The sequence below is a fragment of the Leptosomus discolor genome, chromosome 8 (assembly GCF_034619465.1).
Source record: "Leptosomus discolor isolate bLepDis1 chromosome 8, bLepDis1.hap2, whole genome shotgun sequence".
NCBI lineage: Eukaryota > Metazoa > Chordata > Aves > Leptosomiformes > Leptosomidae > Leptosomus > Leptosomus discolor.
The window spans coordinates 2,174,111-2,244,372 of NC_141398.1; the positions used below are offsets into that span (position 1 = coordinate 2,174,111).

The 70,262-nt window shown below is 46.8% G+C and overlaps 2 protein-coding genes across 3 annotated transcripts; both read left to right on the forward strand.

The window, feature by feature from the left end:
- The first annotated feature begins 2,349 nt into the window (after window positions 1-2,349).
- Window positions 2,350-14,833, forward strand: CNDP2 (carnosine dipeptidase 2). Of its 2 annotated transcripts, XM_009959345.2 has the most exons (11): window positions 2,350-2,409; window positions 3,375-3,518; window positions 5,998-6,160; window positions 7,713-7,801; window positions 8,732-8,932; window positions 9,450-9,534; window positions 10,105-10,265; window positions 12,183-12,347; window positions 12,852-12,993; window positions 13,621-13,768; window positions 14,216-14,833. In XM_009959345.2, the coding sequence occupies exons 1-11, from the start codon at window positions 2,350-2,352 to the stop codon at window positions 14,283-14,285; spliced, it is 1,428 nt and encodes a 475-aa protein (XP_009957647.1). In that variant the 3' UTR covers window positions 14,286-14,833. The 2 variants fall into 2 exon arrangements, with proteins under 2 accessions (XP_009957647.1, XP_009957648.1); XM_009959346.2 differs by lacking the exons at window positions 5,998-6,160; window positions 7,713-7,801.
- Window positions 14,834-30,768: 15,935 nt separating this feature from the next.
- CNDP1 (carnosine dipeptidase 1) lies at window positions 30,769-42,495 on the forward strand. The gene is made up of 11 exons (XM_009959347.2): window positions 30,769-30,846; window positions 32,335-32,478; window positions 34,058-34,220; window positions 35,331-35,419; window positions 36,671-36,871; window positions 38,261-38,345; window positions 38,917-39,077; window positions 40,491-40,655; window positions 40,840-40,981; window positions 41,394-41,541; window positions 42,387-42,495. Exons 1-11 carry the CDS (start codon window positions 30,769-30,771, stop codon window positions 42,493-42,495), a joined length of 1,485 nt encoding a protein of 494 aa, XP_009957649.1.
- The last annotated feature ends 27,767 nt before the right edge of the window (window positions 42,496-70,262 follow it).

Sequence of the window (70,262 nt, forward strand, 5' to 3'; positions counted from 1 at the left end):
GGAACCCGCGGCGTGCCTCCCTCCCGCCCTGGGGCTTGTCTCTCTGTGGTCACAGAGCTGGGGGCTACGGTGAATTTTTCCCTTTCGCTGCAAAACCACGTAAAGCCCCGAATGTGACCTTTCGGTCAGCCTCAGCCCGAGGAGCGGGGCCTTGTAGCGTGGCCGTGGGGCTGTATGCTGCTGCTTTGCGTGGCTTGGGGAGAGCAGCGAGTGCTCTGTGATGGCTACAGGCCTCTGCTGTCTGGTTTAAATCCTCTCGTCTGGGGTACGAATCTTGCCTGTGGATAAGGAGGGCGAAGCTGTCACAGTGCACTGATAGCCCTTCGGGTTGTCGTGTTTCATAATGCAACTGTTAAGAGTGCTCTGCGAAGGCAGAACTGCTCTGCAAAGGTAGGAGTGCTCTGCCGAGGTAGACCTGCTCTGCCATGCGGGTGGGAAGGGTTCTGCTCTCCAGTCTGAGGGACCTGCAGGAGTTTCTAGTCCTGTTTTTCAAGAGGGGAAGGCAAGTCATATCCAGCCTTGTGCTATGCAGTAAGCAACCCTTGCTTTTTGAAGTTTGAAGCTTTCTGGGGCAGACTTTTTTGCAGCTCTACAGTGAGGCTTGAGTGAGTCAATGTCCCCTGATTTTTAAGGATATTTAACTGTGATTAAGGTGATACTTAAAGTAGTCCCTGAGTTAGCAAGTAGTTCAGATCTTGGTGTTGGACAGACTATCAGCCTCTGTGTAATATGTTGCATTTTGTGTCAGTGCTGTGAAGCTGGAGCCCTGATGTTGCTGTAGGAACTGGGTGAGTGAAGGGGAGGGTCAGATGTGCAGGACTGATGCCTGTGAGCTGGTTTCTCTGAAGAGCTTCAGAGGAATCATGCCTGAGCTTGGACTGCATGTGAGGATGACCGCATGAGGGAAACCAGGCTTCAGTGAGAAGCACTGCTGCAACTTGGTTATGTCTACGTAGTCCTTTTGAAGGCGTTTGGGTTTCACCATGCATGGTTATTGAAGGGAATGCTTAAGCTGTCTGGTGGTTTGGGGTTGTGCTAATTAGTGCTTAAAACTCCTTATCCGAATTTAAACTCGATGGATGCTGTAAATTAAATGGATGCTATCTCCAGTGAGGGAAAGGATTGTTGTAGGGCGAACATCAGTGATCTAATTACAAGCCTGCTTGAAAGAAAACACATTCTGCAAGATTTTTGTAGGGTTGGGGCAGTAGGATGTGCTTAGATTGTGTTGTGTGGGACAGCCTGCAGCTTGAAGGTACTCATTTCAGCTCTGTGGAGTAGTCAGCTGGCCAAGAAATCCTGAGACAAACAGTCAGATGTTTTAACAACTATCATACTTGTCTTGTGACTTCCATGCAGAAGTGGAAGAAAGGCTTAAAGGACCTGGCATAAAGCTGAACAAAATACTGCAGCACAGCTGGTGCTGCTGAACATGCTTGTGTGGTGTGTTCCGTGGACACTGGGCTTCCTCTCATGGTCCAGGCACTTGGGTTTGAGGCATATTTGTAAAGCTCGTTGTTTTCCTGGCTTAGAGGAGGTTCTGTATCTTTAGTCCTAACCTGAGAAATTAAGTTTAAGCTTGTTGGGTTTGGTTGAGTGGACAGAATGTCTCTTAGGATGGACTTTGGGCTGGTAAGGAAGACAGAAAACTGAGGAGGGGCGGGGTCTTGGGATTTTCTCATGTGAACTTCAGCTGAAACTAAACCAAAAGGAAGTGGTAGCACTGAACTAGTCACTGACCACTTGCTCATGGCCTGCTGGGGCTGGTTTCTGGTCCTGTGGCTTCGCTCTGACCTTCTTTGGGAAGGCTGGGTGGCAGGTTGGGACTTAAAGCTGAAGAAAACACAGTTCTTAAGCTGCCTGCTTTTAACCTCCCTTGTAGAGCACAAAGTGTGGTGCTTTCTTGGACCTGGCTACTAGCATTTAAGCCTGTGGCATGCTGTTAGTTGAACTTTAGTAATGAAATCTACTCTTTGGAGCTGCGTTTTGCCTGTAATTCTGCAGTAGAGTGAGGTATGTGACTTGTTTGAAGTGTCTCTATAGACAAGCTTGCTCAGTTCAACTTCCAGAGTTATTTGGGGGGGGGGGGGGGGGGAGGGGAAGAGGCAGAAACGGTGGTGAGATTAAACGTGCTTCTGTTTAGCCACTTGCCCGTGTGATTTCATGAGGGATTTGCCTCTAGTTCTATGTTAGCACAGCTTGGTGTGACATTAGCAGTTGAAAGGTGAGAGTCTTCTGTGGCTGCTTGATTACTGGTTGTTGCTTCTTAAACCTGTGAAGGCCAAAACCTGTGAAGGCTAAACTATTTTTCTGTTGCAGAATCTTCAGCCATACCATTCTGGTCAGAAGATGTCTGCTCTTGAAACCCTCTTTAAATACATTGATGAACATCAGGACCTCTACGTTCAGGTAAGTTTTCTTTGAGTTTTGTCCTGCAGCACGGGCAGCTATCAGATATTGTAGGTTAGGTGGTCTACTTCAAGCTCATTGTTATCCCTATATAATATGCCCAGTAACGGAGTAATGCCAAGTAACTGGGGAAAGGGGAGCAGGCAGTGGGTGTGAGTGACTGGAGTTGAGCCAGAAAACTTTTTCTTCAGTTTAGGCATAGTTCTGTTCAAAGACCTGAATCCCTTGGTAGATTGATTAGGAAATGCTCTGTTACTGTATAGTGCAAGCAGTGACTTATTTAGGGGTACGAGAGGTTTGCTGCTGGTTCCTGAATGCCAAATTTGGTTTATATGTCTCTCCACTTTCAAGATGGGAAAGGAAGGATATAAACAAGGCTGGAGTAAAGCTTTCTCACATGAAGCTGTTCATGTTGGGGTACAGAGGGAGAGGTTACCTTCTGTACTTTGCTGTTTAACCTGCTGTTTAATTGCATCTTGTATTGCAATCCCTTTCACCTGTGAAGGAACTGGTAGTATGGCACTGTAAGCACTCAGGCAAGAGCTATGCCAAGTGTGCAGCTTGACTTCTGCTGGGTGCTCTCACTGATCTCACTTGTGTGTGTGGGAAAGCTAAGGTGGCCTTTCTGAGAAGCCTGAAGGACAGTAGCTGGTGCTGGATACTTAAAGAACAGCCACCAGAAAGGAACAATATGCCCAAGCTGTCATACTCTGAAGCTTACCTTGTGTGTCTGCAGACTTTGTGCTACACTGCAGGGGCAGCTGTAGGAGGGTGAGGTTTTTGGAGAGCTTTTGGATGTTATATGAGTGGTTAGAGTCCTGCTTTGAGCAGAGGACAGCTGATTCCCCTCAAGTTTAAGCTTGACTAAACCAGTGTTGGTCGAGTTGCAAGGTGTTGGATTTGTGTAGTGCCTCCCATGCCATAATTCCCATGCTGTAGAACCTTTAGCTGGTCTGTCTTTGTAGCGGCTGGCGCAGTGGGTGGCCATCCAGAGCGTGTCAGCATGGCCGGAGAAGAGGGCTGAGATCAGACACATGATGGAGGTCGCCGCAAAGGATATCGAGCGACTGGGAGGCACCACCCAACTTATGGATATTGGGAAACAAAAGGTATGTGAGCATCTCCATGTCAGCTTAGTAGACAAAGTCCCCTTGGAAGACAAGGTGTTTAGCACTAGGAGGTGCTGGCTGCTTGTGATCCCAGTAAGAAAGGCACTGGGACTTCGTAAAGTGTCATTTAAAATGCGGTTTATTAGAGCTACTGCTATAAAGAGGATGGTATAGATTGTGGTATGGCCCTTTGGATATAGGGAGCTTCGAGCTGTGCAGCATCTAGCGGGCATCACGCTGCTCTGATCCTGTTCATGGGAATGTGATCCCATTCCACTTCTTCAGGCTGTTCGGTTCCACTGCCAAACCAAAGGGATATTCACATGAGAACTTCTTGCTGCACTCCTAGATAAAGGCAAGGACATGCAGCTGGTGTGAGCACCAGTACCCGGTGGGAGCTGCCTGGGAGCTACAATCAACAGGCTGAGGTTTTCCTGCAGCCCAAGGGCACGCACAGCACCGGTGGGAGGGGAAAGCTGTGTGCAGCACAGCACAGCCTCGGGCATGCTCGAGCTAATTGTGTGGATCACCAATTCCTTGATGGCTGATGGTCTTCTGGTGAGGGCCACCATGTGGGGGTCTTATGGCTAGTGTCCTGGAAAGGCAGTAGCCTGCCGGGGTGTTGGGTAATGCCCCTCCTGCCACACAGCCTGAGCATCCTGTTAAAACCCTTGTTTATGGTAAACCTGGGGATCCAGGTCGGCTAAGCATGTTGCATTACACTTTGGACTGTATTAAATGTATTTTAAAGACTTTTCTCACTGGACATGAACAGAGCATCTGCAAACAAAAACATCTTCACGTTTTTAACAGCAGGCTGGTGTTGGACCTTAGACCCACAGACTGTAAAGATACTGACTGAAGCTTCAATAAGTCCACCACAGGACTTCTGGGCTCCTCCAGAAGCGTTACATTTGTCACAGGATTGCACTGCTCCCTAACCAGATACAGAAGCATCCTTAATAGGATGGGTCCCCTCCTTATTTTTAGCTCTCTGGACCTCTTTTCACTTGGGAAATGTATGTGCTTTTGAGAATGATCATCTTATCCTTGGGAGCCCTCTGCTTGATAGGCTCCTCCTGTGAAGTGCACTTTGTCACTACATGTCACAGACCTGTAACAAAATTGTTAGACTGGTGTTTGGGTAGTGGCATTGGAAATCCTGCTGTACTGGAGTGTCTGCTAGCTTCAGAAAATTGTCGTTGGTGCTGATGACTGCTGGGTGAAATCTGTGTGTGTCGGGACCCTGTGAGCAGTTCTGGATTTTGGTGACTGCAATACACTTGTTTGTAGCCCTACAGGTCCCAGCAGGGAAGCAACTGACTTCAAGTGCTCTCTTGGGAGGGAATCCGTGGGGTAATTCTAGCTCTGCCACTACCTACAGCCTAAAATCCCATCAAAAGTGTTTCAATTCAGAGACAAACTTGTTCTTTTTGTCAGTGTAACTTTTGGGGGGCAAGAACTGATTTTACAGAGTTTTACAAGCAACACTTGCATTTAGAAAACTCTTGCAGCTGGATTAAAGTTAACTTTAGTTTTATATTGTGTGTAGACAAAAGTAGTCAGTGCAGTATGTACGTTGTGGCTGTATCAATGAAGGACAATGTAAAGAAACCGGTTAACTTGTCTGATCTAGCTTGGTTTACTGCTGCAGAGCAGCTTCTGTTGTGTCCTGATTACTGTCAGTGTAAGTTCTTGCAATAATAGTTTAATCACGTAGAACTTCAGCTGGCCAAGGAGCATGTAACCTATTGATTTAAAAAAAAAATAATGGAGCCCACATGAGCAAAAAAATCAAAGCTGATCTTGATCTGCTGAGCAGTGTCTTAGCAGTATGTGCACTGGGAGGGAAATACATGCTGAGAACTGCATGGGGTAATTGCTCATGGTGTGTTCCAAAGGACGAAGCCGAGTTCAGCTTCTGTACTTGAGCCAAGTCCAGCTCCTGAACTCTCGAACTAAGCTGATCAGCAGTGCCCTGCCCTTCGCAGCGTAGGCCGGTGTAGAGAAATACCACCGTTACGCTGACCTTTGGGGGTAGGCACGTGTTATCCTCGCTGATAGCACTGCCAGGAGGCTTTTGTCTCGAGAGCTGAGCTGTGGACGGGATGGAAGCGCGGTGACAAGCGGTGCAGACTGCCCCGCTGAATGGAGTTGGTCACTTGGGCTTAGGTCAGCGTTGGATGTGGCAGCCGGGCACGCAGACGGCTTGCTCTGCTAAAATCCGAGGGAGGGCTGTTAGTTTAAAGCTAACAGTTCTGAGTGGCTTGGAACGCTTTGGCTATCACTGGGACTTGTCGGGAAGCTTACTGGTGTGGTGCCCTTGTGCCCTCGTTGGCACACTGCTTCTGGCAGCCGGTTTAAGTAGCTTAGTTTCGTTTAGCTGCGCGGGCCCCTAATAGCGTGACCTCTGCAGTGTAAAAGGGTGATGAAATGTGCCACCGACGCTTGAATAAACCTTCTTGCCTCCTATTTCTAGCTGCCTGATGGGTCAGAGATCCCCCTGCCACCAATTGTGCTGGGAACCCTTGGCTCAGATCCACAGAAAAAGACGGTGTGTGTATATGGTCACCTGGATGTTCAGCCAGCAGCGCTGGAGGACGGCTGGGATAGCGAGCCCTTCACGCTGGTGGAAAGAGACGGTAAGAGCAGCGGACTGGTGAGCACTTCCTTAACAAGTGTGGTATTTCTCAACTGGTCTGAAGTTGTATCCTTGACTGAAAGAGGGAAGGAAAGCAAGAACAGACATGGGTGTTGGTTTAATACTGTTGAGAGAAAATATGCAGGAGGGGAAATGGTAAACAACTTGAGCTGCAAATCTCAGCTCCTCTCAGGGCTTGTTTCCTTTTCTGATAGTCGAGGCTGTACTTGCATGTTATCTTCCTCGTAGCTACAGCAAAGTCTGAGCTGCTGCCTTCCGTGGTAACAATTGGTGGCCAGAAAGCTCCTGAGAAGTAGTTTCTTGTGCGCTTTCCAACTTGCAGCCCGTAAGGTCATGTCAGACGGCAAGGGTTCTGAACCTCTGCGGGGGTTTCGAACCACTCGGCACAGCAGCTTTAGGCCTGGTACTGCAGCCTCCCTGGGTTGCCTGGTGTTTGCACCCTGTGTGATGATGTGAACCCCAGGAGCTGTGTTCTACAGAGCGAGGGCCCAGGCAGGTGTCCCTCTCCCATAAACAGGGATGCAGAAATCCTGCGGTAGCTCCTGTTGGAACAACACACCGCCAGTAGCCAAGAGGAGACTAAAACTTTCTCTTCTGTTTAAAGCTGGTGCTACCAACGGGCTGTTCCTTGTTTCATTGCCTCAGTGTTGAGTGTCAAAGGTCATTTGGATAGAAGGAAATGAACTGTTCTTGATGTGTGAGTGTTAAATCATTGCCAAGAAAAGGAGTATCTGGGGTAACTGGTATTTCTGCTTGGGCGCTTGACTGTAGGAGCAGAGTCTGTTACCGAGTTGGATTATCTCCTCTCACCTGATAGCAAGAGCTAGACTTGCCTGGGGCTGTGGCCTGTCTCTGTGCAGCCTGGCAGCGGAGAGGCACAATTCCCAAAGGCTCCTTGCCTCACAAGCTGTCCGGCCTGTTCCGCTGCTGCAGCTACACCCCTTGCTTAGGGGTTGTAGCTACAGCTCTGAGTTGCAGCAGTATCTGCCTCTACTGTGATCCCGTGTGCTGCTTTCCCTGGAGCCTGTCAAACTTGTCTTTGGCTAAAGTCCTCTCTGGGGAGATTCACTTTTATCTGTAGAATCCAGAGAAGTGATTAGACAGTAGCTACTGAGGTCTTACTCTTCAAAGAGTTATTGAATGGAAGCTAATACCGGATAGTTTCTGTTGAAAGGAGGTGGCTTGTTTCTGTACCCTTATGCTGTGTTTGTGGGTCATGTATTACTGTGAAGGATGTGGGAATGCATAGTCCAAGGCAGTCACATCTTTTCCAGGCTTATGTTCAACTCTTGGCCTGGGGCCAGCTGGGGGAGGACGTGGGAGAACCGTGGCGGTCCTGTGCCTGTCCCACTTGCATGGGTGTAGGAAGCAGGATGTAAACCTGCTGCTTCAGAAGAATCAGAAATGAAAGTTAATATAAGCAGGGCTGAAAAAGCTTATCCAAAAAGGTGTTTTCTCCTGCAGGCAAGAGACAGCTGAAGCTTCATCCTAATGTTTGTCCATGCTGGTTAATTTGTGTCTTGGTTCTCCAGGAAAGCTGTATGGGCGAGGATCAACAGATGACAAAGGTCCAGTGCTTGCCTGGCTGAATGCCTTGGAGGCTTATCAACAAACTAACCAGGTATGTGCCCAAAACGTGTCCTGCTGTTTTACATACAGCTGAGTCTAGCAATAAATGTTATCCAAGCCACAAACCCTGGTGAGGCAAGCCTGCTTATTCAGCTGTTTGGAGGAGTGATGCAATAGTCCCGTGAATTCCCCGATGTCCCAGTAAGGTTGAGTTGACTTGCTGGCAAGTTTGTCTTCTAGATGCTTGGATTGCATTTCAAACATTTTTTTTGTTTAATGAAATGTGTAGGAAGGAAAATACATATGTGAGCATCTGGAGCCGGAGGGATAAATCAAATGTGATCACTTTCATGTAAGGATGTCAAATTAGCTTGGCCTTTAGCAAGGCTTAATGTCTCACTGCCACTGAGCTCGAAGAAGGGACTAGCTTAGTAAGACTAAACTGGGAGCTTTGCTGTTTCTGTTCAAGAAAACCTGCAATGAGAAGTAGCTCAGGGTGTCTGCTTTGCCTTGCAAGACAAGTCGCTATTACTTGTGAGAAGAATTTCCAGTTCTCAAGTGCTGTCTGGGAATGGAATATGGTAGGCCGGATAGGCAGGGTAGCTCTGACTCTCCTGCTGTGGCTTGCAACTTCAGTGCTTAATACTAATTTTCCTAGCCCTGTGACTTGCCTCTTTGGCAACAGATTTCTGCTGTGTTCCCGCAGTTAAGAGGCTTGGGAGCGAGTTTTTCTAGATCTTAGTGAAAACTTTTTCTGAAGAGTTTGGATTCCATCAAATGAAGGTTACTGTAAGTGCCCTCAACATCAGGGCAGTCCAAACTTCGTCATACTTTGTGTATAATGAACACATTCCACTGTCATGAGACTAATTTACCCATGTCCTTTTTTTTGCTTTGTACATGACAGATGAAAACTACTGATCGTTGAAGGAGTCCAATGTTTTCACGTACTTAATCTGTTCTGTTTTTTTCACTTTCCAAGGAGTTTCCAGTAAATGTGAAGTTCTGCCTAGAGGGTATGGAAGAATCAGGATCTGAAGGCCTTGATGAACTGATTTTTGCTCAGCGAGACACTTTCTTCAAAGATGTGGATTATGTTTGCATTTCTGACAACTACTGGCTAGGCAAGAAGAAGCCTTGTATCACCTATGGCTTGAGGGGTATCTGCTACTACTTCATAGAGGTAAGTGCTGAAATACACTGCAAAACCAGTATTAACCTGAATTTCCTACTGGAGCAGAGTGGTGGCTCTAACTTGTTCATGCCAGTGGCTTTTCTTCAGAAGAGGTGAAACCGATCACTGAAGCAGAACGGTTTCTGATTGTCTTAAGTATCTTCCTTGTGCTGTCCTGTGATACTTGGGTGGGAGGGTTAGCTTTCAGATGTATGAAGCAAGGTAAGCCAGCACCTTCACGGAAGGATTATCTCATGGCATAGATATCTTTTGTCCAGATGCTGCCTTGAGTGCAGGAGGAGGTGTCACAACTGAAGTCCCCAAGGTTGGGACAGTAAGAACTAAGGGCTTGTACTCCCCAGAGCAACAAAAAGCTTTAATGTGCTACAACTGAGGGGTCTGGTTTCAAAAACAGATGCAGTCTCAAACTACATGCAGCAAAAAGCCAGGGTAAAAGTTTGTTCTCTGCATTTAACAAGTGTCTTCATGCTAAAATTAACCTGAATCTCAATTCAATTCAAACCAGGTGGAGTGCAGTGACAAAGACCTTCACTCGGGAGTTTATGGTGGCTCAGTACACGAGGCCATGACAGATCTCATTGCTCTGATGGGTAAGAAAAAGCAGGTTTCACTGAATGCATCTAAAATGGGAGTAAGAGCCATTAAGGCAGGAGTGAGTTTGCAGTGAGGGGGGTTCCTGTGGGCTGCCTACACTAGCAGAGCAATGGCCAGTGAAATGGTGCTTGCCAGGTGCGAAAGGCTGATGCCTTAGAAACAGAAATATGATGAAGGTCTTGCCAAGAAGTTGTCTGTCTACTTTATCTTCCCCTGAGTCTTGCTGCAAACTTGTATGTTAATTAAATCAGCTCTTTTCTGCCAACTCTTTTCTGCCAACTCTGCTTCAGGTGCCATATTGAGCTCTTTGGGAATCCTGCCTTCAAACAGCCAGCCAAACATGTAGCAGTAGAATTAAACACAGTTGCAAAGAAGTGCACGTTCTGGATAGCTGTAAATTCCCCCAGTGCCTTCCACGCTTCGTGGTGCAGGCCCTGAGAGGCAGGGGTCAGGATTTTGTTACATTCACAGAGTTTTCAGAAGGCAAAGGCTTCTGTTTGCCGTGGAGAGTGGTCCCAGCAATGCCATCTGGTTGAATCCTGATATCGGGTGCTCCTTGTTTACAGGTTCTCTTGTAGACAAGAAAGGGAAAATCCTGATCCCAGGCATTAATGAAGCAGTGGCGCCTGTTACTGATGAGGAGCTGGTGCTCTATGAGAAGATTGATTTTGACCTGCAAGAATATGGGAAGGATGTAGGAGCAGCAAAACTATTGCATGATACGAAGGTATATCGTCCTCCTCTCTGTGCCTGCGTTAGCTGTGGTAGTTCAAGCCATCTGTTAGCAGAAGACAAAAGGCTTCTGTGGATACTTGTGTAGTTAGGAAGTCATTAAGTAGGCAGAGAATTCATCTGGTGTCTTTAAAATTGCCTTGAAGATAACTTCACCTACTGTACAGCTGGCCGCATATGTAACACGAGCAGGTCCTCTGTGAAGCATTAGGGGTTTGGAAGCTTAGCCCAGAGTATCCCATGTTCAAGGAAAGCAGTCCTAGATGTCTTCAAACTTGCTCCTTAGTCTGTAAGTAGCATTTCAAGTTCATACAGAGCTTTCTTTATCTGGTACCATTCTCTTAATGGTAGATAAGAACTGCTAGCACTTGTCCAGAGGTCAGACACCACATCGGCACAAAGTGCCCGATTTTCCTGCCTCTGCGGGAAGTTCAGTGGGTTATCAGAAATAAAGTAGTTGCTCATGGAGGTGAGTTCTCATTAGGTAAGAAAACAGCTTGAGATCTAGCTGGGATGAGCTGAAGGCTGACAGACTGAACATCTTCCTAGACCTGGCAAGCAAGGACTGTCTTGTGGCCATGACCTAGGCAGCTGCCCAAGTCTTGGAACAGTCCAATAAACTCATGTCTGAACGTCTCAAATCTTCACCCTGGGAGCTCTCTGAGCGCTTTTAACAGCGTTGACTCCTGCAGGGCACAGCCATCACATGCTGATTCGAAGGCATTAAACCCTAGATGTAAATCTGTCTCCTAAAAAGCAGAAACGAGTGTTGTAAAAGACAAGTTTACCTGTGGAGGTCTGTCTTCTGTCCTCGTGCTGTCAGGAGGAGACTGCAGGCTCAGCTCAGATAGGTGTAAGTAACCATTGTGTATCCTCAACCTTGTCTTTACGTGTGCAGGTTTACATCAGCCGGGAGCACACACATGTCCTGGTTTAGCCTTGCCCATAAAGTCACGGATGAAATACAGCTTGTGTATAAGGAGGAGCTGGGAAGATGCTCGTTTTGTGTGATCCTGAGCTAAAGCTGTTCAGTCTTACCTAGACAAAATCCTCCCTTCCCTTACCACGGGAGCTCTAACCAAGCTGTGTGCATGCAAGAAGGATCTTGGGGCTAAGCAGAGGTATAAGGCTGTAATCTCCAGGGGAGAAACAATGTGCTCGAGAGATTTGAACTGTGACAGTCAAATTGGCTTTGTTCCAGGCAGGTTATACCTGGAACAAAAAAAAACCCCCGTGAAGGCCACAAATTTTCTAAGTCTCCTGACTTTCTGTGGTGACATTCAGGTCTGAGATACTGTGGCTGCCTGTAGAGGACACAAAGGTGCTGAGTTCGGTATCCAGTGCACTGAAGAGCTGTGGCCAAGGCAGCGAGGAGGGGATGCAGAGCGTACCTGCGGAAGGCAGTAGTGCCTGCTTTGATCAGCCTGGAGTTCAGGGGTGGGGTACAACCGGTGACAGAAAGAGGAGCACACCGTGTGCCTCCGTCTGCGCAGGGGTGATGCTTTTGGAAACCCTGTGATCTTCACAAGCGTGTGGCTCCGTGATGAAGGCATCTGCCTGACTCGGGGCAGCAGGGCCTACAGCTTCTGATAGACTCCCTGCACACTCGAATGGTATGTGTGTCCTTGTCAGGAGCAGGCTGGTCGTGTCCCCTAAGTTCCGTAGAACTAGGAGAAAGCCGAAGGAGAGCTACTGAATCTCTTCAGGTGCCGAAAACCCAGCTGTTGTATGAAGATGTGTGCTTAACGGGGGTACCAGCTTCGGTTTAACTGAGGGGTCTTGAATGGGGGCGGCATTTCTCTGTGGGGAAAAGCACTGTTTCTTGCAAAGTCATTATTAGACTGAAGAAACTATTGCTCCGGGGAACCGTCAAACTTCATGTAACCTTGCATCTTTCCCTTTGTTCCTGCAGAGAGATATCCTTATGCATAGGTGGAGATACCCTTCCTTGTCTCTCCATGGAATTGAAGGAGCCTTCTCGGCCTCTGGAGCCAAGACTGTGATTCCTAGGAAAGTGATTGGCAAGTTCTCAATCAGGCTTGTGCCAAACATGACTCCTGAAGAAGTCACAAAGCACGTACGTTGAGATGGATTGGTGGTACAAAACAACTCGTGTCTCTAAACCTCCGCCCTCCTCCATGCCTGGGGAAAGCATGTTTCTGGCTGAAGCAGTTTTGTTTATTGAATTTGCTGCCATCTTCCTTGTTCTGCACCTCAACTCAGAGCTGAGGGATCGCTGTATGGTCCCACACTGGACCGTTGTGGCCTGGCTAGTTGGTTGCTCCCGACTAACCCAACAGAGCTCAGGAGTAAATGCTAATTTAACTGTAGGACACTTGGATTGCCAGAAGTGCGTATTCAAAGTGTAAGGCTTTGCCACATTGGCTGTTCCATGTTCACTGGAGGAGATGCTCTGACTTCAGAGCAGAGACACAGGGGAATAATATGAAATAATTGTGCTAGGAACGGTCTTGCTGCGCAGTGGTGGTGACCTGCAAGTCCCCCAGATGCCTTTAGCCTACAGTCCTTCCCGGTGTCCTGCAAATGCTGACAGTCGGTAACGGTTCAACCTCTCTTCCAGGTCGAGGACTACATCAGCAAAAAGTTTGCAGAGCTGCAGAGCCCCAACAAGTTCAGAGTGTACTTAGGGCACGGCGGGAAACCCTGGGTGTCAGACTTCAACCATCCCCACTACATGGCCGGGAGGAGGGCCATGCAGGCAGGTCAGTGGGTTTTCCACGTGGCATTGGGGGGCGACTAAAGCTCCTGTTCCAGGAATCCTGAGGAGGGCATGTTTGTGGCGTTCTGCACTTGCTACATGGTAAGCTTGGCTCGCTGGGTGAGGAGGCACGTCACGTGCAGTCCCTGAGCTCAAGTCTGAGGTAGAGGAAGGAAAGAAGTTTGCTGTCAAGCTCACTCCTGCTGTACTGGAACAAGCTCATGGGTGTGGTGTCGCTTTTGTGGAAGGGTGAGACTGTCAGTAGCCCAGATCACTTGCTTGGCCAAAGCCCTCAAAGTCTAGCCATCCTTCTTAACGGGGTACGCGTGGGCAACGAGACCGCCTGGGGTGACTGGAGCACATCTGAGCGCCGTGTCGGGTACAGACAGGCTTCCAGATGAAGTGGGGGGTGTGTAGCTGAGCTCTGAAAGTGTCGGTACTCCAGCACGACGGCTGGGGGGCAAATCCCCAATTCTGCCCCCTCTGCAGTCTGCCTGATTTAAGCCAGAGCAAGATTTGGTCAGCACGTGGTGCAGAAGTGGTTGGTGCTTGGTTGCTTAAGCAGCAGTAAGGATTTGTGCTGGAAAAACAAACGTGAATCCAACCTCACCGGAGTATCGCTTGGTTCTAGTTTTTGGGGTTGAACCAGACCTGACGAGGGAGGGAGGAAGCATTCCTGTTACCCTGACTTTCCAAGAAGCAACAGGCAAGAATGTCATGCTGCTTCCCGTGGGAGCTGCGGATGATGGTGCCCACTCTCAAAACGAGAAGCTAAACAGGTAAGAGAACACCTACCCCTGGGCCAGGCGGAGTTGTGCTGCGGGGCTTGGCATATATTAGGACGTGTTAGGAAGAGGACCAAGAAGAACTGGGCTCTCTGCTTTTCCTGGAAAAGTCCCTGGAAGGCAAAGTGCCACTTCTCCCCAGCAGAGGGTGATGGGGTGGGTGACTAGTCTGCAGCTGGATCTTGATCTCATTACTCCTTCTGGGTTTATGCGCTGGAAAACAGGCAGGGTTTTTTTAATATACTTTGGTCTCCCAGCTTGGCTGTTCTCCCCTACCCCAAGGGTGCACTTCTCCTGCCAGAGGAGATTCCGGGGAGGCTGGGAGCAGCGCCTGTGCCTGCAGCATCCCTTGTCTGCACAGGGCTCATCTTGCAAAACTCCCAACTGCTAGAAATACAGCTCTGCTCGGGACAGTGCTGATGGAAGCGATCTTCTTTCCAGGTACAACTACATCCAGGGGGTGAAGATGCTCGGTGCCTACCTCTATGAAGTCTCCCAGCTGAAGGACTAAGTTGGACACCTTACCTCCTGGCTCACGGATCAGAAGTCTGGATTTTCTTATAAAATGTCATCAATTAGTCTTGCATGGCTTCCCTTTCCCACTGACACTCCACGGCTCTGGTGGGGGAGAGGGAAGCGTGCCGTTCCACTCGACAAAGACCACTGTATACCAAAAATACTTCTTTAAATGCTTACTCCAGATGGCACGGACTACTCTTGATCTGGCCAGCAGTCCTGAACTGTGGCTTTGTCCCCTCTGTATCCCTCAAAGTTGGGGTTTGCTGTGTTCAGCTGCTTTCCTGTAAAGCAGGGGGTGGTTTGCTCTCAGCTCTTTAAGCAGCCACACGAGTTGCAGAACTGCCAGCCGAGTTTAAGGTTCTTATTCCTGGGTATGTCCTGGAAGTAGTCAAAGTGACAGATGATGGGGCTGGATTGGAATGTGTTCAAGGGGTAGCGAGGCATCTTACCTTGCAAAGGGAGTGGTGTGGAAGAGCAGTTGGTCTCTCACAGGTTGTACCTGCCTGCAGGTTTTGATTTACAGTGGGTTAGGTGAGAACAAAATCCACCGTGGTAATGACTACTGGCCCTCTTTTTCTAAAGCTGCCTTTGTACTCCCTGAAAAGGACAATAAATAATCATGCTCTAGATTTTGGCTACTGGTCTCTAAGGATTAAATAATGACTTGGGAGGGAAAGCACCTGCAGGTCACTCGGGAGGAGGAGCTCTTCCATGAGGCAGATGAGCAGCGTGGCTACCCAGACTGTGCTTCCTGGGAATCCACACTGTTACTCCTTGGGCTCTGGCTCCATAACAGCTTGTTGACTTGAGGCAGGTGTTGCTACATCCTGCTCTCCTGAGAGAAAACAAGCTCAAAATGTTCTGGTTTGGCTCTGTAAACCAGGTCATCACACTGTAGCCCAACTGCTGATACCTCAAGGGAGTGGGTGGGATTTGTCAGTGTAAGTGGGGGGAGAGGAGCATTGCTCACTGCAGCTACTGACTGACAGCTGTCTTCTGGCAACGTTCAGCCCCAGTGCTTCTGGTAGTATGTCAAAAAGAACCAAACCCTCTTAAAACATGTGCTGATCTGAGCTGGGTTTGGCTTGCTGTTTCTGAATTACCTGGCCAGCACCAGCGGGCTAAGCTAGGTGAGTATTTCGAGTGATGACGCTTTGCTCTGAGAGCACGGTGCGCTCCCGTATCCCGACGAGCGGGCGAGCAGCCTGTGATGCCTCTTCCCTTGCGGGGCAGAAGGCGGGAACGTCTTGTCTGTCTGGTTTTCACTGGGCTTGCTCTGCAGTCTCAATGGTGGATGGCCCTTGGGGCAGGGGTGAGTCTTCTGTTCTCACCACGAAGCTTCTCTGCCTTGGTTTTGGTGCGTTTGGCACGTCGTGGAAGTCGATGGCTGGAGGGAATGCGGTGCTGTCGCACGTTGCACATGCAGCTGGGCCGCAGTAGGGGGACCGGCATGTGGTGTCAGTACCTGCTGGCCCCAAGCGTCTGCACCAGCCCTGGTGGTGGGCTGCGAGGTTCCCGCCTCTCAGCGACAGGGGAGCCACGCCACAACGGTGTGGCCTGTACATAGGGCCAGGCTGGCTTCTGAATAGTTGGGGTATTTGAAGGAATTTGAATATTCTGAATATTTGAAGGTCATGTGTATGCTGAGGTCAGTTTTACAGGGTAACTAGTCCTAGCAGTCAGTTACAGCAGCTTCCTCAGGTACTGAATTGGCACCTCAGGCTTCTCTAAATGGGGTAACTTTACCCCAAAAGACAATTCCCTGGCTGTTGGGTGAGTTCATATTGCTCATTTTTTACTTGTAATTTGGAAAGCATCAAAACTTAAATCTGGTGCCTGGGCTGAGGTAATCCTAGCTTCTCACAAGGTAAAGAAAAAGTTTATTTGGGCAGGAGAAAAGCTGATAATGTCATGAACTATGTTCACAAAGTGAGCACGCCCCTAGTTGTCCTAATTAATTTGTAACTAATTTCTTGAGAATGGGTTCCCTGGCTCAAGTTCATCGGATCCTGCACTTCCTGAAGAAGCACGGCCCGGCAGAGTCATGAGGGATGCCCCAACCAGGAGGGGTTTGTGGGAGAGGCTGGGGAGCAGGTCCTGGGCAGGCAGCAGGAAGGTTTTGGTGTGGGGTGAGTGCCAGAACCCTGTGAGAAGGGGATTAAAATGAGACTTTGGCCTGAGCAAAGCGCAGGGGCCTATTTAAGCATGCAGGAGTGAGTCACTAAAGTAACAGGTCTTTTATGAGACTTATGGGATTTCAGATTTGGTTAGATGTGCAGTTTCAATGTTGGAAACCACCAGTATCTGTTACCTTGCTACACTAGAGCTTGCTTCAGCTGTGACCGCTCTTGTCCCCGCCGAAGGTGACCACAAAAGCAGCAGTTTGGCCTGTACGAACAGGCAAAATGAGTAGTGGTGCCAGCTTATTTCTCTCTAGCCTGCTTCAGACCCGACTCCTGGAAGATGTCTATAAAACTAGTATCTGTTGCTGAGATCTGCTTTGCTGCATCTTGGAATGCTTGTGCGCGGTGTGAAGAGTTTGCTTAGCCCAAGGGGTTTGACCAACAGTGCTGCTGTGCAATACAGAAGTGTCTGATGTGACATAAAGGGTGAGCAGAACGTGGAAACCAGCATGCACCAGTGAAGCCCAGAGCCTCCCAGCACTGTCAGCTGGCTGTGCAGAGGCGGCTTGACGTTTTCCACGACTTCACAGCATCGCTCTGTACCTCTTAGGGTGCACTGAGAGGCTTGGCCAGCTCCAGGGAGTATCCAGCATGGATAACTACTGTCCCTCAGCTGATGCTCACTGAAAGGGGCCCAAGTGAAGCGACTGCCAGACCAGCCTTGGGTCAGGGGGCAGTGCAGCAGCTGAGCTGCCTTTTTACTGTGCTGAGAGACTCCTGCACCACTGTAAGCGCTGGGAACACGTGCTGCCGGCTGGTTCTGCAGCTCCTTCCTCATGGTCTGCGCCCACGGGCACCTCCGCTTCTCCAGGGTGAGGTTATACCTGGAACAGCTTCGCAGATCCAGCCTCCAGCTCCCCCGAGCAGAGGCGTGCCAGCTCCGCTCACAGGCGAGGCTGTCAAAAGGGACGTGGTTTTGAGCTTCTCCAACCTGAAAGTGTCTGCATCTCAGCCGGGCCCGTTGGGGAGCCAACACGTGCCTGCTTAGCTTGGGCTGACTCACTGCTTGGGCGGTTGCCTCAACGTACCCCGTTCTTTTTCATGCCCAGGTTTTACTTGTCTGCTGCTTTGCTGTTGGGGTAACCCAGGCAGGAGCCCAGTGTGCTGCCAGTTGACCCAAATGGCATGTGGTGGAAATCAGGGAGATTGGTTTGCAAGCTTCTATTTAACCAAACTGTGTTAAAATTTGCTAAAAGCCCTCAAATACTCAAGTGGAAGTAGTTGGGTCACCTTTGTGCTTTCTCTGTGCCCTGCACCCCCAAGATAAGCTTGCTTTTCTTGTCTTCCCTTCAAGACACAGTGGATAGAACTGCATAGCTCTGCTTTATTTGAGTTTTATTAAAGGTGGGAGATGTGTGTGCCCTCACTGAGCTGGTTTTTCCCTTGGTTAAGTAACTGAAGTCAGCAGCAGCAGCAGAGGTTTCCTGGAAACTAATTCTGGGCACCTGATTACTGGCAGAAGGAGAGGTGGCTTCAGAAACAGGCAGCTGGGAAAAAGAAAAGGGCTATCTGTGGGGCACGAAAGCAAAACACATTCTTCTGTCCTGCTTCCTCATGTGGAATAATAGCTCCACTCCCGGTAGGAAATTGGGGAATCCCTTGGCGAGTGGCTCGCTGCTGTTTGCAACTGTTTGTATTCCCAGTTCTCCCACTCCAGGACTGGAGGGAGACCTACAACACGCATTCTACAGTCACTTGTCCACAGGGTGAAACCCCTGTGGAATGGAGGACGCAGGCTTTGGGCTGGTAACGCCTCGTTGCTCACTAAATTTCTTGAGTTCTAGCGAAATTCATGATGGTGCATCTTGATGTGGCATATTCCCTTAAAGAGCAGCTGGAGTTATTACAAGCCATTATCCCTACATGAATAAGCCCTGCCTGCCTTTTAAAATGTCACTTTTCTTTATTTTTGCTGGCCTGGGAAACAATAGCATGCAGGTTAAAAACACAGCCCTGGTTTTCTGCTGTGGTGATCCATTTCTGGCTTATGGAGCACAGTGTTTCCTGATTTGAAGCTGTTTTTAACTTGCAAAACAGACTTTGGTTTAGCATAAACTAATTAAATCAAAACTTAGTTTTCCATCAGGTTACATGATAGACTGTCTTAACTTTAAGAACTTCAGCTTTGTGACCTTGAAGCCGTGTGAGGAGCGCAGATAACGCGGAGCTAATCTGGAGAAAGTGTGTGAGTTTGTTCATTCTGTCAAGCACTGGCTTAGAGACATCACCATTTTTTTTAAGCGTTATCTGAACTCATTCAATTAAAATAGAGATTCATGTGTTAAATATGCTTTTACATTGAGGAGTCAATCTGAATAAATCACCTTCCTGATAATTAATAAAGTTATGCAGGGGATTTAAGTAGCTCTTCAGAGAATTGCTTCGGCTACGCAGGGAAGCTTAGCAGTGGATCGTTTTGATCTAGTCCCTTGCCAGCTTGCTCGTACCGTTCTGCGTGATGACGTTATGACAAACCCAGAATGCTAAGACATGTCTTTCCAGTACTTTTACATATTCATCCTTCTATTAATTTTGCATATCCTTCGCAATTTTCAGATTTAAAATGCACGCCAGTGAAACCTGCCAGCTGGCGCTGGCACAGCGGTACGCAGCGTCCTCCGCTCTGGGCAGACTCATGTCCTTCTCGGCCGTGGAGATGGCCCGTGGACCTCTTACCCTTCTGCCCTTTCGACTGAAAAATGAGGTAAGAAATACAGTTGAGCAGCTGCTTTTGCCATCGCTGCCGCGCCGTGCCCTCCTTCGGAAGAGCAGCCTCCTGCGCGCAGCTGCTGCATCCCCCGAGGACGGGTGGCCTCTTCCCGAAAAGCCAAAGCTGACTCCACCAGGACAACTCCAAGAGTAACCCCGTGGTTATAACCTGCAGCAGCCAGCGCCAGGTATCACTGGGAGTGAAGTGGGTGCAGTTAGCAGGTACCCCGGACAGTCCTCGCGCAGACGCTTGTGCGTCAGCTGCCGCCTGTGCAGGCCGTGCCCTCCCGCCGTGCAGCCCGGTCCTCCCGCTCTGCACTGACCCGCTGCCTCGGGAGGGTTCGGCGCTCGTCGGCAGCGTGTATGAGTAGCACTGAGGGAAGGGCCCTCTCAAGGGCTGCTGTTACTCTCTCTCTCTATAAATAAAACCACACAGAACCGCTAAATACCTTGATGTGAATCTTTGGAGGGCTCTTTTCTTGCTCTTTCGCACAGAGTAAGTAAAAGGAATGGCAAATCTGAGCTGTTAATAAAGGCAAAATTGTAGCCAATTCCTGGATTTCAAGATAGCTGCTAAGATAGATGATGGAATTAAATTTCATGTTTCTGAGCTACTTAATGGATTTAATGTCCAGGTAGGGAATAGTGGAGTCAAGGTCAGAGACTCGAGAATAAATGCTGTCTTCTCATGGACTGTTTTAAAGTGCTAGTGGGGAGGATTCGGAGGTGTTGCCGCTTAATTTCAAGAAAACCCATTAAACTCTTCTTCAGACTTGCAGCAGCTCGGAAAGCAACGACGCAACTAAACTGACGTGTTACAGCAGAACAACAGCGGCGAAAGCCTTCTGCGAGCTAGAATGCTGTGTGGTGTTTGTCTGTTTATAAATACGCCTGCGATAAGGTGGTGGTTTGGACTATCTTGCTGTGTTAGTCATGGGTTGTCTTTCTTCCATTAGCAACTGTGTGCTGGCGTGTCATTAGGAACCTTTGAAATGCAAAAATTCTGTTTCTTTTGATGGATTTTTTTTAACGGTACACGCAGAGTACGGAATATCTGGCCTTTCTTGCCTCCCCTATTCTCAGCTGCTGCTGCTCTTTCAGCTCCCTCTCTCCTGCCGCTTTTCCCAGCCATCCACACGAGGGCAGCCAGCCCTGCAAGGGGGACCCAGGGAATTCCACAGGAATATGACCAGGCTTTCACTTTAGGATGTGATACTTACGTGTCAGCTGGACAGAGTCTCCTCTGCTTTCGGTATTAAGGCTGTAGTTGTTCTCATGCTGATGTGCAAAATGCAGGCGGTGACCTTCAATTTCAGCTTCACCCCGCAGCTGCCACTGTGATGGGTCTCAGCTTTTGGAAGCTGGCACCACAGTACAATGATGCCAAGTGGAGCGGGAGAAGGTAACTTTTTGTTTCCCAGTTCCTCTCCGTTAACTTCTTTACTACTTGAGGGAAGAGGAACCTGTAAAAATTCTGGCAGAAGAGCAGCTCTTTCCAAAATCCCCTGGAACAGGCTGCTTTTTAATTTGCAGAAATGCCTGAAGTTAAAGGCATTGGGCCAGAGAGAGACCCTCGGAAATGGTTCCAGGCAAATCTCTTTAGGTTTTTCTATTCTATGTGTCGAACACTTAGCTGGAGGGCTCCAAGTTCAAAGCTGTAAAAATACAATATAAATTCAGAATACAGTATAGGCTGCATGTCATCATTTTCAGGGTTCGGTTGTCAAATAGAATTTAATGAAAAGAAAGCGAAAGATGTATTTCTGCACAGCTTTGAATCGCGTTTGTATGTCAGAAATATCCTGGAACGCGTGTCAGCCGTACACTGAGCGGTTGCACGAGGAGGCACGGGGCTGCTCGTGGTCACTTGGAGGCAGTTTTAACTCTGAGCAGGTGGATTCAGGAGGACAAGTCGAGAAGAGCAGCCTGCATCAGCAGCTCGTTGGTTACCGGCTCTGTAACCGACTTTTGCTATAAAGAGATGTGAATAAAGGTAATGTGAACGGGGGGAGACTGGGAAGACAGGCAGGCAGACAGCAGGTTTCAGAAATAAAGCAAAGGCTTCATGAGAAAGGCATAAGTGAAGGTGTAGACACATGTTCCTGGAACATGGACAGCCAGAACTTACTAGCTTTTAAGTTTCAGTCTGCTAATGTTCCTTTGCACTGACCTGGTAATGATCTTTAACGGGATTTGGCTGGTTTATGACCTCTACATTTGTAGAGCTGCGTATAGTTTTTGGAAGCTTTACCTGGAATTGTCCCACACTCGTGCAGGGAATTTAAACAGCTTGAGACCGGATCAGAAGTCCTTATTTTTTGAATTTAATAGGAGTTTTGAGGAAGGGATTTGAGGAATGGGAGAACAAACCGTTGTCTGTAACTGCAGGTAAGGTGCTGCGTTGGTTGGTTTAAAATAAATGCACGGAAAAGTAGCAAACACACCTGAGGGGTTTTCCCCCACGGATAAATAGGAACCCCGGATTTACTGAGTATGAAATGAATAGAAAGCTGTGCTGTATTACACTGCCTGCTCTGTGAAGGCGTTCCTAGAGGAGGTGACAGGTAATCGAGTCATCCACATAAAACATGAATATTTAAGATGATACATTCCACTTACTTAACGTGTTGTGGCCCCACATCCCTCGCTGTGCGGATGTGACGCAGATTTACCGGGACGCAGCCGTCGGCACCCTTGAAGCTGTGCTCAGGAGCGGCCGGTGAGCGTTATCGGTCCCAAACACAAAGCAAGTTCAGCCTCTCCGGCCTCACTGGAGGGAGCTGAAGGGCTGCAGTAATAAATGCTCCTCTCGCTCCTGCCAATAACTTGATTTATACAGAAGTTTTACTGCCTTAATCCCCGCCACCAGCAGCCCGTAAGGATGTAGAAGAAAGATTCTGAGAATGAGTTGACTTAGCACTCACATTAAAAAGGGGGCTGGAATAGGAAAACGTTGTTTTTTCAACAGCAGAGTCTGCAGTACAACAGTCTTTTCATCCTCTTCTGTTCAGAGCCATCCATCCAGCAGCAAGGCCAGAAGTGCGTGGCATGGACCACTCCTCTTTGGAACACAACAAGGGTTTAAGCAGGAGGAAATAGATTAATTACAGGAAAATAAGAGCAAACGGTGCCTGCCCACGTTTGTTTTCGAACGGGAACGGCATTAACCTGCTGGCACGCTGTTTATTAGTCTTTTTCTAGCGCTGAATAGGTGATAAAATGACAAAAAGCGGTCTACGAGCCTGAGAGCCTGCTTCAAGTTTGGCTCTAATCAACAGCAGAGGATGTGGTGACTTCAGACTGTGAAATGTTGAGGAACTTGTTTGCTTTATAACAAGAGCAAGACAGTAAATTTCAATTTCACAGACTTTGTCAGATTATAATGCAAAAAAATACGGATTGTAACTAATCTGTGCCACATATAATTTTATCTGGGTTGATAGAAATTAATGTGTCATCCTGAGTCCTTTAAACCCGCAAAGTTTTATTCTACAACTCAGACGTAACAAATAGCAAAATGGTATAAAAGCCTCTTTCTTGTAGACTTGGGAGAATCGGTTATTTCGGGTAAGGTATGTTGGTAGATGATGCACAAACTCCTAAGCTTGGTCTGTCACCCATTTTTTTTCACAGATTTACCAATATTCAGAGAGTTTTCAAGACTGGCAGGAACAAAGTGACTTATAGCTTGCTATTAGCAGAGGAACACACCAAATACGGAAAAGCCCGCTCTGTAAACCCCTTATTTCAGTCCTCAGTGGCACACGTCACCTGGATAACATCCATTTAGCTTTCCGTTTAAAGATCAAAAATTCTCTGTACGTTTTTGCAGTTTGAGAGCTTGATCCCCCTAAATCTGTTAGCCCATTTAAGGCCCAGTTACTAGTCACAGGAACGAATGAAATTCCAGATAAGATGCCCCCATGCTGAGATAATTCAAAAGGAATCAGTCACGCTACTTCAGGCTGACGTTTGGGGTTTTTCTTGAAATGTGGCTCTTTGAAAATTGACTATTTATGAGAAAAAAAGCACTTTTTTCCCCCCTCCTTTGCTTGCAGTATTCACCCAAAGCCTCAGCTGTGTGAGTTGCATTATCTTTCTAATATCTCACAGAGCATTTTCTCTCCTCCCAGCCAAGAAAGAGCAAGTCCAGGTAGACAAAAGACGTATTTACGCACGACTGGGAAGTCTGCACAGCAGTGGAGGATCTGACACCTGGGTATTCAGCTGAAGTCACTCACAAGGCACTAAAGGGATGGTTTGGACTCCTTGAGTCCATCATGTTCCAGAGTTAGATTCTTCTAGACGAGTTCTTCGTGTCATTATGGCTTTGGAAATGGAGGTATGTGCTGCCTCTAGCAATCCTTTTAATTTAATAAAGTAACTTTTCCTTTACCCCAGTAGTGAACGATCAGACAGGTGAAAGCAGACTTACTGCGAGTGGGGAAACGAAGGCTGGCGCAAATATATTTGTACTCCACTAAATGTGCCCGGGGAACTGGGTCCATTTCATCATGCTGTTACCTTCGGTCCCCGCTTTCCTGTGCGAAATGACCTGCGCAAGGTGGGGTGTGCGCTGCTGGGGGAGGGTTTTGGTGTGGGAATCGGTGGGCATCAACATGAGAACGAGCAAACTCTCCTAATCTCTGCAGCCTTAATGAGGGAAGGCGCCGTGGGAAAGTAAGGAGACATCCGAGTATGGGTTTTGGTTCCTTTTGTAATTGAAGGTGTTGACCTGTGGTGGAAGAAATACAAAGGACCTGCTAAGCAAAATGTTTGTTTGTATTCTGATAAAGAGGCACAGCAAGGCACGGGTGTTGTGGGGTTTCCATGTAAACAGAAGTGAACAACAATGCTACCTCTCGATTTTCATTATGGGAAGTTTCTATGTAATTGAACGTTAATGAATACCTTAGGCCTGGGCCTTTACAGGGCTATGCCAGCAGCATTGGCAATACAGATTTTTCTCTTCTATTTGATCATTTATTCCATTTGAGACTTATTTTTCCAAAATAATCATTAGTCTCACCTACTAATGTCCACTTATTAGAATTCTTGATATTCAAATCCAGATGGGAAAAGTAAGGGGACTTCCAAGCAGTATCCCAAAACTCTAAATCCGGTGATTTCTGCAACGCTGCTGCAGCACAGGGAGCAGAAGTAGAAATCCTTGCAGAGGAGTGAGGTTTCATGAATTGTGTGAAGGGGCCTCTCTGTTCCACACTTCCACTTCCAGGAGACAGTGACAAGTTCCATGAAGGCCGGACGGTGAGGAAGGACAGCAAGCTGCCGTAACAACCACTGATTACGCCGTTACACTATCACTCCTGTTTCCCTCAATATGCCTTCAAGGAATGAAAACCAGCCAGCTTGAGGGAGAGGTAGTTGCTGGCAGAGTGACAGGTAGCGTGGAAAACCATCATATCACTTCTCTGGCGGTGAAATATTGCTCCGAACAGCGTATTTCTTACGTATTTGCTCACTCAAACTTAATATTGTAGTCACTTGAGCTACCTGTTTAATTAAGGTAAGGACTAAGGCGTGCTAATTCTGCTGAACTGCCAATGGCATTGTTACTCTCGTTTGAACCCCCGCTTTGTAACCACCTGAGGCTGATGTCGTAGTACGAACACAAAGCAGGAGACCACCTCTGCCCTGGGCAGCTGACAGTGTGAAAGGACAAGGGAAGCAAAGACATTGATGCTTTTTTTTTTTTTTCCCCTTCTGTTTTTAGTTCTGCTCTTATTTTCCTGTAATTAAACTATTTCCTCCTGCTTAAACCCTTGTTGTGTTCCAAAGAGGAGTGGTCCATGCCAGCACTCAGCCAGACAATTCAAGCTGGGTCTTTAATTTCTTGCAGTTAATAAGCTATCGTCAAAGAGTGGTTTTATTAAGGAGATAAAGCTGCCCGCATTTAAAAACGCTTCGAAACAATGTTGGTAACATTTATGATACTCCACAAACGGAATAATGACCATTAAAAAAAAAATAATCTCTTATGCTGTGGACTCTAAACCTTGTTCCAAGCCATAGGTTATAAAATAAGGAGCAATGAAATAATAAGCTACAAAGTAATCATTGCTCTTTTTTTTTTTTTCTCACAACAGTATAGTTTCTCAGTAGAATAGTGATAAACAAGCAAACAGTTGAACAACTAAATTTAGTAGACCTCCTCCTAATCTCATTTGTACTATTGTAATACAGGAGCAACCCCAGTGTGAAACATTTAAAGTTACGATAAAGGCAGGATTCATGTAAAAATAGAATGATTTGAAATAAATGCAAATAAACATTTAATTTCCCCCTCAACTTTTGCATTTCATTTGCAAATGAGTTTTTGAATATTAACCAAACGAAGAACAAATACTTAAAAGAAGAAAAAGTCTCTGAGACAGGACCTTGCCCTCCCTTTGGAGACTGATGCTTGTTGCTGAATCCGATCATGCGAAGAGCCGTCCTTTCAAAGTGGACAGAGGACCAGAAGGAGGGAAACTTGTGCCCAAACACGAGCACCTAAAATTTACTACGAGTTCGGAGCCCTGCTGGTACGGAAGAACCGGCGGTGGGAAGATGGTGAGGCTATCCACACCTCAGCGAGGCCCACGTGCCTAGAGGGGCTGTGAAATGCCACCCCAGCACGTCGGAACACGGTAAATATTCTTCACGGACGCTCTAATTTGCCGCTTGGGGCTGGCTGAGTGCAAAGGGCGTTATGAACCAGGTGAGTAGCTCGGCCTTACCTATGCACGTAGCTCGGTACTTCGCTGTGCCTCCCACAGCTCTTTGCTGATAGCCTTTTTGCAATGATAAGAGCAAAAGACAGCACCCCTGTCTTTCCAAGAAGGATCTTTTTATACCAGTGCTTGTCTGATTGCAAGCAGTCAAGCTGAGAAAACTTTCTTAGGTAAATAGTGATTTACTTCTCCTCAGCGGAGTGAAATACTACTTCCTGGGAGAAATTCTTCTCCTTAACAGAAATGTGTTCTTTTCTTTTCCAAGTTTTCAAATCACAGCAACAAACAAAAGCCGTCTCTTCTCTCAAAGTCCTCCGAAACACTCTTGTCGGGCCGCAACGCTGATCAGCAATGCTGGAGTGCTTTCTGATGCTGGGATTCCTCCTAAGATCTGGGACTTCCAAGGAGAAAAGGAGGAGGAAAAGGAGATGGGAAAATTTCTCATGGCTTGATGTGGGTAGTGATTTGGATATCCTGCTTGGATTTTTACATGATAGAGAAAGCAGACTTAAACATCTAAACTCAAAGTTAATCTTTAACTTAAAAGTAACCCTTCATAACCGCAGGAACCTATCAGTGGTCAGGGATAACATGTCCCTGTTCTGCAGGTGGAAGAGGAGATCTTTCCACTTCAAGCTCTCATCACCAGCCGCAAACCCAGAGCACGAGGAGGTAAGGATTTTATTTTAATACCACCCGTATTACGGCAAAGCAGAACTGATCAACGGGGTCTCACGCTTTTCTCTCAGGGGTCAGCAAGGGCAGGGCAGCAGCCCCGGGCGCTGCGGTGTCATCTGCCAGCAAGTGCCAGGTCTTACCGACGCCTTCCACCAGACGTTGTCCTTGCTGTTACACAAGTAAGTGGCTTTGATGCCATTTCTTTCACCACCTTCAAATGCAGCCGGGCTCCGTGAGGTCACCTTCATCCCCCTGCAGGTATCTGGATCTCTGCAGCTCCCAGTTGTTACAACGACAGCACGTGGTCAGGGCTGTGCTCCAGAACTGCGACGTGAAGGCTCGCCCCCCTCTTCCTCCTCCTCCTTCTCCTCCAAAGGTCTCACCTAGTCAGCTGGAGAGGCGGCTGAGGCTTGATTGCCTGCTTCCACCAAAGGTAAGTCACTTATCACCAAATGTTGTGAAAGGAAGTTAAATAATAACCTTATTATCTCGGTTATCTTCCTTGATGGCGGTTGCTTAGAGAGGGAATGTTCCTTCCAGTGGAGCCCACTGTTGGTTTGGTAAACCACACCTTTATCCCCTCCTTTCACATCAAATCTTCTTTATGTTAGTTGCAAAGTAGGCAACTTCTGACTCTGGTTTTCTCTGGGTTAGTTGTAAAACATCCCATTTGCATTGGCACCACCCCCCCCCCCTCAAACGCTGCAGGGCCGGGAGGAAAGCACGCCTCAGGAACCACGAGGAGGGCAGCAAAGCACGTTCAGGAGCTGCTTCTCAAGTGTTTGTCAGTTTAGTTGATAACTTTATCAGAGAGTCATCCTGGTTAAAGAATCAACTTGGCTTTCTTGTTAAATCGCCGCCGAGGAACGCTAGGTTTTCTTTTAACAGTATTTAACGAGATGGGAGGAAGTGAGACACAAAATGTTCTTACTAAGAAGGAAGAGAAACTGCAGGACTGCCATGGTTATTTCTAAAAATAGTCATACTACATTTTTCTATAGTGCAGCAACTGCTCTTTGAAGTGAGATAAAATACACTTGAAATGGAACACTGAAGTCTTTGTTTGGTATTCCCCCCCCTCAGGCTTCATCATCCTTTCAAATCATCTTTCACTCCCTTGTAACCCTGAGCTGTTTTAGCCTGGCCTGAAATCTTTCTCCTGCTTTATTAAACCAACTCCCTCTTCTACACAAGCTTTCCCAGTTGCACTCCAAATGCTTTCGAGCAGCACGGGCCGGGCATTAGCAGGGCATTGACATGAAGTTCCGTCTGCTGCTCCCCTCCCTCCCTCAAGTACAGCCAACATAGCTGCCACCTCATTTCTTGTTTGAATCACTAGTATTTGGTGCCCTCTGCTAATCTGCAGGACTGCATAAGTATCTCCTTACGTTCATTTTCCCCACTCTGCCGCTCTTCATGCTTATTTTGGTTTATGAAAGCAACGATTTTTGTGCTGTTCTCCAAGCTTTTCTCAAAGCCTGTCTCTGTTCTGAAAATATCACTGAATTATTTCAAATATTCCTAGGATGTTTTACTTGTTTGAATGTTTTTTATGGTTTTTCCTTCACAGCATTTTAGTTTCCTAGTTTAATTTTCTTAAACAGTTTAACAAAAACATGACTTGAAGGCATACGTCTCGTCTGCATTTCTGCGTCATTTCAATGCAATATAGATAAAAAGAGGAAGATACCATCCCCACACCACACGTCCCCTGTATAAGCAGCCTTTTTTTGTGAGTCTGACCTGCATGTAATATTAAAAGATAGGTGTTTCTTCAAGTCGCTATAAGGTGCCAACTACATATATATATACATCCATTCTTTTTAGAGCAAAAATGCCTAGAATTCGGCAAAATTGAATATTTGAACAGAAAGAGGGAAAATCATATATGATGGAGACACTGATACTTACCCATTGCATGAGCCTGGTTACTCAGCAGCCGTGTTCTGGCCTGTGTCATGATCCTCCCTGCTCAAGTGTGGCATACCCAAAAGGTATTTCTTGTAAGTCACTGAACCGGAGAAGCCTGTCTGGTTTTCCGTGGTAAGGTTAAACGAGGGCACGTTCAGTGGCCTCTGGTGCAAATATTTTTCCAAATCGAGGTTTGGAAATGGTGAGGTAGAAAGAATGAAAGACGTGGGGAACGGGCATCTAGCAGGCTGTGTGGTAAATGAAGGTAACAGCCCTCAAGTCTCTCTAGATGAACATCTGATCAAAATCCTCACACGCTGGGATCTCTTGTCCCATCTGCTGGCAATGCACGTGGCAAGAGTAGGATTTATCCCACTTTGGGGTGAATTGCCACACGGAACGATGCCTGTTCCTATCGCCCTTTCCTGGAGGGGCCTTGCACTGTTCTGCACCCATCGGGGGTCCCGTCCTCTCCCTCCCGCAGGAACCAGGCTGCAGAACTCCTGTTGTTAAGCCTGAGCTGCTGAAGCTCTATCCAAAGATGACTGTTAACCTAAAAGCTACCACACCCCCAAACCTCATTCTCCGACACATCTATGTTGATAAATCCCAGAAGCTGCTTTGTCTCTTCTGAAATGTCCTGAATATTTTGTCATGCTTGCTTCAAAAATCCCTGCAATAATTCCTCTTGGTTTAGGCCAAATTGCTGCTGCTGTGACTGGTGATGTGAATGTTTGAAGGGAATGGTTGATTAGAGCCATCTCTTGGAGGTAGGGTTTACCTTTTTATGGAGGAAGAATGTGAGAAGAAAGTGGTACTTTGATCATCACTTAAGGGTGTTTCTTTTTTTTTCCCAGCAAGTATTAGCACTGAAATAATATTCCAAGATTTAAATAATACGCCTACATGTAATCTCTCCATCCTAAAAGTCTCACCCAAATTTGGATTTCCTTTTCTCACTTAACAAGTCATCTCTGTAGCAGTGCTTTGCAGCTTCGCTGTCCCTCAAAACCGGCATTTGGTCTCTTCCAACACCAGTGTCAACTGGAACTGGACACTGGGGATTACATCCAGCACCACAGGCCTTCTCAAGGCCTGACTTCAGAGAGTGGCCTGTGTCACCCGCACTATGGATGCAGCCCTGCTTCTGAGGGAAGGCTGGAAAATGGGGCCTGTCCTTCACACAGCCAGGACCTCCAGCTGCCATGAACAATGTTTCCCTCCTCTTGTTCATCATGCCTGGGTTTTCAATCTTTCCTCTCTGTCAAGGAAAAAATTGAAATTACTCATATTACCACAGCCTACCACCTTAGCAATGCATCAGAGTTAAGGAATTATGGATGGAGCTGTAACTGCATGTTTTGTTACCAGTAAAGAGCGTTTTTAGACTCAAGGTGTTGGGTTTTGACCTTGGAGTCCATCCCATTGCACAGCCCGACACAGCAGCTATTCTGAATTTAGCCCAGCCGAGTATTTAGCCATCCCAGCATTACTCTGCTAACACTGATTCAAGAAATTACTGCAAGAACTTCAAGGAAACAGGAAGGGAAAACTGCAGGAAGGAAGAAAAACACTTCATAAGATTTTGTTTCTTAAATCTTCACTTATCTTGTCAAAAACAAGATAGCAGAGAGGTCTGCAAGTACTAAATGACTTCTGCACTTATCAAGTATTTCAGTATTGACACCATTCTCATTCAACCACAAAAGCTATTTGTTGTCTAATACTCTCCAGTGACAGGATTGCTCTCCCTTTTTCATGTAAAATACTCAACGTGTGGCAGCGAATCCATTTTTCTCCCTCCTCCTGGAAATGAAGAAAAAGACAGACAAGTCCCCTGGGCTGTTGGTCTCTGCGTCGGTGTTTGCAAGTCTTCCCTTGGGCTTGTCTTCCCAGAACACAGAATTTGAGGTTTGCACATTGAAAATGGATACAACAAATGTTTCTTTAGAAAACGCTTCCCCTAGTTTTCTTATAAAGCAGAAATTGTAAAGCTGCTCACGCTTTGGTCATTTTTTTCACTTTTTTTCTTTCAGAAACTTGACTGTGAGTTGACTGAAGGTTTTATGTGATAATTCAGGTATACTTTCTCCTGGCTTGAAGAACTGAAAGGAGACTTAAATAGGCTCAGCACTTTGCAATCGTCCATGCTTTCTAGCACCGAAAAGAGCATATTGCAGGATGTCTCTACCATGTTGAATTTTGTCTTTAACTTTCAGATAGTGTCTGTCTCCGCCCTGTGTTGCTCTCTAGGGTGGTAATGTCCTCCTCATCCTCTTCAGCGTTGGAGACACAGATCTTCCAGTACATTGACGTGCATCAAAGTGATTTCATCGAGGTAGGAACTGTATCGCAGTGAAATGACGAGCGCAGAACTGGTGCCCCCGAGGCCTGTGCTCTGTGTGCCCCATGTTTGCCACTAAGGCAATGAGCAGGGTTCCAGGTCTGGCATCGGGTGTGCCATGCGTGCTTCACGTGGCAAGGCTGTAAGGGGACAGTCTGTGCCGGGGCCCTTTGGGTGGGAGAGGGATTTGCAGGGACTTCCACAAACCAGATGGCTGTGGGCACCCTTTGAGCGTGGCCATCCTCCGTGAGCCCAAATGCACCCGCGTGGGAGAAGCCAGAGGGTGCTGCACACCTGCAGTGGTCAGAAAAACTCCTCTGCACGCAGTGAGATGAGGAGAGACGTCCTTTAGTAACGACGCGCACCGGGGACACGGGATCCTTCCCAACGATGTCCGCCCGCACGTTGCAATCAACAGTTATTTATACATTGAATTCATACATATTCAGTCCATACAATGCATATTCATGATCATCCTCTCGATGATTGGTTCTTCTCTTCTCACTTCTGATGCAAATCAGCGCCCAGGCTCTGTCAAAGTCTTCTGTTGTTCCCTTGTGAGTAGGGGGTATCATTTGGGTAGGTGGTCCATGAGTCGGAGGTCTCGCCCGCTCCTTGAATTGACCGTGTTTGGCTCGTACATACTTTGGTCACGATTCAAAGATTATACACAATGGGCACCACAATAAATCCTGTCTAGCAGACATCTTGGACTACAACACATTATCCTTTCTTCTACCCACTAACAGATCATTGGTTAATGAATACCTCAGGGCTGGGACTTTACAGGGGTCTGCCAGCAGCATTGGCAATCCAGGTTTTATTTTATATTTGATCATTTATTGCATTTGAGACTTATTTTCCCAAAATAATCATTAGTCTCTCCTACTAATATCCACTAATTAGAATTCTTGATATTCAAATCCAGATGGGAAAAGTAAGGGGACTTCCAAGCAATATCCTAAAATCCTAAATCTGGTGATTTCTGCAACAGGATGCACTCTCACTTGCTTTACATCAGAACTGATTTTTTGGTTTGCTCTTGACCAGGAGAGGAGTCTCAAACCCACAGTTGGTGCTTTCATTTTTGTCGGTTCCCTGTGAAAAGGCAGAAACATAATTAGCCCGGTCGATATCCGTTATGCTTTAGGGCTACGAGCACTTCTGCATCCTCAGGAGGACCACGGAGGTAACTCGCGCGCAATGCAGACTGGTCAGCACCCCGCCGACCCCCTCCGCTGGGCTTTAGATCCACGGTTGACAGCGCGAATGCCCGAGCGTGGGCACTCTCCCTGTTCAGAACACCAGGACTCTCAACCCTGGGGTCCCATCTAAGCAATTCCTCTCAGTCCTGAAGCCTTCGAGCACCATTGCTGTGACGGGACAAGCAAAAACATCCTGCAGTGGGACACGTCTCCTGTCCAAGGGCCAAACCCTGCAGCGCCCTGGGGGGATCTAACGGCACTTCTTCCCTTCCTGCAGGACCTGAAGGAATGGGTGGCCGTGGAAAGCGATTCCGTTCAGCCGGCTCTGAGGAAAGAAGTAATGCGCATGATGGCGTTGGCAGCAGACAGGCTTGCAGCGCTGGGGGCCGCTGTCAGCTTAGTCAACCTGGGGTCGCATCAGGTGCGTGTCTGATTCTTGCATTTAAAACATCCCACTTGCACGTGTGGTTCACCTGTGACCCTCAGTGCTCCATATATGCATGTGTATGCCACGACACACCGGTATTTTCGGTAGCTAGATAACAATTTGTCCGTAGTCCCGTAGCTACATGATTCCTGGTGAAATCAGCCCTTCCTCAGACTGAGAACAGACTTGGGAGACCGCAGGGACAGTCCCAAAGCAGGCGTGTTCTCTGCGTAGCAGGGACAGCTCGATGCTTTTAACTGGAGGGAAGCAGTTTGCAAAAGGAAAAGGCCTGAGCTTTTTACCAGGACTGGTTCTTACATTGTTCTGAGTCATGAAGCATGATCGTTAATGCATCGTTCGCCACCGTCATCCTCTATGTGAGGGAGGTGGCTTTTAGGAGGAAAACGTTGCCAGACAGAAAGAGATCGCTATCTTGAGCATCATCCTTGGATTTGGGAGCTCCTGGCAAACGCTCCAAACCATTTTCTTAATGATTGTTGGAAAGCAACAGGCAAGAGTTAATTTCTGAGAAATCTTTGTCTCTAATTTACTTGCCTTACAGTAGCTGGGGGCTCTTTCATGCCCTGGGCTCTTAAGATTTCTACTCTAACAGGAATTCAAAGTTTCATAAATAGTGATTTGGTCTTCCTTCCTCTGAGGTTTCTGGGGAGGATTGTGAGTGTCTTAGCACGAGGACCTTGCAGCACAGCAATCCTTAATATTTCAGGTTGTGTCACTTAATAGTTGTAAGCAATGCCTTTAAAATTAAAACCCCAGCACGCACTGGGCATGCAGGTACGATTGTCAGAATACACAGCAAGGGTCTGTGCCGCTAACAGCAGGGAATGGATTACCTGGTGTTGGAGCAGAGACGCTTCTCTGCCCAGGGCCAAAATACTCTTTCACAAAACGAGTTTTTTCTTTGATTGCTTGGCAAGAAGCAGCTACACTTTTGGGTTGCAGCAGGCCAATGCAGACTGGTATTACTGGTCAATACAAGGGAGCACACGCGTTCCTTCACTTACTCCTTTCTCCTGTGAGACACCCGCCTCTCCCGGCCAGCGTGGAGATCTGCCCTGCGCAGGGGTACGTTACAGGGTTAGTTTAGAGCCTTAACCTGTTGTCAAAACAGTGTGAAAGAGCCGCTGTAATTTGAGGTTACAGACCTCCTGCCCTCTGTCTGTGGGGAAATCAACCCCCAGATTAGTTTGTGTGGCTTTTGACTATTTCGGGGTCACAACGTACGCTTTTATCACTACAGCACACAGTCAGCATTGCCTTCTCCAGTGCTGGGAAGTAAGAGTTTAGTAACGAGGGCGTTTATGACAGTAAAATGTTAGAAGAGCTCCATAAAGTCGCTGCAGGACCTAAATGGGTGGGGAGAAAAAAAATCTTAATTTCTCTGGGTAGGTCAGAGCTGGATTGAAAGTCAGATTTGTGCACCTGATCGAATCAGTGCCAACTGAGTATGCAGAAGTATTTTAAATTCTGAGAATTCCAGAGGTTTGGTAACATTTCTAGGTTTTCAAAGGTTTGTTTTCCCTGAATGGCCTTTTCTAACATTTCTCCACAGTTGCCTGATGGCCAGGAGCTCCCACTGCCTCCTGTGATTCTTGGGGAACTGGGGAAGGAGCCGCAAAACCCCACTGTGTGTTTCTATGGTCACGTGGATGTGCAGCCTGCCAAAAAGGAAGATGGCTGGAAAACTGACCCTTACACGCTGACTGAAGCCGATGGTGGGTACCTGGCCGTGAGTTTTGTGTCATGATTTGAATATGTGACTGAGATTCACAGCGGAAGGAGGCTCCCTGTGTATTTCACCAAAGCATGAGGGCTTCTCCCATGGAAATCTTTGGGACAAATCCAGCAGCTTTTGAGTCTTGATGAGCTTGCTGTGACTGGTGAGAGCCGTCAGTGATTGCCTAATATTTGGTGTGGAAGAGCCACATGAGGTTAATGTCGCTTTATAGAGTATTCAATAGAGAATCCATTTCTGCTTTAAAATTCTCGTTGGGTTGTTGCATCAACCATTATCCTCCCCTCAAACCTCCTGTTCTTGCTTCATGATCCTTTAGTACCTCCACCTGCCACGCTGGAGCTAAGGAGGAAGAATGGGAGGCCCCCCTTGATGGGATGGTTCTTCCACCACAGCCAGCTGAGCATGACAAGCTCTGTTCACTGAAGGAACAAAAATTGATGGGTAGAGGGTCAGCAGATGAGTAAGACCCCAAGAACCCAGAAATCCTGATTCCCAGGCCTGTGCTATAACCATTAAGTCACCCTTTCCCATCAGTTGGGACTGGTTCCAAGCAGCTTTACTGGGGGAACTCTTCTGCCTGCAGTGGGGACTGCCACAGAAATTTACCTCTGCACACGAAAATGAAATCTGTCCCTGTATAGAATGGCACAGTTGAATGCCTAAAAGAAAAAAAAAAAAGGAGTTATGTACCTAGACTTGTAGCTTCATACTTCTACTGTGGTATTTATCTGAGGGGGTTTGCTGCTGGTTTCCTGGGCTGGCTGATGTGCAGAGAAGCTGCATATTGTGCAAACTCTGGTGTGAGCAAACAGCTCCTAAGAACAAGAGTGAAACCCAGCAATTGGCGTGTACCAGAAACCACAATATGATGGCTATAAAAGGAAAGAAAGAAAATAAAATACGTGTACCAGTCCATGGGGAAACCCCCATCACCTTCTTTAAAACAAGTCAATGAAATCTTGACTCTTTTGATGCTTCACTTGACCAGCACTACAGCTTCTGGGGCAACAGGAATTTACTGACTACATTGAAGAGATGAGAGAAGTTTCAAAGATTGCTTAAAAACTTTCCTCTTTTCCTTTTTAAGGAAATCTGTATGGGCGTGGAGCAACAGATAATAAAGGACCTGTCCTAGCTTGGATAAATGCAGTGGGAACATTTAGAGCCTTGAAATTAGTAAGTGTCAATGAGGACATTGGTTGTGGTTGTTATAATTATTATTATATTGCTGGAGGGAAGCAGTTACATTCCCGGGTGTTAGATGATACGTCTCTGTCCCAACAGACTAGATCCATTTTGAAATAATAGCTTAGTTCTAATGCCATATCCAGGGCACTGGTCCCTCTCCGGCAAGAATCTGTCCTTGAGCATTTCTGTTTTGAACAGTCTGTATGCCATGTAGATGTGGTGTTGCTGTCGTGGCCCTGCAGAGGAAAACATGCTGGGGGAAGCATTTAACATCTATTACATGCATTTAACAGCTTGGATACCCTGTTCTCTTGAGAGCTTTTAAAATGGTAAAATGAGATACATCATAGATGGGTCATGAAGGCTCATCTCTGCTGTTATGTTCTGCTGATCTTGGGCTTTGTCTACCTACAAGTTGCCTTCAGTTTAAGTGTATGTATGGAAAGAATAAGTATCTAAAATTGCTCGTACGTAACGGTCTGTTCTTCCAACAGCGTATTAGATTTATCAAAGCAAATGCCTGGAATGGGTGCGTTAACGAAGAACAAATACACTCAGACACACATATATCTAAGAGTCAAACTTTTGCCTAAATTACTCCAATGACCAGCATCATTATCTGCAGATATTACTTGATAAAAGTTCTCCTAATTACCCTTGAAAACGCATCCTTGTGAACTAAAAGGCAAACACATTCAGGAGCACTAAAAGGACAATCATAGTAGAATCACCAGCAGCATTTTCACCACCATGTGAGCAACTGGTAACAGACGAGGTGTTGGGAAAACCCCAGCAGTGGACCTCGGCCAGAGGTTCCCACGTGGGCACTAACAGCGGAAATGGAAGCGGCAGGAAATTTTCTGTGAAAAAGCAACTGTTACTACACAGTTAGAATTTCCAAAGCAATTAGAATATTTAAGAGCACTGAGAGAAAGCCCATTGAATCAGACAGCCCAGCAAGTTTTCTGAAAACACACAGCAGGAAGAAAAAAAAAAAAGGTATCACTTACTCTCCTTCAAAAAGGAAAAGTAGATAAAAACATGAGGAAAACCAAGTTTTTCTGGGAAACTCTATGTGTTTATCACTGCCCTTTCTACTGAAGTGAGCTATATATCCTATGTCCTTTTTTTCTGAACAGAAAGTGTACTGCAAGCCAGTCTGCTGCTGATTTTGAAGGTTATTTTTTCTGGTTTTGGAAAGGCTTGTTCCTTACCCAGACTTCTCTAATGTTCATTTAGGCTATGCCAGTGAACTTCAAGTTTGTAATTGAAGGCATGGAGGAAGCAGGGTCCTTGGGGCTAGAAAAGTTACTTGAAGAGGACAGCCAGTGCTTTTTCTCCGACGTCGATTATATCGTGATTTCAGACAACCTCTGGCTCAGCACCGAGAAACCTGCCCTTACATACGGGAGTCGGGGCAACGCCTGCTTCTTTGTGGAGGTAAAGGACACGGGTTCACTTGAACTGGGCCCCTGCCCAGAGAGCAGCGAAGTACCTGCAATCACACCTACGCCCGCGTGCGGAGAAAGACTGAGAGCAAGCTTAGTATTTACAACTCAGAGCTTTCTTCCACGTCCTTTTTGGCTTGTACAGCTTTCCTCCCCTCACTGCAGTTCAATCAGCCTCATTTACTTTCATTAACATCTCTTCAATCACCATTTCTCCACTTTCCTCTCTCCCCTTGATACTCTCCCAGCCTCTCCTCACCACCCCCTCCGCTCATCAGCTCCATTCTCTGGCAGCATCGTCCCTACACCCACCAACTCTCTCACTCCAAAGGCATTTCTTCTGCCGCTCTGCCCTTTTGCAGCAGACGCTGCTCAGTGCGATGTAGCTGCCTCAGGGGACTCAGTTGAGTTGCATCCCTGGGTTTCAAAGCCGCACAAAATTTTTGTAACGATTGGCAGAAGCAAAAACCAGTGCACTGTACTATATTTAGCAGCCAACGTGAGCTGCTGTGAAATGAAGAGTAGAAATTTCTCATCTGGAAACTTTCTGATGAAGCATAAAAGGAATTCAGAGAGAAGATTAAAGAACTCAAACTAAAGAAAAATCTGCATTAACTTTCATGTCCGAAAAAGAATGAAAATTGTTTTTAACCAAAAGAGCCTCGTCAGCCTCGATTCAATTCTCCTAAGTCTTGGTTAAGAAAAATGATGCTATTAAAACATCAAAAATGGTGTCTGCCTCCTACCAGACAGTTGGCTGTAATGAGGTTTTGAGAAGAATAAACAAGATTGTCGCAGCAAAATAGTTTATGGTAAACCTGAGTGTGAAAATGCATCTGGAAAAGGACCCATTTAATAAACCAAACGCCCCTCTCTGTTCTAAAGCCGTATGATTCAAGAGGCCTCTAAATTCTTATTTGTTGCAATCTGGAATTAAGGTTGGACATGTATTTTGTTAATGCAAAGCAAGTAAGGTTCTTTCTTGCCTTTGTTATGAAGACTTTGCATTAAATGAAAGGGAAGAGAGCCTGAAGAATTTGTTCTGCAACGTGAGAAATGGTAATATGCAAGCGTTTCCCTTAGGATGTATTTAATCATACTGAAGCAAAAGAGGGTGCGGAGAGGGACCCTTGCTCTCAAATGTAAGTGCTATAGACAGCTGAATTTCTCTCTAGTGGTTAAAAAGAGAGCTCCGTCTTGTCTTTACCAAAGCAGACTGCTCCTGGCAGGATGTTTTCCATTTTACAAACACAAACAACTGGTTTTTATTCATTTGTGGCCTTGTTCAGGCAGCTGAAGCCACCAGTCGCACTGCTGCCCCAAACCCGCGCTGCAGGGCAGGGCAGGGAGGGCTTGTACGTAACCCGTGCTCTCGGTACAGGTGGAATGCGGTGGCAAGGACCTTCACTCTGGAACTTTTGGAGGCATCATCCACGAGCCGATGACGGACCTGATAGCTCTGCTGGGTAATAACACGTGTCATTGCTCAGGAGTGACAGGGGAACAGCACGTAGCAATCAGCCTAACGAAGATCAGTGCCATGTTTAATTGACCGGAGTAAGGCAGGTCTAATGGAAGGAAGATTCCCAGGTTTCCAAATCCCAGCCTAGCTGTGGTGGCAGCAGCTGAGGAGGGGGATGTCCCCGGTAAGGCCAGGACCTCAGGCACGTGCCCGTTGTGCTGTTGTCAGTCACGCATCGATCAAAAAGGTGTGGGGATTGCTGGCAGCTTGAATACGTACCCACGTAGTGAAACCTGAGTTTATGACGCTGATTCGTGTCTCGGTAGGATGAGGCTTTCACGTCAGCAGCTGGGCTGCCACACCACGCACGACCCACAGGCAGCAGCTCGATGGTTTTCTTAATAAGTATGAAAGCACTTGAGGTCGGGTACCACAGCCTGACAGATGCAAACAAGATGTTAGTTGTTAGGCTTACTGGTTCGGTCAAGGGTTAGGTAGAAGGGAAGAGGTGTTGTGATAGTGAAGCGGAAAAAAATAGGTCCCACTTGTACCAGTATCGCTATCTTATTTTGTAGACAGCCTCGTGGATCCCACAGGTCGTATTCAGGTCCCTGGAATCTATGACAGCGTCGCTGCCCTGACGGAGGAGGAGAAGAAATTATACGAGTCGATTGAATTTGATCTTGAAGAACATAAAAATAATAGTGGCGTGAAAGAATTCCTTTATGGCACCAAGGTAACGTAAAATCAGTACGAATGGTCAGCAGAAAGAATTGAAATCATTCATTCCTAGCATTTATGTCTAAAGCCAAACAGAGATATTTTCAGTCAATGGCGAACTCAAAATAAAGGAGCACAGAGCACTAAAGGGTAAATGAAATGATTTACTGAAAATGTAAGCTACTGCATCTGGGGAAAGTGATCTGAAAGATGAATAACCAAAGAAAAGGAATAATGCCACACTGACAGTCTTGCTCCCTCTTCCTTGCACGGCCCCTTCTCTCCCCCCATCCCTAACCAGCCAAACCAAATAAGCATTAAAACCCCTGCCTGCAGGTTACACAGTAGGAAAGAAATCGTATTCAGCTCTGGAAAATGGGAGGCAGCTTCGGGCAGATGCGTTTCGGGTGGTTTTTATTTGTTTAATTCAGATTGTGATATCTGCTGAGCATGCCAAACAGCACCCAAAGCTATAAGCTCCTTTAAAAATTATATCCTAAATCAAACCCAGCAGGTAAGGGCTGGCTCAGAAAGATCGCTCTGTACAAGTGTGGCAGCTGGGAGAAAGGAGAGGAGTGATTTGGGGTTTTATCACTACTGTAACTGTACTGGTATAAGCTCTAATATGGATGCTTTTATTTCCATGAGAAAGCTTCCAAATTAGCCTAAGCTAGATGGCAATAATCAGTAGTACAGAAGTATAATGTAACTGCACTGTATCAGTTTTGATGCTTTACCTATATCAGGACAAAGCGGTGCAAATTTTGTGTGTACATAGAGCTCTAGTCTCGTAAAACTTGTGTAAAATGCAAGAGCATCACCCTGGGGCTCTGCACGGAGACCGATTTATAATTTATATATTTCTCCTTCCTTGCTTAGAATAAACACTTTCTTTTTTTGTTTTTTTAACCTCCTTATCTTCTCCAGAAAAACAGATCAACTTGGTTACTGAACATTATTGTCTTATCTGTTGTATTATTCAATGCTCATTAGTAGAATATCTTCCCTGGTATCATCTGCGATGGGTCTGGTTCAACCGGTCTGAGATCACAGGTTTCTCCTGTGAGAAGTTCTGAGATCAACAGATGGTCAGATGAGAAGTTGTTCTGATTTTTCTTTGCACTAGAACAATTTACTTCTAAGATATTTTAAAACAATGCTCCGCTTTTCTTGTGGTGCATGGAAAGCTGTTCTCATTCAAATATTTCTAAAGGTAAACAAATGTTGATTGAAAGAAGCAGTATTTTTGAAAATGAAAAGATAGGCACGTGGGTTTAAGTTACAAATTGAAATCATCACCTTTTAAAGTACAGAGGTCTCCAAATACAAATTTTGGGATGGAAAAAGCTTGTTTCTTCGCATCAATTTATACCAATCGTGAACGGCTCCAGTGTCGCCCCTTATATTTTTCAATGTTATTTTTTTGAAGGAAGAAATACTTCTGCACCTGTGGCGTTACCCTTCTCTCTCCATTCATGGGATTGAAGGAGCTTTTCATGAACCGGGAATTAAAACAGTCATTCCAGCAAAAGTCATTGGCAAATTCTCAATCCGTCAGGTCCCTCACATGGACCTTTCTGTTGTGAAACAACAGGTAAGAGGCAAACCTTCTACTGTGGAAGCCAAGTCCCTCTTAGCCCCTCACAAATTTACACCCGATGTAGCAAACGGAACGTTTCCAGCATTTATCTGTTTCTGAGAGCAGAAGTGGGGCTGCGGGCATAAGGTTGAGTTGCAAGAAGATGAACCCTTCTGACCACAATGGGTTTTCCCCACAGGTGGTGGAGCACTTGGAGGGCGTCTTTTCCAAGAGAAACAGTCCAAACAAACTGAAGGTGTCCATGCCTTTGGGTGCGAAGCCCTGGCTTGCTGATGTCAATGATCCGCTGTATAAAGCAGCAAGAAAGGCAATAAACACAGGCATGTTCCTTCTTTTTTTTTTTTCCCAGTTCTTCATGTGTCTGCAAGTGTGCAGGGGAACTGGGCTCATCCATAGAGCAAAAGGGATTTCCCAATTCGGTGCTACAGCAGCTTACCCCTACGAATCTCACTGGTTTTGGTACAGCAACTCAGTCACATCTTCTTCCACCCCTTGCTGGACTGGGGTACATTTAACAGGAATAGCCAAAAGACCTCATTTAGTTTCTTCGCGTACCGATACGAAGCCAGAGGATTGCAGAGTGCCGCTGATTGAGGAAATCAATTGGCTATGCACTCAAACTAATTTCTGCTCAGAAGTTCTTAATATGGGCTACCTGCTCAAATATATGGGATCAGAAGAAAGCAACTTTGTTTCAGTTAATAATGAATTCGTTCTTCCCATCTATTTCAGTTTTTGGAGAAGATCCAGATTTTATTCGGGACGGTTCAACAGTTCCTGTTGCCAGAATGTTTCAGACTATAACGCAGAAAAGTGTGATAATGCTTCCGATCGGAGCAGCTGATGCTGGGGAGCACTCCCAGAATGAGAAAATAAGCAGGTTTCTTTTACTTCTCCGTTCATGCTATGAGAGAAGGGAGGAGAACCAAAGTCCCCTGCTGCCCACAAATAAGCCCGGCCAGGTGGGAAGCTTTGCTGTGCACTGGACAGGCCCAAGCCACCGTCTCCGGCAAACCTGTCGCTGTGCCAAGCAGGATTCCCAATCCACCGTGTGCCGCCACACGCTTTTCAGGGAGTGTCTGCTCAGTCTTTAAATACGTCCCGTTGGCAATTTTCATTTCACTGCCAGGGAAATTTGCCTCTGGTCCGAAAGCCAATGATGTAGACGGGCACTTCAGCCACAGCATCCCTTTCGCAGTATGCTGGTCGGATGTGTGCAGGCTAAGGGTTATGTAAGGACTAATGGTTTCCAGTATAAATGGACATAATGGTGTATTTATATTACAGGGACCAAAACTAGTGTAATTATATCAAAATTAGCCTAAACTTGCCACTTGTGCTCATTCTTTGAGGCACCACGGCAAGACGCCATTCAGCGCGTCACCTGAACATTTGTGCAGCTTCTGAGTCAAGTCATGCTGAGCTCGAGGAACTGGAGCATCCCACAGTAATTCCCAAATTATTTTTTGGTTCCCCTCAGTATAGCCTCAACCCTTATGGCTACAGACAGTAGTAATCAGGGGACGTAACACTGGAAAAAGTTTTCTCGGTGAATCCATCAGAGGAACGCCAGTTGAAGGATGTCCAGAATTTCTGTGCTCTGGGTCCTTTTTTTGGGTGACCTTGCAAATTCCTCTGAAGACTCTGAAAATTTCACTGGACTGTGCCGCTAATTTGAAGAGCAGAACAGCCTGACGGTCTTCATTCTTTCTCTTTCCTTCACAGACACAACTACATCGAAGGAACCAAAGTGTTTGCAGCCTTTTTCCTGGAGATATCAAAGCTACATCGGCGCTTACACAAAACTTCCAACATGGAGACTAACAACCGGTAGCCCATCGCAAGAAAATCAGCAAAGCGCTTTTTCAGTCTTCAGGTTTTTAACCTGCTGACCTGGAAAAACATGAAATCACACATTCAGTGGGTCTGAATTGGTGGAAAAAATAAACGCCATGCTATTACCTGGCATGCTTCTAAACGGTCAATCAAGCGATCTTACCCCTAGGGCTGTAAAATAGGGTTAGGGATAATTCATTCTTGCTAAGTGGAATATATTACATTTTAGTTTTAAAATTCAGGGCAAAGGGAATCTTTACATTTATTGTATTAAAATGACTTTACTTCTGTTTTGTGCTATCACCACACTCATGCTGCTTACTCCTATTCCAGTTTCTGAATGCGAGCAATACACAGCCCTAGTTCCCTCCTAACTGTATACAAAAATTCATGATGTAGTTGTTTGAAGAAAGATCAAGTTCATCTCTTCCCTGGCCTTCATGGAAGGCTATAACTAGGAAATGCCACACTATTAGCTTGCTGAATTTGGTGTGAAGACTTGCTTATGAACATCTATTTATAGGAATAAGCACTGAGGTCAATAGAATTGCAATAGAAAATAAACATTTCCAGGTCTGGATTCTGCCTTTCCCCCCATTTCATCCAAATCTCCTCTTACTGTGCTGTGGGCACAGTTTTAAGAATCGCTACATAATGTGTTTCCTTCATGTGACTTCCTTTTTGTACAGTACAAAAAAGTTTTTTAAACATCTGTTCTGGCCAAAGTCTGCCATCAGAAGGGCGTTTTTTCCACCCAATTAGCAACTGGTTGTTGTTAATTACTTTTGAAGCATCAGTTTACATTGATAATGAAACCAAAGGCGAATTAACGTATTTTGAAAGGGAAACAATAGTTGAGTGCTCTGTTTGCTGTTCAGGCAGAACACCTAGCGCAAATCACACGAGTTTTCATTTCAAAATGTGATTTTTTTACTATAACATGCGGTTAATTCACACGCAACCAGAAGAACTGAACCAGATTTAAACAAAACCTTAGTAGTGTTATCCCTACCGTTAAAACAAGTGACATTAATGAAATGACAGAAAGGAGTTGGTATCTCTCCTTCCTCTCCTGCTACCTCCCTGAAAAACCTGCAAGAACAAAGGTGATGAAGGGCACACGGTGTGGATGTGGAGTCTACAGAAGGGAACACCGAACCACAGATAGCTGGTACGAACAGCTGATGAGGACAGTTAGCAGGATAAGAGCCTTCACTGACTTAAAAACCAAATGGACAAGCTTCTGATTTTGAGTATCTCCCCTGAAATTCCTAGGAGCTGGGCATAAAAGCAGCTGGCCTTTTAAGAGATTTGGGCAGGGTAATGATTCCGGAGCTTGGGTTTCCAGTCAGGTTCTCAATGAACACTCATTTTCAGCCCCACTGGGGCGATGAGGCTCACAGCTCAGGTGTAACAGTAAGGATGCTGGCTGCTGGCGGGGTTCAAGGGGAAAAGGAGGACCTGGCTCAGTCTTTCTTACTTGGGTTGGCTCTGCGGACTTCTGGTGCCCACGTCAAGAGGGAGGGCGCTGAGTCAAGACAAGGACCAAGCCTCCACGATCAGAAGACTCCAGTTCGCACATCATCAGCTTGCAGGGCAGGTCCTCTGCAGTCGCTCAGCTCCCTTCGCCGGTCGAAACCATTTAGGAGCCAGCACGGTAAGGAACGCTGCGGGGGTGAGCGCTCCAGCGCCTGCCCAGGACTCGGGGCAGATTGGTCAAAAGCTATTGCTCCGTAAAGGTGAATGACTGAATTTTGCTGAAGTATTTGAAATCGTACAATCGACAGGAAATATTATTTGCCATCTCCTGTTTTGCAGCGGGTTTAGAAAGTGACTTCAACCATCGTTGAAAGAAACAGCTACTCATAAATATGACACTTGTGGCAGAAGAGTAGAAAGCTCGGTGAGGTGGTGGAGGTGGCAGATTTCCTCACGAATGAGGTATGGAGGCCGTGTTCGTAGGATTGTAACTGCTCTGGAAATCGCTGTAATCCATGCTGTCTGTGGTTCCACAACGTTAAGAAGTGCAGCTGAAGGTGGGCTTATGCTATACGTAGTTTTTTCTGTTGCTCAGTGGAACGCCGAATAAAACAGTCAAGAAGACAGCATCATTTTATAAGAAGACAGGCATTATCCGAGCAGTGCACTGAAATAAGGTTCTGCTCTGAAACAGCCGCTTACTGTCGAGTTAAAACCACGTGTGTGAAACTGAGGGACCAATGAATTACGCAGACTTCATGCCTCCTTCAGTCCCAGAGGAAAGAAATGGCAGAAAACTTGCATTTCAGATTCTCCTGGCCACGGCAGAAAGCACTGGGGAAGCCACTCCTGCCCACAGGGGTATCCAGAGCTACTCTTAGATCAAGACAGGGCACCCACCAGTCACCCTGTCTTTTTTTGTGTTGTGCAGCATCTCACCAGCCTTTTGAAAGAAAAATCGGTGCGCATTTCTCTAAGGTCTGTACTGCTGCACACCATTTCTAGCAATGTTACTTCTTGGTTGCATTAACAGGTATTTGTTGCCACGGTACGTTAAAAGTAACTCTAAAATAATAGTGTCAGAAACAGGACTCAAGTTCGCTTCTGTTTGTTAGCCTTATTCTAGATAGGCCATATGCCATGTCAGAGCATGTTAGATATTCTCAAGTCCTGACAGAAATCATCTATACACTTTGTACGTGTACATATGCACATGCAGGTGTGTGTACATATGTGTATATGTACACTGACAAGATTTAATCCTGACATTGTTACTAAAAAAGATTTCTTCATATCAATTCACGTTTTTCTTATTAAGGGTTAAATAACGGCCACTTTATGTGCCAAACTACAAATGCTGCAATATGTCTAGTAGCACAGTTTACACAAAATTGCAGAAAAAAAGGTAACTTTTCAACATAAATTGGACCGGTTAAACTTTATTCTAGACTAATTTTTACACTGTGCTAAAGGTCTATTGTTAATTCATGTTTACCTCAGGGTACCTCTTCACAGTGAACCTAAAAACTGCTTGTTTGACATATCACAGTCTGTATAAACATGTAAGAGGATGCTTTGCTGATTCAACCTACCCAGGTGGTGAGAAAACAGCTTTGTGGGGATGTCCCACAGCAGCATCTGTACCTCCGAGAGCTTGATGCAGGTATCGAGACTTGGATGCCAAGGGGGATGTCCTATGGTACCTGAGAAACACACCCCAAGGATGGCAGAGACCCCTCGAGCCCTGTGTGACCCCTGCCAGCGGAGCGGCAGCCGGGCCCAGGCAGCACCCCAGAGCACTGGCTGCCCACTCGCAGCGGGTCAAGGTCTGCCCGTCTCCCGGTACCTCATCCCGAGCCTTCCCTCCTGGAGGCTCTACAGCCACGTTGCAGGGAATCGAGCTCTCAAGGCTGGGACCATATTTTCCTACTATTAATGCGAAAGAATAAATTGGAACATTTTAATTTCCATTTAAAATCAGTGGGCTTAAGTGTGAAAGTCGCTTTTTTATATTAGATAAACACAATTTTTTAAGCCTTATGTCTCAAAGGAGAAGACTAAAAAAATGCAGCAGTCAGCTAAAATCATGGAGAATGAGTAAAACAGTAAGATGCTGACAATAGGAGCTGAAAGCACAGAGAGATGAGCAGCCTCCTGAGACTAAGACCTAATCAGGTCACCATCTGCTTAGCCTGTGAAAGCGGAAGATCAGGCTTACTCACGTAGTTATGGTTTTCCTTTTCAGTACCGTTACTCCCAAGAAGCTTGACTTTGACTCCTCTTAGTTATTCCTCTCAGAATACGGCGTTCAGCTTGTTTGACAAAAGGCTCTAAAATGCCTTGCTAGTTAAGGGTGTCCGCAGGCCACGACCGGACAGGGAAGATTGTGCAACTGCGCCTTTACCGGTGACGCAGGAGCCCGTGTCACAGTGGTCGGTGCCAGCGAGGGGCCACGGTCCCCCTTGTTTCTGCTGGAAATGTCAACCTGCAAAGTTAAAATACTGAAAAAAAGAAGTCCTGAACCCAATCTTCTCACTTCATAGATCCTGCTTAGTCTCCCTGGCTCAGCTCATGGGTGGGAGGCATGCCTGCGTGCGCAGAACTCGCATACGGGTAAGTGTACGTAACTGCACACCCCAGTCTGTCCCCTCTGCTAACCAAAACGCTCGCTGACAGCTATTTTCCACCATGGGATTTTCTAAGATCCTAAAAAAAACATTTGCAGTTTCTCACCCCTTCTCCTTTTCACTTGCTTTCTCAAATACCTCTGTTTTTAGAAGACTTCTCCTCTGGAAAGACATTGAATCTGGAACTGGTCAGAACCACAGACGCTACCGTAGTTTTGGTGCAAGTTACTCTCTTACAGGGAAAAATCGTGGTACTTCGCCAATACTTACTGCCCCAAGGTGAAGCTTAATTGATTTTCAAATTTATACCTTGTATCATAGAACCATAGAGTGTCTCGAGTTAGAAGGATAAGGATCGTTGAGTCCAGCTCCATGTCTGTCCGTATACGTCTGTATTTTGAGCTGCAGATGCATCATGTCCTTTAAGAGGTAAATCATGTAAATGCCTGCGTGCATTCTTTCTCATTTTTCTCATTTATATTGCAGTTACAATAACAGGAAAAGTTGGGAAACCACATAATATCACATTTTTACTTTTTTGCATCAGGTTCTCTACATCCCAACAGAAGAGTTTAACAGAAGGTACCTCGCGGTGGGTGAGCACTCAGTTTAGGTGGAAACAGGTAAGTGTTTGCAGTTCCAGCAAGCTCCCTGGCACAAGCGGGCTGCGAACCGCTGGGATAACCACCGGGATAACCTTCCATGGAAGGGCGAGCGCGGGTGCCACGGACAGTGGCCACCACCTTCCCCGGCTCAAGCATGGCGCGGGCGGCTGCCTGGCCCCTTCGTGAACATTAATTCACAAACCAAATGAAAAACCCAACCGAACAAAAACAAACATTGAGGAAAAGATTTAGTCCCACTTGAAGAGGCGCCACTCGATGAGGCTTTTCAAAGGTTCGTTGGCTTTTCTACAGGGAAACCCCAGTGTTTTGCACTAGAAAGGGGAAGGTGTACGTGCGTACACACGCATCGGTAATTGACATTAAAAGGGCTCCTGGTGTTTCCATCCCGATTACTCTGTTTGATGTTTTCTTACGGGTGTAGTTGCACTGTCAGAATGAAGATATATGCAGGTTTTCTTCAAAAACTTGAGAATCTGGGAAAAAACAATGGTGATTAAGGAACTCTTAGGGACAATACCATTGGCTACTTGGCTGTCCTACAGGCACCAGGCACCCGCACAACATCATCAAGGCATGGGGTTAATTTTCTAGAGAGGACAAGAATCCCTGTCCCTTAGAGTTGGTGAGGATGGTTTTACCCCGCTAAAGGACTGATTTCTGCTAATAATAACCACAAGGCTGTGCGTGTTTCCTCCACAGGACCAAACACGGAATATTCAGCAGGAAAGGCGGACAGACTTTCAGGTTAGACAGCGAAGCAAAGAGCTGGTTCTGCTCTTTAAACGAGCAACACTGCCAGTGAAATCAGCATTTTGGTGCAGAAGAAACACAGCAATTGCAGAATCATTCCTAATGTCATATTCTGTTAGAAAATACGTACATTCTATGGTCACAATCCATTTATAAACGAATCTATTAACTAATTAATGCTTTACTAATCAATCATTGACTGACTCAGTTTGCATTTCAGGAGATTTCAGTCATTAGAAGTATTTCAGGAGGAAGACAAGCACTGACACTTTCAGCATGAGTTAAAAATCCTGTGCATACCTAAACCAGAACGTTAACTGTACGTATGGCTGTAAACATGGAATAAATAGAGCTTAAACCGACAAAAATTAATTATTTGTGTTACAGATTTAGTTTTTCTTTTATTAATCGCGGTGCTGCCTTAATTGTCGCTTCTGCTAGACCAATGGCTCCCTCTTCAGGCTGTTCCTAAAAAACCGCTGCGTCTCCTCATTTCTGTTTCAGAAATATTTCCCTTTACGAACCGCAGCTCTCACGATCGTGCCACTTACCCCAGCACGTTCCCCCTTGGCGAGCGGAGGACGACAGAACGGATGGAGCAGCCACGCCGCCCCGCACGCTACAAATATTTAAATGCAGGTGCCACTTGAGGCGCAGACCCACACAAATTCTTGGGCATGTAAAAGGGATTTGTAAACCGCAGAGAAACGGAGTTTGAGAGACGCCAAATGGTTGTTTTTCACCCGTGTTCCAAGTCAGAAGTTTCACTGCCAATTGTTCCGTTATGGCTGAAATATTTATTAAAGCCTTTTCTAACTCACTCACTTCTAACCAGGGGAAAAACCATCAAGCAAATGGGTGAAGTTTTGTGTGTCTATCAAAATTATTCTTTTTGTATCGTCTTCTCAAAAAGGATTATTCCTTTTTATCTTCTCAAAAAGGTCCTTACCCACAACTCACCCTCCTCGGGCCGTTATTTCACTCCTGTAACACCACGGATCGCACCCCTGGGATACGGGTGCCGGACCATGGCGGGGGCAGAGCCTTTTAAGCCGGTTTTCCCATATAACTGACCTGGGACATTCCAATCCCCCCCCTTGCTTTTTCCACCTCGGTCAAGTCTTTGCCCAATCGCCGTTGGGACAATGTCCTACAAATCTCTGACTGACAAAGCCTTATCGGTTGTAACGCATTGTCCTTTGGGAAACCTGGGACCCCTTAAACCCTCAACTCAGTCTGACTCTTCTCAAGCAGCTCCAAGACGCATTAGAAGGTATCGGAATTCCCATCAGTAACGCCCCTTGATCAGCACAGCCAGGGAACAGAGCACAGACCCAACAACCCGTTTGATTTGCTATTTTATTTATCTTTTTTTTTTTATCACTCCCAGATGGTAAATTATCACGCCAACAGGGTAATTCCCCAGACCTTCTTCCCGTTCTCTCTTACTCTGAGGCACCCCCGGGGCGGCGGCCTCCCTCAGGCCTCGGGGCACCGCCAGCCCCCCGGGGCTCCCCCCTTCCCTCACCACCACGGAGCCGCCTGCGGGGCCCTTCCCGGCGGGGGGAGCCGAGCGGATCGGGGCAGCGGCACGACCGGGGGGGGGGGGGGGGGGCGGGAAGATGGCGGCGGCGGCTGTTGGGCGCAAGCCCCTCGCGCCGGCGGCGGCGGCGGCAGCGCGCGGGGTCGGGCGCTCGAACGGCGGCGCGTCACGTGCACGGGCCTCGCCCGCCTCCCTCCCGCCCTCCGGGAGTGACGCAAGACGGCGGATCTACGGCGCGCCACTGGTGACCAAGCTCCTCACAAGCGGAGGCGGACGGCGCTCCCCGCCCGGTAAGCGTTGCCGGACGGGACACGGCCGCTTCGCCCCCCCGCTGGGCGGCGCGGGGCGGGCTGCCGCTTCGGACCCTGGCGGGGGAGGCTTGTGGGGCGGCGGGGCCGCGGTTAACGGGCGGCGGGGCCGGCGTCTCCCCTCAGGCTTTTTGGGCCTCTGTGCTACCGTCGTTTTTTTGGTGCTGGTGGGCGGGCGGGCAGCGGCGCTCCGCCGAGCCAATCCCGTCCCTCGACCCTCCCCCGCTGCGCGCTGAGTGGCCGCGGCGCCGAGGGCGGGAAGAGCGCCCCGCGCGCCCATTGGCTGCCTCAGACGGCCCGTGGGCCGCGGCACTTCCGCTCTGCCGCAGGCGGCCGGTGGGGAGGGGGAGGGGGAGGGGGGAGCGGGGAGCGGCGGGGCGGGCAGCGGCACCGGGGGGGCGCCGGGCGGGGCGGCGGGGCTCCAGCGGCGCCCCCCCCCCCCCCCGCCCCAGCAGGGCTTAGCCGGGGCCGCCGCGCATGCGCGGGCCGTGCGGGGTTATGGCGGGCGCCGCCGGCGCCTGCAGCTCCCTCAGCGGGTGGGACACGGAGGGGGACACCGGGAGGCGCTGGCCTCGTCTAGCCGGCGGCCCGCGGGGACGGTACCGGGCAGCGCCCCTAAGCCGCGGTTGCGCGTGTGCGTGGCCGCCGTCAGTGCGGCGTCTGCGCAGGCGCGGCGGGGCGGAGGCCGGCCCGGCCCGGCCCGGCCCGGCGGGCAACGGCGCCGTGGGCTTACGGTACGGCCCGGCCCGGCCCGGCCCCGCGCAGCCAGGAAGGCGAGGCTTTTGGCGCCGTGCGCGCTTTTTGCTGCTCAAACCCCACTTTTTCTTACTTTTCCCCCCTCCCGAAGGCCGCTGTAGGCGTGGATGAGCTCGGGAAGTTGTGCAGCGAGTGACGCCGCGTGTGACCGCAGGAGCTTTGTAAGCGGCTCTTGCAAGTGGTAAAAAAACCGATTGTCGCCGTTTTCCCTTCACGCTGCTTAAATCGCCCGGCAGAGCAGCCTCTGAGTCACCGTCACCTTCTGCACTCGCACCGTCTTGTGATTTTTCCAACGCGGTTTTGCCCTCTCCAGGGAATTGGTGGACTTTGGGGGACCTGTCAGAGGGCAGTAAGGAAAGTGAGCTCCCATAAATAGCAAGTTTTTGATACATGACTAAAGAGTTGTGCTTCTTCGGTGGAAAAGGTCGTTAAACCAAAACTGTTTTAGGCAGCCTTTGTGGGGCAGGTTATCATCTCGCTTAATGTGACTTTTTAAGACAGGTTTCCTGTTGCTCCTTCAGATTATTAGTGTGGCCTGTGAACCACGAGGTTTGTCTTAAATCTTTAAGGAGAAAGGAAAAAGCGTTCAGTTTATGGCCTGTGTGCTGTAGCTATTGGTGGTCTCAGAATCCGCACAGTTTTTATTATTTTCTTTTATTTTTAGAGAGTTTTAGTTCTTGATTTCGCTAGCCTCTTCTTTGTGTGCATGTCCTGGTGCAGACTTGCAAGACCTTGGGTTTGTCCTGTCTTCGTGTTCATCCGTACCGTACAGACGGTGACGGTAACACCGAGGGAGCAGTAAATAATGGGGATCCCGAGGTGCAGGGGTGATAGTGGCAGGGGTGATTTGCTGGTGGTGCAAAACAACAATAGGGTAACGCATAATTTAAACATGGGATGTAATTCGCTGTGATTCTTACCTTAATAACCCAAAGGTGTGGCCTGTGAAGGCCATAAATTTTCCTCTTCCGCTCCTATATCACAACATGAGCAATCAAGATGTTTGCATGAGGCTGGAGCTTTGGATGGTGGGATCTATATTTTTCCCAGGTCCCACCTCTTTGTGAAAGATGAAGACAATTACAGGCTTCGGTTTGGTCTCCCTTGCAATCTCCTAGACTGTTCACAGCAAGTTCCATTCATCACAGAAGTAACATTACAGTCGTTCCACCCTTATTTCATAAATTATTTTCAGCATGGACGTATAATCAGATTGTAGCTTTTATATATAAAATATGGAGCCTGGCAGTAATTGTATAATCCATACATTTTGAAAAAAGTCCAACGCGCTGATGTGACAGCGCGGTGATGGACTGTGACTTTTGCAGGATGTTCAAACGTGTCAGTTTTATTAGCGTTTTGGGAAACCTAATTCAAACAACCTGAGTTAAATCCTTTCCTGTCATTCTTCTGGAGGAGCTGTTGTATAGTAACAGCATCAAAGATTGCTAATTTATTTGCGCAAAAAGTTTTCTTTGTTAGAAACTTCTTTAAAACTTGAGCAGTGTTGTCTCCTTTTGTAGAAAACCGTGACTTGGAGAAAGGAAGAATGTGTGTGAAGCCGATGTCGGTCACAATACTCCGTTAAACCCAACCTTTTGTAACGTAGAGCAGCATTTTTTGTGTTCCTGGGGACAACGTTAAGGAAAACATAGCTAATTGTTTAGGGTTTTTTTATCTTTTGGATGTCTACAGACCTGTGGTTTTGTGCATGAGCCAAAATTAAAGGCAGATTGGCCTATGAAGTGGGGTTGAAGTGAATAGTTGAGCGGCTCCTATGTTTGAATTTCCTGAGATGGTTTAGAATTTAAACATTCTCTTTCCTGGGGAAGCAAAAAGGCCACACGGGGCGGATGATCCCATCACTCCAATAAAAACGTTGGTTTAAGATCTGTCTGGTCTAGTCATTCATTCAGGGTAGTGCTGTGGTGCGTGTGAAAACTACTAGCGCACATCCTGGAATATCGGTTATTCTTTTGACAGCACCTCCCCAAAAATAGGGCTGGAGGGGGGGGACATGAGACACGACGAGATGACACGATTCAACAGATGTGGTGGCTGCTATTTCAGTGACTTTTTTTTTTTTTTCTTTCTTTCTTTCTTTCTTTTTTTCCTAAGGGTTGTGGTGCTGGGGAAAGGCGAGCTGCTCCGCTGCCCGCAGAGCCAGCCTCCGGGCGTGGTGGTCTCTGTTCTGGGCTGTGTACGGAGTCAAACGGCGCTTCCCTGTTGTCAGATGAAGAGCAAGCAGCCGCAGCACTCTCGGTTATTCTTCCGCCCCAGAAAGGCACTGGTTTGTGTTGGCCTGGCGAGCTCGGGGCAGCCGAGCCGCTGCCCCAGGAGGCACCTGGGTGGGACGAGCAGCACGACCGGCAGCGGTTCCTGGGGGGTACATGAGCCGTACGCCTCGCGGTGACGCGTAGGAAGAGGCGTAGGGTTAACCGTGGGGGTCCTGGGGCGAAGGAGTGAGGAGCAGGGCTGGGCGGGGGGCGGCGGCGTTGCAAACCGCTTCGGGGTCACCTGGCCCAGGGTGACAAAGTTCCCCGAGATCCCGCCGGTAACGCCGGGGTGGTTTGAGCTTTGCTCTGGCCGCCTTTGCAGCGGCCGTTCTGACGGCGTTGCCCAAAAGCGTGTGGAAGTCTCAATGAAATGAGCCTGTCCCTGCTTTTCTTCTGCACTGGGTACTTGTGGTTTTGTCGTTCTGGCTGAGACCGAAGCGTTTGTGTTCCCGCGTGTGTAAAACCAGTGGAGAAGCAAAAAATGTGAAGAACGACGTTCTGGTCACCTCTGATTTCTCGCCTGCGGAAAGCCCAAAGGCACCTTTTGCTTCGCAGGAAGAAGCTGTGTGTTTGAAACAGGGGAGCCGTACCCGCCTTCCTGCTCCGGAGCTGTGGATTCTGGTGATGGGCAGTCTGCCAGGGAAGGGTCTGTAGTTACAGGAGAGTCTGCAGCCTATTCTAGGTGTTGGTGTTAAATATACGCGGAAGTTTTCTTATTTTACTTAATTTCAGTTCTTCAGCGTGTGAAGATGAAAGAAGGTGTGTCCCAAACGTAGAAAACAGCAGCAATCTACAGGTTTAGAGCAGAAAGAAGCCCAGTTACCTTCTTTCCTCAACGTGAAAAGGGAAATTGCAGCAGGTGCTAGCCAGCTCACCCGCTTCTTCACAAAGAAATAACCCCAGTGCCATTTAGAAACAGGCACTGACGATGCTTCAGAAGTAAAACGCTCGTTTGCGTCACTCATCGCTGCTTTCCCGTCCTGCCTTAGCAGAGCTGTCGATGGCTGATGTTTTGCTTTGCGTGGCTTTGTTTGCTGGTTCTACAGCAGGCTGACGTTTTTTGGAGTGCTCTGGCCTGCTGCTGGGCTGTTGTGTAACGGTACGGGTTGTATCTAACAGGGCTGGGAGGCTGTCGGTGTTCTTGGTTTCCTTCGGTCCTTAGTGCTACAGGCACAAATTTTCATTGCCTCTGCCCTTCTGGGTCTAAAAATAGGTGTTACCTGTGCGTGCGGCCAAGGAGGAGGCGTGCAGAGGGGTTGGGGTGTGCGCTGTGGCAGTGGCTGGTTCTGGACGTGCACCTCTTGATAGGTTACTGCTTTGCCACAAACAGAGATGCTTTCCTGACAAAAAGAAAGCTTCTTGCTATCCTTAGCCCCATCTTTCGTATTTCAAAAGTCTCTCTCAAAACGTAGCTACAAAGATTGAAAAAATACATATAAATGTTAAAATCCACTGTGATTACAAGGTGTTACAAAACTCATCCAAATGGTAAATTAAATTTCTAGAGAAGTCGTTTGTGTGACACTTTTATCGTGGAATCCATACAGTTACGTGGTGTGCAGACGTTTCTGTAGGAAACATTCCAGCAAGGCGTTAGGGAAGCGTGGAGGTCCTGACAAGCATTCTGATTTGAGCAAAGACAGGGACGGACGGCTCTGGTGCCGTTTGGGTGGCCTTAACGGCTCTGGCACGGCTTTACGCCGCTGTATGTGCGAGTTCTCTCTTGGGGCGGGTTTTCAGGCTTGGGCTTGCTCTGGAAGAGCCCACGTTTCCATCCGGTGGGTTGGTTTGCTTTGGGTAAGAAGGTAGAACATTTGCTGTAAATATTTGCTGTAAACATAGGAGATGGTCCCCCCCAAGCTGGTTTTAAGACAGGCCTTAGCAGGAGGAGACTCGCTTACTTTACCTGTTGCGGCGACAGGTACTTCTGTGCTCGAGGGAAGAGCATGAAGAGGGGTGACCTAGCGGGCACTGCTCGTGCTCTTGTGCTGCCTGGGGGGTTTGGTGCTGTAATGTCCGTGCTCTGCGGCTGAGTTGGGGGCCTGCAGCACGCCCAGGGCTCGCTGGAAGCCCCCAGAGCTCGCTGGGAGTGCTGGGTGTCGCGCGGGAAATCCCATGTGGCCGAAAAGCGTTGGATTTCCCGGTGTGTGGGTGCGAGCAGCGAGCTCAGGGCTTCTGAGGAGCACGTCTGGGTGTCCTTGTGGTGCCCAGCGTACGTGCCCAGCTTTCTCCCCAGGAGCCGTGGCACAGAAGTTCGGCTCTCGTGCATTTTGTGATCCCATGTGGTCTGTTGCCAAGGAGAAAGAAACGCCTGTTGCGTGCTTGTCTTCCATGGACTGTTCATGTGAAATCATACGTTCTGTTTAACTTGAATTGTTCCGAGACTTGGGAGAAGGACAGCAAACTCCAAAAGTTCAGTGAAGGTGCAATGTTGCTCCCTCCTAGCTCCTTGCTGTGCAACACCCCTTCTGCAGGGCCGTGTTGGCGCTGGGTTCGGGTGAGCGGTGGCGCAGCAAGACCAGCGGTGACCCTCGTATTTTGTTTCCTCTTTGATTTGTTACTTTTGTCTTCTCCGCTTCCCGTTTGCAATGCCAGTGAAGTGAAGGCTGTTTCTTTTCGTGCTCCCCATGTGAGGCAAACCTAGATTTGCCTTACTTTTTAAGGGGAAGGGGCGTTCTTGCCTTATGTTGTGGAAATGGTGACTAGGATGTACATTTCTAACAAGTCAAAATGGAAAAAAAAAAAAAAAATCTAAAAGCATCCACAAGCTGCAGCTTGTTTGTTTTGGCAGCTCCAGGATAAAGTGCAATGAGCACTAGCAATGACGAGCTTAGCGTGTGTATCCTGTACTGGGCCCAGCCTGATGCTGTTATAAGTCAGAGCTAATTTTTTTTGGATTGGATCCCATGCTAGCATAATATCCAAGTTCAAAGATGCAGCACATAAAAATGTTTTCTGGTTGTTGTCTTCAAAATCTGCCAACTTCTTTTCTATTGTTTTGAGTTTTATTGGTACAACAATGGGCTGATTTGAATTGCATTTGTTTGTTTTCTGCCTGTTGTTCGCATTTTCGTTTTAAATTATTTACAAGTCTGAGGCTTGGAGATGAGAGCCTAATGAATGCTTTTAAAAATAAAACCTTCTTCTTTAAGCATGTTATGCTTCATGTTTTGATTTTATAACCCAAGCCTTAATGAATAGTTTCCTAGTTACTCTCATCTTAGAATTTATGAGCTGTCCTATTTACAAGTTTTACCTAGACAATGGAAAGATAATTCCTGTTTACCTGAAGTGAACTGTTCTGGTTAACAAGCTTAAACTGCTAATTAGGGGTGATATGGCAATAAATACGATGTCAAACCTTTGAACAAGGCGAAGATGCGATATTTAGTTTTTGGGCCTTTTCCCGGTGCGGTCCATGTAAGAATAGTGTTGTGTGTTTTGATCTCGTATCAGGGTAAGAAAAAGTATTTTAGGGAAAATCGGTGGCCTGGTGGGCCTTACGAGAAGCAGGTTCACTCCTGTCCTGCGGTTGGGACGGTGCGTTGGTGCCCACGGGCTGTGATGTTGCTATCAGCCTCGTCGCGAGGCTTCAGACGGGTGGCAGGCGTAGGGGAGAACCCTGATGGCTTCGTGTGTCTGTGTGTGCGTGGTGTTTTGTTAACAGCCAGGTTATTCTGGTGAAAAAAAACGGTAAGACTAGCAGTGGTTGTTTTGTTTTGAGTGTACATTAAGGTAATTTAATCAGGAAGGAAAGAAAACCTGGGACTAGAGTTTGATGTCATTTACCTGACTATAAATCAGAATATCTTCATTTAGTTTAACAGAATTTTTTCAATTTGTGTCAAAATGATCAAAATCAGAACCTGACACAAGCTCTCCATCTCCTAATTTGTGCATAAAAAACCAAAGAAATAAAATTGGATTTTTTAAATTTTTTTTTTTTTTGGTGTCCAAATCTTGCCCCCAAAACGGAGGTTAGTTTTTGAGCAGAGGTTTTGTAACACAGTGTTGTTACTTGTTGGTACCAGGAACCTTGCAGATAGGTTGTAGGAAATTTTTTGTTTTTTTTCAGTTGTTTCTGGTCAGACTTGACTTGTCAAAGCTACAGACTCATGAATTTGAGAGCCATTCTAAATCTAGGTAGCTTGAAAATTCTCGACAGGTATTTTTTTGACTTCTTGGTGTGCCTCTGATGATAGCTGCGGAGGGCTGTGTGTAGGGCTGTATGTGCGCTCCCTGTCTGATTGTCTGTGTGTCGCCCAAGGAGTTGGCAATGGGATGGCAACCTGAGGAAGGAGAGGAAGAGGCGGAGGAGAAAGTTGACGTAGGTCTGACACCGGAGGTGTCCCTTCTGCTGCTCCGACGCAGGCGTCTGATGAGACCTAAGGAGCTCCTTCCCTCAAAACGCAGGAGCCCTTCCTGGGCATGAGGTTTTTAGGCCCAGTTGTTGGGCGAGGACGAGCGAAACCCCGACGGCGCGTTTTGCTGGCGCTCTTCAGGCCGCCCGGGTTCTGCTTCCAGGGGAAAACCACGCTGGGCTTTGCCGGCGGAGGCTGGCGCGCAGGAATACCTTCTGCTCTAGACAGTGCGGGTACCAGTGAGGTGTGTTCTGAGGTACAGCGTGAATGAACCTTGTCAGGGAACGGGTACCGTTGTGTTTTGGATGCGACGGACATATACCCCATCGGGGGCTGGATTTCTGGGGCGACCCGTTACAGCGTGGATGGAGAAGCAGGGAAGCTTTCAGGCACACAAGCCTCTCTTCAAATCTGCTGCTGACACCCGGATAATTAAATATACTTGAAATGAAAACGGAATTCATCTCTGAAATTTGTACTTAAACGTTGTGGGGATGTAAGGAACGTGTCATTTTGTGGCGCCAAATAATATTTTATTTATACTTTTCTTGTAAGAACTCAAAGGTCATTAGACTTGTAATGACAGCGTTTCAGGTGACACCTAATCTGACAGTGCTGAGAAAACTTCAGTTGATGTCGCTGTGGCCGTGGTTTTGTTTTGATTTCATTTTTTTATTATTCTTCACCCTTCTAAGCGATGTTTCTAAATTCAGTGGTGTCTGTTTTGGCAGGGATAAAATACTTCACATAATATTTAAATTTTAAATAAACCACCTAGAAAGCACAGAAAAAAAAAAAAAGAATGCTATATTCCTTAAAATAAAATTGTAGTAGGATTTTTGCTTTATAAAAGACAATGTTCCTAGTGCTGGCATTATCTAAACCATCAGGATTGCCAAGCATAAATAATTACAGGATTTCACACTTCCCAATGAGGTCGGACCCTGATTAAGCAGTTGACAGCCTGAGAGAGTCCGCTCTTTGACAGTGATGTCTGTATTCCCGAAGTTTGTCGAGACTGCATCTAGTTTTAAACCCTTTACTTTGAAGGAGAGCCCTTATTGACAAAGGGAGAATATTCTTTTTCTTCAAAAAGTTTCCATACCCTTGAGTGCACAGGTATTGCAGCTTTTCTGCTTGCAGCTAGCACAGGTTTTGCTGATGCCAGGTCTTCTCGCTGTCTTGGTCCTCACTGTCTTTCAGTACGTTTGATATTCATATTTCTTTTTTATTCCTCCTTCCTTGCTGTGCTTTTTTTCTTCCTTTTCTTAAACAAATAGATAATATGGTAATATGAACTCTAATAGGAAAAAGGCATTGTTTCACTCAGTTGGGGTACTACTAATCCAGTCACCAAATGTAACCATAACACAGCATGCGTTTTAATTATTAAATATAATGGAAACTTTGCATTTTAAATCTAGAGCTATAAACCACTTGTTTGAAACTGCACGGTTCAGCACTATGAGTTTAGCTCGTAGTGAATTACAGGGCACTGTTCTTTGATCAGTTATTACAAGTGGAAGATTAGTGGCGCTCGGCGCTTGTGTTAATTTTGAGAATACATATAGGAGCCACTGCAGGTCAGATGGAAGCTCGGTCGTATATATTTTTAAGGATTTAGTGAGCTGGCTGGGTAAAGTGATGTAAAAATGTGTAGATAATACACTCATGCCAGTCATTCCAAACGGGGGGAGCTTAAAGGCAGGTTTTGAAGATGAGTACTCCCCCAAATTTCAGTACTTTGTGAAATAAGCTTTGTTATTAAATGCCGTATTGTTGAAGTTTTGCTTTTAGGTGTTCGTTTGTTTGAATAGTTGTACAAAGTGCTCCTGATGCTCTTTCGATGTCCTTCCACAATGACAGCTGGCAGGTTTGCTCGTGTTTGTTCAATACGTGTTTCTGTAATGAATACATTTTTACCTATAAATTCTAATAAATCTCCTGAACTCAAATAGAAATAATCTGACCATCTACACACTTTTTAACATAAAAAAATAAAAATACCCTTAGAGTGAACGTGGATTTTACTGAATCATCATGAAATTACTAATGCCTGTGTGAGGTGGGGAGGCTTGAAGCTCTGCTCTGTTTTCAGAAGCAGGGGACATCACGTTACCGAGGAGCTCCAGTAGCTTTGGAGGAGGAGGCTTGGCTTAGGTGCCAGCTTTGGGGCGCTGGGACAGCTGGCGTGCCGTAGGTGCCGCCAAAAAGCTTCTCGGGTTCGTGAGAGGTAAATGGCGCAGTGGTAGCTCCCCAGAGGCAGTATCTTCTTCCCTTTGTCCGGGTTGCTAGATGTAGCAGCCATCCTTCCTGCGCTTAGGACATGTGCTCGCTGTCTTTCTCCTCCAGCTGAGGAGGCTGAGGATAAGCTAAGGATGCATTTGCCACACAGCACCAACTGCTCGCTCTTTCTCTTATTCCTCACTATTCGTCTCTGCTGCAAATAAAATGATGATATCAAAATAATTGTGATATCAATGTCTACTAGAGCCTTAAAATGTGAACTTTGTGTTTCTGTTTGCTCACGCGCCTTTTCTGAGCGTGTGGCAGGAGGGTGTGTAGGCGATACCTTTCTACGGTACGTTTATACGTGCTTTGGAAGTAGCCGCTGCTGTCTGTGTGTGCCGGATTAACGTAGTTCAGCAAAGGATCTTCACGTGAAGGCTAGTTTGCTTAACTCTGACCACCTCCAAGCTGAAGCACTGTCGAGAAACGCTGGATTTGTAAACATTACTCATTCGTGGTGTCCTGGGAGTGGGTTGCAAACTAGGTACGTTGACTCCAGGGACTGTCGTTAAAGAATTGCTACGTGAGCGCCTTTTCTGATGAATAAGCTTAGTTTCAGGCTAAGGAAGGGCTACGTTTGAACCCGTGGCCTTGGTGGTTTCCTCTAAACGAAGGAGTGCAGTGTCACCCGGGCAGCTGTGAGCATCCCTGGACTTCAGGTCTTTGCCAGCTTCCCTTGGTAGGGCCCAGAGAGTGACCGCAGGCGGCCACCCGGCACAGCTTGGGTGTTGCTCCTGCCAGCTCCTGCCAGCTCGCCAGCCTCAGTGTGAGAACCGAAGCGGGGCTTTGCTCCCTTGCCACTTCTTTCTATTCCTTTCAGACCGTCAAATGGAGACTCTGAAAGTGAAGGTACATTTTGCTGTCGTGCTTTTTGAGGTGCTCTAGGGGAGAGCTGAAAATAAGATCCTGGTAGTAGGAAATAGCCAAGGTTGTAGCCTTAAGGTCATAGGTTGCTTGTCTCTTGTTGCCTTATTTTATGCTTCGTTTTGGAATCTACCTTCTTGTGTGTGAAATGTTTCCACGCTGTATTAATCAAAGCCCGTTTCATACCCTTTAATCTTTTGGCTTCCATGAACTTCCGATGTTTTATGGCCGCCTTTATCTTCCTGCTGCAGTTTTCATCGCACTATACCTTGTGCAATCTCCAGTTCCTGAATTCTCAAGTCTTGGGTCTTTTAATCGGGAGAAGCCCTTTTTTGACACGCTGCTTTGCCTGTTGTTCATTTTTAGGACGTGCTGGTTTGTTTTATCTTGCCTTCTCTCCGATGCAGACGATTTTCACGTTTCTTTGCTGTTCTCACTCCTTCCCAATGCGTCCGCTTCCCAGTTGTGCAGCTGACTCCAAGAGATCCCGGTAGGACAGGGAGGGTTTCCTCCAGTCTGCCGGCCCGAACCTGGCCCAGGTCAGCAGCAGCTGGAGCTCAGTAACCGCTGCCCATCAGCCCAGGGTTCCTCGGGGTGGAAGACGGGTCTGAATTTCAGTAGAATGACCTTATTTCCCTTATTTCCTCATTTAAGTGGCTAAGCATTCATGTTCTTAGTCTGATTGTTCTTCTCTCACATCCTCTCTTCCCTTCTTCCTGGAGCAGATTTTTTTTTTTTTTTTTTTTTTTTTAAATTGGCAAAAGGAAAAGTATACCAACTTCTACGTACGAAGTGAATTTTTACAGCTGAGTTATAAATTCCCCAAAACTAGGGGGTTTATAATGGAAGCGCTTACGGGGGAGAGGGGAGGGTGGGCTATAATACACATGTAACCTTTTTTCCCTCTCTTTAGTGAATAGACCGTTTAAACTAAATTAAGTAAAGGATATAAATTCTGTTGTTTCAGTTTTTAATATTTCATGGCTGATTTTATAGATAAAAATTACATTTAACAATAAATATGGAGAAGAATTTATACAGCCTGTTCTAGTTTGATATGGAACAGCAAATCCCATTTCTCTGTAGCTGTAAAGAAAATTCATTATAATGTCTTTGATTGTAAGAGATGGCTTCATTGTGATTAGTTACACTGATAATAAAACAACCTTTTTACAAATGGCACAAGATACATGAGCTCTCATGTGTCTGCCTTTTAATAGCATTGAATTTGTGCATTTGCTACCTTTATTCTGTAGTCCTTTTTTTCATTTATAATTGGGCACTTTAAAAATCTACAAGTTATTAAAAATAGTCTAACATAACCTGTTTGTTCTTTTGAAGCATTCTGGAGAAGGAGTTATTAATGTGGCTAAGCATTCTTAACTGTTGAGTTTTCAAAATAAAAAAATCTTAATTTTAATTAAAAAAAATTGGGTTTATGCCATTTAGTTCAATTCTGAAAACAGGTTTTGGGGCTAAAATACTAAAATCTGGATATCTGACATTTATGTTCTGAATCTTTTTTAAGCACCTAAAGAAATATCTTGATTTTTCAAATGCCTCATTCCCAGGCCATATCTTTCCTGTGCTGGTGCCCCCGGAGCTGGACGCAGCCCTGCAGGGGGGTCTCACCAGAGCGGAGCAGAGGGGCAGAATCCCCTCCCTCGCTCTGCTGCCCACGCTGCTCTGGGTGCAGCCCAGGAGGCGGTTGGCTTTCGGGGCTGCCAGCGCATGTTGCTGGGTTGAAAGAGGTGATTGATGTCTGTGCCCCAGGAAAAGCCAACTTAGAACAAGTAGAAGTAATAACTAGTACTTAAAAAAAAAAAAAAAAATCAGATCCTGGATCCATCTTCTAAGTTTTGACTTAAGGTGCAAAAACTTAACTCATATACTGACTAAATAGAAAGTTGAAATTCTTTTTACAGGCAAGCTTTTAAAGATGTGGCTTCAACACAGTAACTAACTGCAATGTGCAAGACTCTCTAAACACAATCCACCCCCATCACTAGTGGGGGGAAGGCTTAAGGAGAAATTCCGATGTCGATTTCTGTTTGTTTGTTTTTATTTCCAAGTCAAACCACAGAAACACGTGAGAAATGGACCCTTGTTGGAAGCACAGGGCACCTGAACAAGTTCTCCCTATTTGGACGTGGCTCCTGAAGTGGCATTAGGATGCCTGCTAAGCAACCGAGAGTCCAGTTTGTGGGGGAGGAGGATTTTGTGAGGAATTTGTAGCCATTAAAGGGGTAGTTATTTATTTTTTCCATTGTACGTGCATCTAAGAATACTTAGATCTTCTTAGCACAGTAGCACAGAATGAGTTTGATGAGAAAAGAAGTATAATGGTTCTAATAGGAACCTTTGCATACTTATGTTGCTGTAGTTTGTGCTTTTACAGGGCTTTAACCAGTAAAATCTCCTGCACTGTGTAGCTTATAAAAATAATATCAGAGATTCTGCAAAAATGGTGCATATGCTACAACATTATATTTTAAATTGTAAAAAGGAATTGCAAGGCCACTGTTAGAAGTGAATTCCTTTCCTGCTTCATGTAGGAAGCGAAAGAACGTGGTGCTTTCGAAAGAGGAAGGCTGCAGAGCCGCAAGACAGAAGTTGTGTTTGATTATCGAGTATTTACGGACTTCACCAGAACGTGGAAATCTGAATCATAATGTTTGGGAAAAATAGGATGTAATGCTGGAGTCTTGTGAAGAATACAAGATGGAACAGCACACTTAATACTAGTTTTCACTGCAGAAGGCATAAAAGAACGTTTTTGCTTCTGATACTTGTTAGCTTTACTTTAGACTCTTTCCCGTTGATGATTACGGCTAGGAAAAGCCATCCTGTAGCACTCGTTAGGAGGGTTTTCCCAGGATGAATACCAGGAAAATGACTGTTGATGACTGAAACACAGGGCTAAATGCTCTTTTTACCACCTGAGGGAAAACCGGGCTGCGCCAGCCGGTCCCCTTTGCTGTAGGAAGCAGCCCCTTCGGCTCGCAGCCCGCTTTCCTCGCCCACGTTGCTCCACCCGAGGGCCGGGCCGGGTCTGCCATGGGGGCGCAGCGCCGACCCCCTGCCCTCTCTGCGGCGGGAAGATCCGACTCCGCGTCCTGTGGCGCCCTGCCGCCATAAATCCACGCAGTCGCCCAGAAGGGTGAGCTTGTGGTCCCCGGCGTCCTGGGGGCGTTTGAGCTGAGCGACGGCCCTACTTAGTGATGTGTCAATTCTTTCCTCCTTTGGAGCAGGTGTAATTTCTGACTCTTGCTCAGTCTCTGGTTACTTGCCCGTGGTTGCCACGGAGTGTGTTTTCTGTGTTCATTAAAACCTATCGATCTCAGGGAAGTTTGTGGGATTGATTTTAACTCGGTGCTTTTCAGGGCATTAGTAGTATTTTTAGAATTACACTCTCCTAATGCATTCCCAAGAGAAGAGCGATGCATCGAGGAAATAAGAGAGGCCGCGCGCTCACGTTGCAGCCCCGACCCCACTCCCGAGGCCCCCTCACCTGGGGAAGCCTCCGATGCCGGGAGCTGTGTCCGGGAAGGCTCCGGCGGCGTGCTGCCCTCCCTGCCCGGCGGGGATTTGGGGAGCAGGAGGGGGCAGCTGGGACCACCAAGCTGACCAGCACGTGTCTTCCCAGCCAGCGGTGGAGGAGGGCTGCGGCGTCAGCCACCGGCTGGGTTAGCGGCGGCTGTGTGGCCGTCGGGCTCTGGGGGGGAGCAGGAGAACCCCCTCCCCTGGGACTCCCGTCGCTGGTACTTCCAGGGAGCTGTTTGATGGCGCGGGTGCCAAGCGGAGAGTGGAGTTTGTGATAAACCAGCACGAAACGCGCTGTAGTCTCGTGTGGCTGTTACGTGGTGTCCTTCAAACTAACGAGAGGGTGTTGCACACTAGATACCCGAGTCACAGAAAACTCTGACAATGGCAGATTTTAGCTATAAGGGAATGAAGCTGCGTAGTTTTTGTAGGTATTTGGGAAGTGGTCAGGTCCCCAGCGCGACTGTTGCTGATGCTGCACGACCTGCACCAGTCCTGCAGGAGAAAGGAAAATTTTAATTGCTGGGTGAGTCCTTGTTTGGGAACGCACTTGAAGACGTGTGCCTCGCGTCAAGCCGAGGGGCGATCCTGCTGACACGGTGCACGTGCTCAAGGCACGATGGCTAGTTCTGGAGGACAGCTGACCTTCAGGGACTCATTTAGGTAGGCGCCAAGTTGGCTGCATTGATACAGACAGACATGGGGGAAGTGGATGCTATCGATAAGCAGCAGCATTTGAAACCTTCAGGGTATTTATTCCCAGAGTATCAGTGCTGCGAGTGCTTTGGACTGGAGGTAAATGGGGGGTTTATAGGTGATGGGGGGCTGTCCTTTTTCCCCAATTCCTTCTCTCCTTCAATCCTAGCTGGCTAGGAGCCATCCTGGGGAGATGCGGTTTCACTGGGCAGCGTGGTACCAGCTGGATGCTGCTGTGGCATCGCCGATCCTTCTCTCCTGGGTGCGCAGAGCCCTTTGCCATAGCACTGCCTCCTCCCTCGGTCGCCTGGGCTCTCCATCCGCTCACCAAGAGCGCGCTTTGCTGGGCAGAAGCGGGAGCTCGCTCGGCTTCAGCCGCTCTTCTGCCCTCGGCTGGAGCGAAGGAACCTTTTGTAGCCGCCTGGCTTAGCTCTGGCGAAGGGCTCGAGGATGGGAAGGGAAGAGGCTCCGTGTTGTGCCATAATCGTAGCTCGTGACTGGCATCACAGGCACCGCCAAAGTCGTGAATAATCTTTTTATCATCTCATGTTGCCGGTGCTTGGACTCGCGATGCCACCGTCACACCTGCACACTCCTGTTGCTGTCCTGTACCTGTTTCCATCTGTTGACACGGGCAGTGATGGAAATTAGAATAAAATTCCGTGGTGACCCCCTGCACTGTTCAGAGTGCAGAAGTATGTAGCTTCCGAAGGCGTTCGGCGCCTTCAGCTGAGGTCTGTGTACGGCTGTCTCCTTTTTATACTGATTTCTGATGATGGATATTAATTTCTTTTTGTTAGAGACCCAGCGATGCCCAGCAGTGAGGGCTGGTTCCTACGCTTCGCTGTCGTGTGCTGGCAGGGATCTGGGGCAGCACCTATCGCACAGAGCCCTTCCGAGGGCACCCTGGTGCGAGGCAGCCCCCCGCTTCCACCGCGCTTCTCCCCCATCACCCTCTGCCCTCTTTTTTCCTCCAAGCTGGAAAATCGAAAGTGAAAAGAAAGTTGGTTTCCTATGTCTTGTAGGATTGAGCTGAAATACTTCCAGTGTGCTCGCTTCTACTTCATTGTACAGAAAAACGGGTTTTGTCTTTAAACTTTTGAGTATGTCTGTGTGTCTGTTCCAGCACGACAGTGATTTGATCGATGCAGACACACCAACAGGTATATTCCAATGAGTACGTATTCTTATTGATAGTAATATCAGCTGTCGTTTCTGTAGATTCTTACCAGAAGAGCATGCCACGCATTTCTGTTTGATCTGCTGTTCTCAGATGAAATGCCATTGCTTCCTTGTGTGAAGTGGCCACCAGGTGTCATCAGAATGCTTCTATTTTTATTAATTTCTCCTTTTCTTTACAAGCATAGGTACACTTTGTGTTCTTCTCTGGAAACTTTGTTAACCTTCCACACACATAATCCTGAGTCTCACGTTACCTGTTCGGTCAAAAGCTCACGCAGCTCTTCTCGGGTGAGCTGCTGGGATGGGCAGGGGACAAGAGGAGAAGAGGACGCGTGACCGCTCCGAGCAGCGTGTGCCTACGTACGCAGGTCGCTACACGCGTTCTTTGCCTCAGTAATTTAAAAGGTGGCCGCAAATACAGTGAGCTAAACCGTGTGGGCCTGATTTACCTTCGTAGAATGTCATCAAAGAGCCACAGGCGAGGCACTTAAACCCATTAGTCAGAAAATATTAGTGTTTAAAACGTGTTAAATTTCCCTTTCTGCCGTCTTCCCTCCTTAATGCCTTTTCTTCAGTTTTGGTGTCCTGGCTTCACACTGCATGTTTGCTGGTTTGTGGCTTTTTTAAAAATCAAATATTTACTTATCTAATTTAGCTGTGAATTTTTGGCATGCTTGCATTAATTGTGGATAAAATACATCTAACCTATTGGCAGCCTGCCTTTACGATGATATTGGTTAGGGTTTTTTTTACGTTCAGTGAGCTATGGCTTCGTGAATAGCTGGGTCATGAAGATAGGAAAAATGCTCATTATCTTCTTTGTATTTTTTTGATTATATAAATAGCAAAATGAATGTTTCAATGCAAAAAAATGCCCTTTTTTCCCCCCCTGTCTCTTCTTCCCTGCAACAAAAAAACCTGCAAGTCCTTTCTAGTTCCTGCTTCCCCTCTGCATCTTGGCTGGAGCTACTCAAGAAGGGAGTTCCTGGCTTTCGGCTGGCAGAGAGGTGGCCCTTTGTGCTGGCCTTTCCCCCTGCTCTGCTGGTCCCTCCTCCAGCCTGCTCCGGCCGTCTTACCCGGCAGATGCGTCCTGGGCTCTGCTGACGGATCTTGCGTTTCCTATGACACGGTGGTTTAAAACAAGGGGCCAACAAAGCCCGCTTCTTATGTCTTTTAGGCTTAAGGATGATGGAAATTTAGTAAATCTTGGCGAGTACTAGACACCAGAATAGCTGTCTAGGAAATTCGTGCTCTTTATATTTTAAAGGAGAACGGAGTCAGGGCTTCTAGGGCCGGGTTTCTAGGGTAAGATTTCCAAAAGCCAGTTTGCAAGTAACAGCAATTTCAACTCAGTTTTATCTTTTGCTGCCAAAGTGCAGGAAAAAGTTAAGACTTTGAACAGTTGTTTTTTTTTTTTGGGTGTCAATGACAGTGCCCGTGTGCTTCCTCTGACGAATTCCAGTGTGGTCCACTGCCCGTAAGAGGGTACTACAGCCTATGGGGGGAGAGATTCAAATTGCAGTTACTTTTTGCTTCTCCCTAGTTTTAACTGGTGAAGTTGGTGAGATTTGCACCTTGTGTGAAACCACATAATTCCCACAAACGGTGGGGCTCGTTACTGTGTGTGAGAAACAAACATTTCTTTCCTGGAAGTGTCTTTCATAGACCTGATAAACTCTCTAAAGTGTTTTGAGAATACTTAAACGCTGCTTTTCATCCAGATATATCACGGTGCTATACGAATACAGTCTTTCTTGGATCTTCAGAAGTTTCTGTTGAATACTTTTGTTGCTCTTGTTATATGTATGTCTCACTCTGGAAATAGTAAAAATTCTTTGAATTTACAATTCAAAATATACAGACCTTTTTAAATTTAAAAAAAATTGAAAATCTGGGGGTTATTCAACAATTTTTAGGAGATACCAGTGCATTTCCTCATACTCTTTGTCTGGGACACACATGCCTGTCGATTCTGACAGCACTAGAAATGTGTGTCTATCCCCGTCTTTCTTTTTGACTTCCTCTTCAGAGCTGATCTCATCAGTGGTCACTGCTGCATTTAGCAGCATTTGGCTTTTTCTGAAGTGAGTGGATGATGAACCAGGGACCCTTCCCTTTTTCCCTCATTTTTTTGGTGCGAATTAAAGAATATATGATGTCAGAAATTCATATCAGCTTCCTTTACGTTGGCAATTCCTGCCCACCAGAAGGAGTTCCAGGTGTTTGGAAGCAGAAGCAAGAAGGATGCGAGTTGTACTGCGGGGCACACTGCCCCGTGATGTCGTTACCGTTCTTTCCAAGGCCCGTGAGAAAATGAAGTTAACGGGTGCAGATAAGTTGCCGTTTTCAGCGATACACAAGCGATGACGCTCAGTGGGCTCTTTGTTTTGGTACTTTTAACTGCTGTAGGTACATCAGTGTGGAAGTTCCAACGTCTTCAGTCTTTGAAAGCCTGTAGCTTGTTTGGAAGTCCCCTGGGGAGGTTCTGGGGCCCTAGGAAAACGCGTGGCTTTGCATGGAGAGCGGGCTCATGATGCAAAGGTTGAAGTTCCAGTCCCTTGAGCTACAAGGGAAGATACACGTTTGTAATGGATAGCATCAAATACTCCTCAAAATAGAAGTGGTCTTTGTTCCATTTGAACCAACAGCCATGTTGTCTCTGTGGTCCATTACTGAGGAGACTGTTCTCTTGGATTATTCTCTCAGAAGGAAGTGAGGTAACCTTGTAAGGGCGTAAGACAGACCTATGATTTGATTTAGGAGGGATTTTATGCCCTTGAAAATGAGACGATGTTTGTTTGACACAAAGGTCCTGTGTTGAGATGAGTTGTTCGCGTTCAGTTTTGTGCAGGCTGTGTAAGGAGCTCATTAAAATGATTTTGCTTCATTGTATCCATGATTTCATTGAAAGAATTAATTGTCTGAAAAAGGGGAATTTTTACTGGAAAAAACCCACCTGTTTTCCATATGTCACATCCTTTACAAACATTGCAGATTGCATATTGAATACTTGGAGACAATACCACTCTGACTGAGAAGCGCTTTGGGAATTCTAATGCCAGAATTAGCATAAAAAATAAAAACTAAAGTGGAATTTAGTACTTGTAAATATACTTTCTTTGGGTTCTTCTGTACGCATCCCTGCCCCGTCCCTTAAAGAGCTGGCTTATGACCAAAAAGAGGTGTAAATAAAATTGTATTCGGCATCAAGTTAAGGAGCTTTGCGGTTCGTTACAGGTTTGTGGATCAGCACGAAATTGCTTGTCCTTTTGATCTTAATTTAAGATTGCTACTTTCTGAATTTCAGCTGAGGATTAGGGCAATGCAAGTCCTACGTTGAAAAGCTTCACTGCAGTGTCTCCACCTTTTGGCACAGTGGAAGTATGTTTTGGACCAGAGGAAAAAACTTAGAGAAAACACTCAACTAAAATGTTCTCTGTTTCCATCGAAGAAAAGATCTTCTGTCTGCAAATGACTGATGCTTTTGTACAGAACTGTAGCAGACACTGTATCAATATACAAAAAAAAGCTTTGTAGGAAGAATACAAAAGTCTGTGTTGTTATCTGGTGAAAAATGGTGGTGGCAGCTCAAGAAGGGGTATTTTTCTCTTATTTTTTTATTTTGTTTTCTTCTTTCTAGATAGTGAGATGGTGCTGAATTGTGACTGCGGGATGTCTTCTACGTTAAAATAAATATTGAAACAAAAACTCCACGATTCTGACCATTTGGGTGGGTGAAAGAGGAGAATCTTTAGCTATATTGGTTTCTGTGACACAGCCAACGTATTGTGTATTATGCACTTGTAATTCAAAAATGTGTGTGTCTCCTCATATATCCTTCAAAGATTTGGATATTTGGCCTATGCAGATGTCACAAATGTAACGTAAATGTTCTGCGTTTGAAGATCTTAAAAACGTGTTTGACTTCTTTCGGATACTTGGAAAATGATTGAGGAAAAGCACTGGGTTAAAGACTTAGCTCCTGTTTCCAGTAGAACTAGCGAGCTTAGCTTTTTCTGTGCAGGAATGTTGAGGCCACAACAGGTTTCTCCCCAAAACTCAGGAATGGCTGTGTGCTGCAAAGCCCCTTAAAATGCATTAGGTAATGTATGACTGTCTCCAAGCAGAAGAATTTGTTAACCTGAAGCTAATGTGGCAAATTAATTTTTGGTCATATCCTGTAAGAATCTGTTCAGCTATACTTGATTTATATGAACATTAACAAAAGATTTATGTTACAAAAAGTCAACCCACTTTTGAGTTAGAACAGCTTCATTTTGAACATCAAATACAATGTGAAGAGCGCGCTGTTTGACAGAACCGGGTTTTACACTGGAAATACTGAAGATTTGACTGCTGTCTGCTTGGCTGGGGCTTGATGCTGTGCTTGGGTGCTCTGCTCTGTGGTACCTGGCAATACCATGAAGGCAGTCCTGGAGCCTCTGTTTGATAAATAAAGGGTTAA

Coding starts and splice junctions, on each gene's coding strand:
- CNDP2 (XM_009959345.2), top strand. CDS start 2,350: ATGTCTGCTCTTGAAACCCTCTTTAAATACATTGATGAACATCAGGAC. Junction 2,410..3,374: donor ATCAGGACCTCTACGTTCAG/GTAAGTTTTCTT, acceptor CTGTCTTTGTAG/CGGCTGGCGCAGTGGGTGGC. Junction 10,266..12,182: donor AACTATTGCATGATACGAAG/GTATATCGTCCT, acceptor TTGTTCCTGCAG/AGAGATATCCTTATGCATAG.
- CNDP1 (XM_009959347.2), top strand. CDS start 30,769: ATGTCCTCCTCATCCTCTTCAGCGTTGGAGACACAGATCTTCCAGTAC. Junction 30,847..32,334: donor ATCAAAGTGATTTCATCGAG/GTAGGAACTGTA, acceptor CCCTTCCTGCAG/GACCTGAAGGAATGGGTGGC. Junction 40,656..40,839: donor TTTCTGTTGTGAAACAACAG/GTAAGAGGCAAA, acceptor TTTTCCCCACAG/GTGGTGGAGCACTTGGAGGG.